This window comes from Manacus vitellinus, unplaced genomic scaffold (genome assembly GCF_001715985.3).
Source record: "Manacus vitellinus isolate BGI_N305 unplaced genomic scaffold, ASM171598v3 scaffold_26_pilon, whole genome shotgun sequence".
NCBI classification, from domain to species: domain Eukaryota; kingdom Metazoa; phylum Chordata; class Aves; order Passeriformes; family Pipridae; genus Manacus; species Manacus vitellinus.
The window spans coordinates 9,896,131-9,964,792 of NW_021939960.1; the positions used below are offsets into that span (position 1 = coordinate 9,896,131).

A 68,662-nucleotide genomic window follows, 5' to 3' on the forward strand; every position below is an offset into this window, starting at 1 on the left:
GGGATCATATTTTGGAGAACAGCACCAGCAGAAGGAAACATGAGTTTTAGACTTGGGAGAAATGTCAAAAAGAGGAGGGGAAGCAGGAAAAGTTGAGTATCTCTAGAAATCAACCTCTGGATATGTCCAACCAGCCACTGATAGTCTAGTCAGCCAGGGCTTGTGAGGGTTGTTGAAACTGTAGGTTTTATCCTTAAATGATCTGTGTTTCCCCATCTGTAAAATAATATTTTCATACTCAGGGCAATACTGGGAAGGTTCAGCAACGTTTGTGCCGTGCTATTGACATTGTAATTATTGCTGTTGTGTGGAACATGGAGTGGCTCTTCAAAGACGATTGTCTGTGCCTGTGCTGTAAATGAAAGAAATTGGTTTATTTGTTCCATTCAGTACATTATCAAGCAGCCTGCAAAATGTCTCTGAAAGAATCAAAGTCCCACTTTGAGATCTAGGAGTGGGCAAGTCCATTAAGCTGAGCTCTACCAATTTGATTAGCAGCCCCATAACTAAAAATCAGCACAAGCCGCCTCTTCCCAATGGCTGATATGCCCCTGCTTGTGCTCAGAGAGATTTTAAACATCTATTCCAGTGTTTCACTGTGGTTGTTTTTAGAAAACCAGCCTCCTTTCTCACCCAACCTGCTTCAGCAGGAGCTGGATACTTGTCCTAGCTTGGATCCACCCTTTTGGCACATCAGCATTTTAAACTCATTTCTTTCCATTTCAGGTTTGCAGAACAGGCAATTTTCTTCTTCTTCTGCATGTTTGCAATCATGCTGTTCTCCAGGGATCCTAAATTCATTCCAGGTTGGGCAAGCTTGTTTGCACCAGGGTAAGACTTTATTTTCATTTCACTGTCCCATTTTTCAATAGCATTTCCAAGTCACTGAGATTCCTGGGTTTCTGATTGTACTGCTTGACACTGTTACTCGGGATTCCTGGAATGAATTAAACTGAGAATGAAGTAGCAGAGCTGACTTTGTTTCTGTCTCCCAGAGGAGGTACATGAAGCCAGTGAGAAGTTGGGATGTGTCTATCTGAGGCCATCCCTAGGACTTAACGTTGAGAGTGTTGTTTATAGGTACATTTACAATGAAATACTGAATTCTTTATGCAATATATCGATTTCACTGGAGGTCTGGAGGCTGAAAAGAGATGGCAGGAGCTGACCCCTGGGTGCTCTCCTGTCTGTTTGGCAAGCTCATGGATACAGCAGCTGGGGAATGCTAAAGCTCTGAGAAGGTGTTGCTATTTCTTAACAGGAGAGACCTTCATAAGTTTTGTTATTTTGTCAAATAAAGCCCTAGTTTAGTAAATGATTCCCTAATATAACAAAGTAGCTACAGAATTTTTCTTCATCAGTTAACAGCTCCTTACAATCTAACACATGCTTAAGCTCTTTACTGGATGGAGTCTGAGAGTTTGAGCATTTTGCAAAGAGCTCATATAAATAAGCTGGTTTGGGCTCTGCCTCTCTTCCTCCCTGCAGTGAACTGAGGAAACTCCACAATCAGAACACCCAGAGCATCAGTGTGGTGGGAATTAGATCTTGGTTTTTACTTTTGTAGGGCAGCTTTTCTGGGGGTTTCACAGCCCACCATAGAAATGCAGCTCAACACGGAATTAAAAAAGAAAAGAACAGTGAACAAGGAGCATTGTTCAAACCAGGTGGAAACTTGTAATCTTCTTTGGTAAATCCCTGTTCTCATAAACTTTGTAATTCTACAGGCTTGTGCTTCTTACATGTGTCTCTGCTGCTTTTGGACAGGTTTATCTCGGATGCAGTTACAGGAATCACCATTGTGATTATACTGTTCTTCTTCCCTTCACAAAAGCCTTCCTTCAGGTGGTGGTTTGACTTGAAAGGTGAGCAGGAGACCCCTCTGGGCAGGGACTCTGTGCTTGCCTGTGTCCTGGCAGGGCAGGCGTGGAGCAAGAGCCAAGATAATCCCCCCTTGGACCTGCCCCAGTCTGCAGCAGCAGCACTGGCTGTCTGGAGCAGCGTGACTTGAAGGTGCCATTTGATCCAACAGAGGCTTTTTTTCTGAAGTACCAGGGGAGCTTTAGCAGCCACTGCCCTGCTGCTGATGGCAGGAATGACTCAGTTGCTCATGTAACTGTCAGGGGTGATGCCATGGTGGGGTAAAGCAAACTGAAATCAGTGTTGATTGTCTGTAGCAGACCTGATTGTGGAACAGAGGTTTGGTGGCTGACTCTCCAAAAACTCCTGTCCTTTGAGGGGAGCATGAACCTCTGAGAGGGCAGAGCTGGGCTGGTTGTCCATACTCAGAAATAGGTTCACTTCCTCAGTTCCTAGAACAATTTAGAATTTAAACTCCTAAAGCTCAAACTCTCCATCAGGTTTTGGTACCAGGAGCCTTTTGATGTCTTGAGTTGCAATGAGATAAAAATTTTAATTCATTAGCCTCCTGGAATAAGAGATGGTCTTAATGTGGAGAAGCAGCTGATGAAGGCCCTTTGTAGATGATGGAGCATTGCCTGGGGTCTGTGGGAACAAAATACCGTCTGCTCTGAGTCATGCACATTTGTTGTGTTGTCCATACACAGGAAGATGTTTAATCAGGCCTCCTGTGGATAAAATATGTGCCCTTGTTCAACAGAAAATTACAGTCCCATTAGTGCATCCTTCCATATGACAGAGCTCACTTCATCACATATTAAGAGATGGCCTTCAGGGGAGAGGAACTCTCTGCTATAAAAACTCGCTGGCTGTTGAACGACAAGTGGAAAATTAATAACATCTTTGTAATTCAAATGGCAGAAAATGTCCTCCTTCCACGGACTCCCATCTGCTGAAGACAATGTTTATGTTGCAGAGAGAAAATTAACCTGATATTAAATGTTCCCTCAAGAAAGCCCCAAAGAAAACTCTAATGCTAGAATTTCTTTTCCTTTTTCTTTTTAAGATACGATACAATGTTAAATGGTCTTTTAATTGTCTTAATTAACTTGAGAGGCTCCATATGTATATTTTATCAGCATCTTGCAGTTAGTGAGCTTCAGTGCTGCTGTCAAGCCCATGATGTCATTCTGTTGGGTGATGACTGATGCTCATCTTTGGGTGGGTGTGACATGGGGCTTTCCTCTTTGTCCAGCACCAAACACAGAGACACAGCCCCTGCTGACTTGGAGAAAGGCCCAAGAGACCGTGCCCTGGAACATCATCCTGCTTCTTGGAGGAGGCTTTGCCATGGCCAAGGGCTGTGAGGTGAGACCCACCACAGATGCCACATGGCAGTCATCCTGCCCAGCAGGGTTGGATTTTATCCTGGTGCCACTTGGGGTTCTCTTGGCTCTGGGAAACTTGTGCCAGTGGAGTCACCTCACTCAAAGGATATGTTTCTCAACCCCAAGTGACAACAGCACACAGCAGATAGCCAAGGAGGTTACAACTCCTTGCAAACTATTTACTGTCAGACACCCCGAGGACAGAGGGGCTGGTGAGGGTCTCGTGTGTCATTTGCTGTTCTAGGAGAGGACCACTTCCCCTGCAGGGGTGCAGGAGGACGACTCTCCTTTTTGCTGTCCCCTTCTGCAGGAGTCTGGTTTGTCTGTGTGGATTGGAGGCCGCCTGCACCCCTTGGAGGGGGTGCCCCCTCCCGTGGCCGTCATCCTGGTCACGGTTGTCATCGCCCTGTTCACGGAGTTTGCCAGCAACACCGCCACCATCATCATCTTTCTGCCTGTCTTGGCAGAGCTGGTAAGGTCGTCCCACAGCAAACCCAGCTGCTCCTCTGGTCCCCCCCTTGCCCTGCCCCTTGGGTGGGCAGGTTTGTGTGGGGTCTGTGCTGGGACAGGCACTGTGTAGTTCTCCTGCTCCTGGGCTTCAGGCACTTTGAAATCCTTGGGAGCAACAAAGCAAGTGCCTGCAGCACAACATGGACACTGGAGGATAACAATCCTTCAGACTGTTGGTGAGATACATGATTATTTATGACAGAGTGTGGGACAGGACTTCCTATGGTGCACTGGCTGTTTGCATTCGTTGATTCATCTGTCTGTGACTCCAAATCTCCAAGGTGCAATTTTTGTTCCTTTCTGTTTTTCCAGGCAATTCGTCTGAAAGTAAATCCCCTCTATTTAATGATACCAGGAACTATAGGATGCTCCTATGCATTCATGCTGCCAGTCTCAACACCTCCTAACTCGATTGCATTTTCTTCTGGACACTTGATGGTCAAGGATATGGTAAGTTCTTTTAGATCCAGAAAATGCTGAAAACAATCAGCCCCAGTGTTTAAAAAGGGGATTTTCTGGATTGTTAAAAGTTCAATATGTAGTGAAGTGAGAAGACAGAAGTCTGATATTGTTCTTATCAGTGTTTGAAGGCACAGGAATGTGGAAGGTGCTTGTATGAAAGTTTGTCTTTGTGAAATTTGGAGCCATCATGGCTCCAAATGGTGACAAAAGTGGTCTTGAACCTGCTCAGCTTCTCCCAGACCCTGCTCCTGTTCATCTAGTTTCAGCAGCTCAACTTTCATAGGTTTCTGGATGCAGGAAAAGTTCCCCAGCTCAGTGAAATAAAGGTTATGAGTAAAATTAGGCTTAGTCCCAGTTCTTGCTCACATTCCTGAGGCTGCACAGATGTTAATGTTTTTGATGGATCAAAGCTTGGTAAGCATCTGCAGAATGGCCTTTGTGGCTTAAAGCCTGCTTAAGATGCTGCTAATATTAACGGTAATGAAGCCTCCTATTTTTATAATGTTTACATTCAAATAGCTTCATGCTTCACATGCTGTAGATGTCCAGTCTAAACTCAACAGTTGTCTTTGTATTTCTTTTGTAGGCAAGAACTGGGTTGCTCATGAATCTTATGGGAGTTCTGCTTCTTAGCTTGGCTATGAACACATGGGCCAAGAGCATCTTCCAGCTGGGGACCTTCCCTGCTTGGGCCAACATCCATGCAGAAAATGCCACCTCACTTGTGACAGCTGTAGAAAATGTCACCTTAAGTGCACTAAATAAAATATGAACAAAGCCACCCCCGGGGAAGGACTCACTCACTTAGGACTGGGGCACTGGAATCGTCAGAGTATGCACAGGAGGAAAAGCCACGTGGCTGCTCACACTGTGTGGGACCTTCTGGTTCAAATTTATTTTTAGAAACACTGGTCAGTGTCACAACATCCATTTGTTATTTTCTCTGGAGATCTTTCCCCACCTTCTGCAGGTACAAATCTGACTCTCCCAGAGTCCTTCTGTCATAGGTGGTTGTTAACTGGACCACCCGTAAGCATCGAGCATCTCTGGGTAGATGCCTGTCCCCCCATGAGAGCCGGAGAGCTTTGCTACTCTGGCTTCTGATACCCTACCTCGTTTTGGAGAGCAGCCCTGGGAACAGGGTGGAGGCAACTGGATTATTTATGCACAACCCAATGTGAGTGAGTGTATCAGAGCCTGGCTGGGGGAAGGCGGCGTGGCCGGGCGCTTCTGGCAGGATGTGAAGGATGGGGCCTCACTGCCATCTCATGAGTGATTCTCTCATGGAGGATGAAGACTATCTCTTCAGGTTTGTGTGTGAAGGGAGGATTCAGGAGATGTGCTGGTAGGACTCGGTGCGTTGCTCCATGCTTTGGAAACAGGAAGGCAACAGTTTGTTTCCAAACGTGTTCGATGTTTTGAAAGCCCGGGACAGCGATTGCTGGCCGGTTCTTTGCACTGAGTACACAGATGGGGGTTTGGGACCAAATTAATTTCTGACGTAACTTTGGACATTGGTGGTGTTTCACCATTGGTAAATGTGGCCAGTCTTAGGTTTGTGAGATTGACTCACTCACAAATGACCCGCTGAGTCACAGGTCAGTGGACAAGTTGCATTGGAATATTATTGACATTTCTGAAAAATAGGCTTTGATTCTTAACGTCTTTTTAAATCAGATTGCTTGGGTACTTTCAATGAAAGCATTGCAAATTGACTGTGATTTTAATCACCATTTTATCCAATTCTTTTTATTTTTTTCTGTAAGAATCTAAAATATTACATTTAAACGATCAGTCATTGAAATAGATGATTGAATGATAAACAGTCTGGTTCTTGGTTTAGGGTAAGTGAGTGACTGGATCCCTGTGCTGGGACAGGTTTCTCTGATGATGTAAACTGGTGAAGCTGACAAGATGAACTGTCCCTGAGTAGGGATCCAGTGCATCCCCCCTGCTCCTGTGCTGCTGATAACCCCCAGGGCCAGGTGGGAGAGCTGGCAGGGTGATGCTCACCAGCCACAACTGCTGCTGCAGGGGGTTCCTCTATAGGGGTTACCCTATGGGGGTTACCCTGGGGTCAAGTGGCAGGTGAGGACTTGAGGGGGTTGTACTAAAATGGCCCAAACCAATTCAATATGGAATTTTGATCAATCGAATTAAACAAAAAATCCTTAATGTTCAACAAAACCTTTAATGATTGTGGAAAACGTAAAATAAAGCACATTTGTTAGCACATCTCATCGTCCTGTTTGCTCTGTAGGTTGAGGGGAGAAAAGCAAAGCCCGAGTCTCCCCCTGCCTCAGCTTCACCCCTGATTTGGGCAGGAGGGAGGAGCAGGAGAGGAGTGAGGTCTCCCTCCTTGTCTGAGCAAGACAGAGCCCTGTTAAGCAGCTGAGGAATGGGAAAGCCCCTTGCTCAGCATCTCAGGGCTGCTCTGCCAAAGAGCCTTTGCTGGGCAGACCCCAAATTGCTGTCCCGCCTGGCTGGGCTGGGCTGGGGCACTGTCGTTCTGCAAGGATGATCCTCACCATGCCTTAGTGAAGAAGGGCTGAATGGGGAAGGGAAAATTGCTCCCTGCAGTTTGCTTTCTCAGCCAGCTGTCTGTGAGCAACACAGGATTGCTGTCCTGGGCCAGGGAACAGGCTGTGCCCTGCGTGGCTGGTGCTGCAGGAAGGAGCCCCGCTGTCCTGCTGCCCTGCACCGCTGGAGCTGCTGCTGCTGCAGCAGGGGATCCACCTCAGTCACTGGGACAGAGCTGCCCCTGTCCCTGCAGCCTGGGGGACAGACAGCACAAGTTTGCTTATGGTCTCAGCTCTGATTTGGTGCATCCTCATCAAATCCAGGAGGATGGTTTTTCACTTGGGCTGGAAAGAAGAACTGAGACCACAGAGTTTGTGTAGAAGCCTCCAAAAATCACTCCCAGTGCCCTGGCACGTCTGTGGCACTGCCTAGGCAGAGGTCAGAAGGTGTTTCACAAATGCAGCCAGGGCAGGTTTATGATCTCTGTGCCAGCATGAGAAAGTGAGGCAGAGAGGGGACCAGTGACTAACCCAAGGTCCACAACAGGGCCTAAACAGACCTGGGATAGGCACGAAAAGCACCTGGATCCTAAACCTCTTTAGACAAAGACCTGTCAGCTCTGTCAGCAGCCTCTGTCTCCCAGGGGTCCCCAGAGGATCTGGTTAAAAGCGTGTGAACGACAGTGTTACCTAATTCTGCTCTTTCATATCCAGGCATCTGTGAGAGCAGAACTAGTCTGGTATGCCTGAGTTTGAATTTATTTTCTTTTTAAACAGAGATTTTAATATTTAGTGTTTCTGGCTTTCAAAGGTGAACAGGGCTGCATGAATAATTTCTGATTCCATTTGCTGCTGCTAGTACTAAGATTTGCCAAAAGCAGCAGTCTTGAAGGGTCTGTGATACTAGCAGAGATATGAAAATTCCCAGGAAAGGGTATTTCAAGTGCTGTACTAACCTTCTATAACTTTGACTGTGTTATTTTAAAGGAACTCTGCCTGCCTATGCACCATTTCTCTAGGAATGTAAAAATGCAACAACCATCACAAAAGCCATTCACATCAGCAGCCTCCTTGTGAATTTTAATTAACAGGAAATGCCACTCACACATTGAAATTCAACATCCAGAATATCTCTGCTTCACTCCTTTGATGTTCCCTGTCCAATCCTGGACCAACATCCACATGTTCTCCTGAGACACTTGGAGGAAAATCATTTTGGTTTATTTACAGTAGGGAAGCATTTTGTAGTGTCTTTTATCCCAGAAGCATTCAAGTCACTTTACAAACCGTTCACACAGAAGAGCTGCTCTGTGGGTCCTTGGAGCAGGGAATGATTCTGGGGCTGTGCTCAGCTGATCTGCACCCAGCAGCGATGCTGGAAGTTCAGAAGAGAAAGGGAAAGATTCACAAAACAAACAAAAGCCCATCATGACAGGGGGAATTCAGCTGTTGCAGGTTAGACAGCCTTAGTTCCCTTATCACAGTTATGCCTCATGAGTAACTGAAGGGATATTGGTGGGATTTTTCTGTATTTCTATAGTAGAAACCTAAGAAGACGTGATGTGGCTCTGTATTACCATAAGTTGTTAATTTGAATGTGATCTTAACAAGCAAAGAGCCACCACTAATTGGCTAATCTTTCCCACACTCTCATTTTCTTGAATGGGCAAAATAACGTGATCAGCAGGTGCTGATGATATTGCCATGGAGAAACACCTTCGGCCTTAGTGATTCTGTTTTAGCCCTCCATTCATCTTCTTTACCCAGTCCTTTTCTCAAGCTGTACAGTTCCTGCACCCCCCACACTACCTGGGATTCAGCTGCTCCTTTATGACACACTCTCTCCCATCACTGTCACCACCTCAGGGTTACTCTGTCACTGCAGGTTGAACTTGCAGGTGTCTTGGCACAAACCCACCCTGAGCACTGCAATCTGCAAAGCAGGACTGGATTCAAAACCTCTGTCCTGGGGGGTACAAGCTCAGTCCCCATGCCTAGTTCAGGTAAAGCCAGGCTCTGCTTCCTGGCTACAATGCCAATTAAATCCTCTGCTGTGTCATAGTTCCAGCAAGCTGCCTGTGGGCATGTGGGGCTCTGTCTTCTCCTGTAGTGCTAAAAAGTCGAAATTGGTGATATTAGAAAACTTAGAGCTTGAGCTCTACAGACTGGGACTTGTCAAGAAAGCAAAGTGCCTTTATACCACCTGGGAGCCACACAGGGCAAGAAAAGGCACCTCAGAGCATTTCTCCTAATCTTCCTCGGTTTTCCTCAACTCTCCCACCCACAGACAGACTTCTTTAGTTTTTGAGTCGGAACGAGCCAGACCTCCAGGCCCTTGAGCCGCGTGTGACCACAAGATGTCACAGTTGCTTCGTTGCGGGGCTCGGTCCTGCCCTGCCCGTGTCCCGCTCCCAGCCTTCGCCCGCCGTTTCCCGGGTATCCCTATGAACACACGAGCTACTGCAGAGGATCAGTTCTGGGTATAAAATAGACGATATCCTACATCTAGCCTGTCCTGTCGTGCAGCCTGCAGGGATCAATTCTGAGTTGAGCCAGAGGAAAAAATCCAACTCTGACTTTGCAAACAAACACTTGTTGATGCTGCCAGAGTTATGGCTCAGTTTCCAACAGACTTCAGGTGCCTTTGCCAGATGATGTAGCAGAGTCAGAAAAACACTCACCACAATGCTGTGGGCTTGAGGGTTTTTTGTTCTTTATAGCCTATTGCTAATTTTTTTGTTTTTTTGGTTTTTTTTTTTTTTGCTGCCCCAGAAAGCTGCCTGTGCAGCCTGGATGGGGTCCCAGGGGCTGATGTGAATATCAGTTTGCTCTGAAGTAGAGCGAGAAAGAAGTTTAGTCTTAGGAGAAGCTGATGAGCCTTGCAGGATCCAGCTATGGGCCTTTTGGGTTAGTCCCTTATGGTTGAATTCAAGACCTAATTCATGGCCTGTGCAAGCAATTGCTATGGATGCTCCAAACAAACAGCACTTTCTTTCCCGCCCGCCTGGCTGGTGCCTCTTCCCGGCTGGAGCCAGGCAGAGTTTCTCATCCGGCCCCTGTGCTCCAGGGCACCAGGAAGAAAGCTTTGCTCCACCAGCCACACGGGAAAAACAAAACTTTTCACTACAAAGCGGAGCTGTTGAGTGGAGCAGCAAGGGCAGAAGGGGCCTTGCCTGGTGCCTGCAGGAAGGGCAGGGGAGGCAGGCAGAGGTTGTGCTCGTTACTCCGTGTCCTCCGTGGGGTCTGGCCACGTCCCCTGGGGAAGGTGCTGCTCTCCCAGCTCTCTCTGGAGGGCAGAGCCCCACGTGCTTTGTCCCAGGGGTGGCCGGGACAGGGCTGACCTCCAGCCCTTCGCCCTTTCCCGCCCAGGGGAGCATGAGAACATCCCGGGGGCCCGGCAGTTCCCAGCCGGCGGGAGGGCTCCGCTCGGGACAGCAGGTCCCGACCAGGAATGGGCTCAGCTGGCTGAGCTGCGTCACCTCTGCCCACAAGTGGTGGCTTAACATGAGAGTGTCTGGCAAAGGGGCAGCTTTGGTGGGAGCCAGGGAAGGTTCCTGTAAATCCACAGGCTCATAAATGAGGAGCAAACACCGTGGTTGGTTCCTGTCTCCTGGTGAGCAAGTTTGGCGGCTGGAGCTCTGTGCCCTGCACATCCTGGGGGGCCAGGAAGGTCAGTCCCGTGGGGACTGCACCTCCTGGCCTGTACATCCGAGAGTTTCTCCAGTTTGGGAATCCTGACTGTGGCTGCAGGGGATTTGCTGGCTATAGGGAATTGGGAAAGGTTCAAGTTAGAAGCTTCATTTTCCTTTGCCAGGACTGTGACATGAGCCTTGAAGCAGCCTGTGAGCCCTGCACACAGTTTCAGCAGGGAGCAGCAGGCTGTCAGAACAGAACAGTTACCAGCACATGGTTTGCTGGATCCTGCCATGCTCCTTGTGCCATGATTGATGTCTGGAAGGGGAAAAGCTCCCCTTCACTCTGAGAGAGATTCCAACCCTGCTGGTCGCTGGTGGGCAGTGTGAGGAGTAATCATCTGATTTCCCAACAAGGGATGGTGACACCCCACATTCCATGTGATGCTTGTTCCATCTTTGTCAGCCCATATGTTATTGACTCATTTTTTCAGCTATGTGTCATGTAAATAAGCCTTGTCTGCAATAACAGTAAGACCAGAAGAGGTGTAAAGCCCAAGCAGTGCTGTGCATCCTGGCTCTGTTCCACAGTGGTGTTATTCCCCGGGCTTCACACACCAGGTTTGCCCCACTCACTTCAGGAATTGCCAGTGTTGCTGATCTGAATTGCCTTAAAACATCTTATTTTTTGAGTCCTGGCTCTCTGGTGCTGCCTTGGTTTTTTTATCCTGCCTCTCCTGACTGCCACACCCGGGATCCTCTCTCAGAGCAATAAGGCACCGGAGCATGGAGAGGTTTCAAGCAAGTCTGGGGTACCTCACTGCTACTGGGTATGTAGTGTCTTCTCTAAATCTCTCTTTCTCTCTATCTTGATAGTTCTTGTATGTTTTTTTCCACTGAAAACCTCCTTTGCTAGTCAAAAATCTCCCTCAAAGGATAGCTGAGGCTGCTGTCGAGCAGTAGGAGATGGGAATTGCCTGGCTGGGGGCAGGCTCTTCTTCCCCACCAGGTTTTCTGGTCTCCAGAGAGTCACTCCAGATGTAAGGCCTGAGAAATTATATTCTTTCCCAAATGTTTGTTTCCCCTAGACATTTAAATAGCTCAATGGGACCTTTCATCCTGTCTGTAGTGGCCAAATTCTTGTCCTTGGAGATTTCCTCTGGCCCTGCAGCTTCAGTGTGAAACTGTTTTCTCAGGTCAGTTCTCTGTTTGTCACACTTAAACCTGCAGATTTGTGTTTGGCTTCCTCTTAAGGGGCAGAGAGACCAGAAACCCCCCTCAACTGCCTGTCATCCACGTACCACCTTGTAAATACAACTTGACTTGTAAATACAGCAGCCAGGAGCCTCCTCTTTCTCGCTCCAACATCCTCTAAATAACCACTAAAGACACACTCAGCCACTGCCAATGATTTGACCCCTCTGAATGGCTCTATTATGGTTTTCATAGAAAAACACAATGCTTTCCTGTGCTTACATTAAAGGAGGAGCAGCTGCATTGTACTTGGTATTTGATCTTTCAAGAAATGCCTTGAACTTCCCTGTCCTGATGCTTCCAGGGGAGATCTTGGTCCCAGCTACTCATCTTAGCAGGGAAGTAGAGAAGGGTGAGACCAGAAGTACCCAGAGAAGGACATTATAAGACCCATGAGTGATTATCTTGCGAAAGCCCCCTAACCAGTGTGTTTATGTACACCCAGGTACTTGTTCTTTTTACAGGATGAGTGCCCATGTCTACTGTGAAGACTTTCTCTTCCCAAAGGTGCACAGAACCGTGGCAGACCTATGGTGGGTTTACTCCAAACCTGTCCCAGCAGATGGCAGAGAGCTGTGGACCTTGTTTCTGCAGTGTTCCTGCATTACAGCACTGATAGGGGGCCTCTTTTACAACTGGATGTTTGCTTCCCTGGAGTACTCCTGGCATCTCTCCACTGCAATGTCCATCTCCTTCAGCCTGCTCCTTCTCCTGACCCTTTTCCTGGTGCATCCTGCCCGCTGTGTCTTCAGTATGATCATGCCAACGCTGGGCACCAAGCAAGGCCGGAAACTTCTCCTGTCGACCTGCGTGGTGATCGCGGTGGTGAACACAACACCCAACATCGTCAGCAACATCCAAACCATCCTGCAGGTCATCAAGTGCATCTGCAAGAATTCCTCTGACAGCCTCCTGAACTCCACTGCCCTGCTGCAGGCGGCCTCCCAGGAGTTTGGGGGTGCAATCCAAGAAGCCGTTTATCTGTTAACCTTTTATAAGCCCATGAATGGACGTTTTAAGTTTTCATCGCTTCAGAACACCTCCTCCATATACCAAAAAATGGACCTTGCAGGTGAGAAAATCAGTAGGGACTTTTTGTCTGCTGAGGTACTGGTCAAAGACACTGTACGAGTAGGCAGCAGGCTGGTTGCTGGTTTCTCCATGCTCTACCTCTGTTTTGAGTCCACCTGGTACTTGAAAAATTATCTCACCAACCTCCGCTTCGACAATTTTTACATCACCGAGAAGCTGGAGCGTTTGGCTGCGGACAGAAAAGCAGCTCACCTGCTGGTGGGCTCATCCAAAAACCTCATCCGACCGACAGGCTTGAAGCTGTCCCGGGAAGAAGGGCTGCAGTGCCTCGTGCAGGCCGTGCTGCTCACCGTGGCCCTGCTGCTGATGCTGCTGCTGGTGGCGATGGAGCACCTTGCCTTCAGCGTGGCAGACACTGCGGTGAGAAAGGCAGCTCAGTTCTCCGTGGTGCCCGTCACCCTCCACATCAAATACAAGGTGGGTGCTGGGGTGCCCTGTGCTGCCCTGCATGGGGACCCCGCTGTGTGCCACATCACAGGAGGTGGTGGTGGGGATTACAATCTTTGTACCCTTATTTATCCACTCCTGACTTCCCTCCCCAGCAGCCAGATGGACAAGCAACAGGCCTGGAGGGGAGAAGGCAGAGGCACAACCTCAGTTGCTCCTTGGAGTGCATCAAACAGCAGCAGACACCTGCTCCCCTCGGGAGCGAGGAGGGGAGCAAATAGTTCCTCACGCTGCAAAGACACTGCCAGCAGCAGGCAGTCAGACCTCCCTTCCCTGGGCAAGGTGGAGGAATGGGAGTCCCTGTGGCACTGTCCCTCCACTGCAGAGCAGGTGCAAGCCCAAAAGGAAGGGGGAAGCTGATGAACGCTGAGGATGTCTCCTCATCTTATTGCACTGGCTGTCTTTTAAGTAGAAAGCCCTGCTCCCTGGCTTCATTTTTACCCCGTGCAATCCTTTTCACAAACCTCTCCAGTTTGTATTTCAATATCATTTATCTGGACTAGTTCTGGTTTGGTGTTTTAGCTTCCCTTTTCTGTCACACAGCTTGCTTCCCTCCCCAGCCTCAGGATCCTTAGTGCAGACACCTGCTTACGATGGATTTGCATGAAAATAATCAGGGCTTAGGAAAAGCCTCTAATATTCAGATATGCAGACACTAATACTGCTGTCTGGATGATGCCTTTCACCATAAATCTCACACTGTGAATACCTGTTATGATCTCTGTAGCAGCAGATAAAGATGACAGATAGGACTGGTTCTCACCATGCCCAGCACTCAGCACCTGCACTGTTACTCTCACTCAGACTGAAGTGTACAGACACTTCAGAGTCCTTCCCCTAGTGCTGTAAGGTGATTCCACATCCCCAGGCTGATGTTTCTGTAGAAACCAGTTGATTTTGTTCAGACTCCACTTACCTTTTAACTCTCTTTATTTCAGGCTAAAATAGGGATCCTGCCCTCTTTTATCGAAGGTTTCGGGTTTCCTGCTGAGGAATTACCACTTCGGGATTTCGAGCAGAACTACCACCATTATCTGATCTCCAGCTCTGCCCACTGCAGGATCAGCCCCCCAGTGCCTCCCAACCCCTCTGTGCTGCTCGTTGTGGGGCTGCTCTTCTGCATCCTCTACTCCACCGTGTTCCTGGAAACCTACGCACGCCGCCTGTGCCGAAAAATCGCCGCCTCCTTCTTCCCGAGCTGGGAGGAGAAGCGAGTGCTTTACCTCTACAGGAAGCTGTCCAGGAGGCAAAACAAGGAGCAAAGCTGTGTGAAGAACTGAGGGTGCTTTTGGAAATCGAGGGGATGTCTGACACCCGTGGCAGTGGCTTGGCACAGGCTTCTGCAAGAGCATCACACGCTTAATTTTCCAGAGTTAGAGAAGTGTTGGAGTCTGGGGAAAAAAAAATTTGACAAAAAAAAAAAAAGAAAAAAAAGAAAAAAAATTTAAATGTCACATTTTGCATCAATTTGAGAAAAATGGGCTAATATTTTTTTTTTTTAATATCTAGAAGTTCTGGAGTCAACTATTCCAGAAGGTGGGAGATGATGGCTCATATGACTTGGAGCATATCTGCAGCATTAGCCAAGGCTAACTGCTGCCTGGGAAATACATGGGAGCTGGGGTAGGGGAAGATCTCATTCACCTCCTTCACCACATCCATGCTGGAAGAAGTACACGCTTCCTTTCTCAAGTTATACCTTCAGGCAGCAAGAAAGGAAACTCATTTGACTCAATTAATTTAATTTTCAAGGTCACCATCCCTGGAGGGATTTAAAAGACTTGTACATGTGGCACCTGTGGACATGGTTTAGTGGTGGCCTTGGCAGTGCTGGGATAAGGGTTGGACTTGATGATTTTAAATGTTGGGTTGTTTCAAACTCAGAAACTATGCCATTGTATCCAAAATGCATAAATCCATCACTAGGGCAGCATCTGAAGTGTGTTATTTTTGAAAGAGAGGCAGATGGGACACCTCTGTAAGGGCAGGAGCCGCAGGGGGGGAGATCCATCTGTGCCAGGTTATAAACAAAGCAACTTCACAGCTTCATTTCTTCGAAGCATCCCTATTATTTTCCTCCCTTCTTCCATTAAAGTCTTCATTAAGGTAATTATTTGACATAATGCACCTCAATGAGATTAAATGACAGAAGTGAAGTGGCAGCTGCTGCCAGATGCACCGGATTTTCTCAGCTTCTGAGGTACTTGAAGAAAGTAGGTCTGGATTATATTTTTTTAAGCATTTATCTAAGAAAACCCTGGTGCATTCATCACCCCAGGTTTCTTAATTTCCTGCTGTTCTGATGATTAATCCAAGCACCTTTTTGCCTCTGCAGCAATGGGGGGCTTTGTCATGGGGTTTCTCTAGGAAATACTACTGAGTAGCCAAAATTATCTGGAGTTAGGGGTTAAAATAGAGCTGGGAGAAGAGAGGAGCACCTCTAGCCAGCTAACCATCCCAGCAGCATCTCCCCTTCCAACAAGAACATCTTTTTAAAAAGTTTTTCCTCGGGAAGACTCATCTTTTTGGCAGGAGATGAGCGTTGGTGATGAGCCTGTGCAGCACAGCAGTCACGTCGCCCCTGGTGCCGGCTCGGGCTGTCGTGCTTTCCCCGGGCAGGGGAGCTGGCAGGAGGTAGAGCTGCTGGAAATTGCTTTGTTCTCCTGAGAGGTGTTGTTCCTCAGATAAAGGTGTGACAAAACAGGAAACATTACCATTATAGAGCTATATTGTGCCCTGGAGAGGTCAGCTGCCTCGTCAGGGTTTGCTTAATGGTGCGACAGAGAAATGCTGAACAGATGAACCAGCAGGCAACATTCATTTATTCACATATTCTTTTATTAAGTATGACTAATATACAAGCCTTGTTATTTGCTAAGGGATTTTCATTCCTCGGAGCCCCTCCATACTCCCACTCTCACTCCTGCTCATTGTGGCTCTCGTTGCCTTCGTTTTCCCTCAGCACATCCCTCCTGTCCCACAGGCAAGAGGACACAGGGACCAAGGCTTTGCCCTCTGTCACTGTCACCCACCAGCCCCTCGTGCTGGGTCTGGAGCCCTCGAGGTGGGTCCTGAGTGTCCACCTCAGGGAAATTCCTGCTGGTCAGTGCTGCTCCTACTTATTTACTGTCTCTGACTGTGTTCTGCAGGGAAGGGTTTCACTACATCTGGTTTCCAGGCTTGGTTATTCATGAAGTTTAAAGTTCAGGGTCAGACATTCACATGCATTGAGGCAGAGGCAGGGCTGGGGTGCTGTGGTGGGGCTGGGGAGCTTTCTTGCACTTGCTGAGGTTTGAGGCTTCTTAATTACATAGAGAAAAGTGTTAATCACGAGAGAGAAAGGCCCCTGGGTTGCTCTCTTCTCCAGGAGTGCAATAAGCCCCGGGGGCACAAAGTCATTCTCACATGGGACAGCCCTGAAAGCCCTGATTGCCTTGGAGTTCTGCGATGTGTTTTAGTGGATTTTTCACAGGCAAAACATATGCTAAGTTCCTGCCCACGGCTGGCTGGCAGGCAAGAATGAATGGCCTTAATATACTGAGGAGCAAGTGCACATTATTTCACTCAGACAGTCTCTAGGAAAGATCTCAAAAACAGCCACAAATCTGCATCTGCCAGAGCAGACAGCCAAGCAGACAAAAACCTCTCTCCTCAAGTGTTTCCTGATTTTTAAGCAAACTCCATTTTTACTGCATTTATCCTACCTACGGTATTTGCACTGTTACTGCTATGGAGAAGCAACACTTCCATGCACCAAACCTTAGAGAAGGAAGTATTAATGACCACAAATAAAAGCAAATAAAAGCTATTTCATAGCATTGTGCCTGCAATTCATAGCAAGGGTTTCCCTGGTCCTGGCTCTTTCTAATGCAGATCGTGTCAGGGTTTCATTCTGAACTCAATGCCTCACATTAGAAAATTTCCAAATTAGTTGTAACTAATTTCCAAATTAGTTGTAACAGTCCTTCATCCTGGGACAAAAACAGTTGAAATGGGGTAGAAGCAACATTGGTTATCCCAGAAGGCTGCTGAAAGCTGGGATGTGGATACAGAAGCCAATCCTCCAGGCACTTTTCTCAGTCCCCTGATTTCCAGGTTTCACTCTGAAATCAGTGATTTCTCACTCTCCAGGCACTCAGAGAAGCCCCTGCTCATCTGCAATATCTGTTTTCATCCCTTTACTAATTTCTGAGAAGTGAGAGGCTTTTCCCTTGAGGTCTCAGGCTGCGAACGCAGCAGGGAAGCAAGGGAGAGGAGAAGGGGTCATTTTCCTCTAATGTGTGAAAGTGGCCTCATTTTAATGTCTTTAAAATTTTGGTTCCTTCAAAATATATTAGCTGAAGTATTAGCTGCAGGAAGATCACCAGTTCCTCTGTGTCCTCAAGGCATTTTCAAGACACGGTGCATCACAGATTCAATAACAACATATCTCTAAAAGAGAGATTATACAAACCAGAGAGAAATGTAACCAAAAGCCATGAGGGAACTGTGCTGGCCAGATGGGGAAGAGAGGAGCCTGAGATGACCTGCAGAGCTGCCTGTGCTCCCTGAACCTGGAAGTAACTGACCATCCCTGTCCTTACTTGGGGCTGGGAAAGCATCATTTCTGTCATTCCATTTCTCCACTGGCACTGTGTGGATGCAGCCTCTGTGTCCCAGCTCCAACAGCAGAAGTTTTATGGGTTTAATATTTGTAGGTTATGAAGCTCTAGGGAATGGAGAGGTGTTTTATCACAGATTTGAATAAGAGGACCACTTTCTCCCAGCTTTGTTTACTAAATATATGAAGTCATAGAGGTCTTTTCAGTCTTTCCACCCAGGTTTGTACAGACCAGCCTTAGAAATTTGCCTGTGAAATGCTAGACTTGAATCACCCAGCATCAGGATGATCCTACATATTTTGGATATGCACCTCAGTGTCTGGGATTAGCAGGACACTTCTGACTGTAACTGAAATCTAATCTAATAAAAAAAAGCAAGCTCTCTCCTTGTCCTTTCCTCCATCCACAGGTTAGGGGACCTTTAGCATTTAGCCCTGCAAACACAATTGCTCTTTAAATATGAAAATGCATTTTCTGAGTGCAGAGACATCAGGAGCAAGCACAGAGCTGGCAGCAAATTCTGGCTCCTACTGTCCATCAGGGAGACTCTGGATCTCCCAGCCTGACCATCAGGGAGATACCAGACACCCCAGCCTCATCGTTGGAAAAATACAGGATCTCCTAGTCCAGAACTGGGTAAGCCTTTTCCCAAAGAAGTAACAGTGATGTGCTTGTCTGGGACAGGGATGGCTATGGGAAAGACAGCACAAGGAGGTCACTACCTCATGTCCAGGGAAGGCATCCCTCTGCCCCAGCCCAAGGGATACAGGAAAGGCCATGGATCTCAGTGGCATCGCTCTGGTCCCATCCTCCTGAGGAGAAGGAAGGAAGGAAGGAAGGAAGGACTCCTCATCCTCAGCTCTCTTTGCCCGGGTGGGGGGAACAGTGGAGCCCGAGGATCGGCTGGGGACACAAGGCACCCACAGCCCGGAGCCCTGGAGCGAACACACTGCTGGGGGACTCAGCCCCTGTGTCTCTGCACCCTGGCTTCTCCAAGCTGCAACCCCATCCCCTGCCTGGGCTCCTTCCTCCTCCTCCTCCTCCTCTTCGGCTCAGCGGCGCGCTAGGACCCGGCGGGAGAAGGCGGGGGATGCCGGGGGGAGGCGATGGGGGGTCCCAGGAGTGGAGGTATCCCCAGGGGAACTGCGGGCGGTCCTGAGGGAGTCTTGGTGATTCCTGCGGGTCCCGGCGGCTGAGGGAGGTCCTGGAGGCTCCCGGGAGTTGGGGGTCCTGGGCAGTCCCGAGTGGTTCCCAGGGCTGGGGACTCCTGGAGGGTCTGGGGGACTGGGGGAATCCCGACCGCTCCCCGCCCCTCTCGACGGGGAGTTTGCAGGGGAGGGGGGTGCAAAGAGCCGGGCCGGCTGCAAGATTTGGGTGAATCGTTGGAAAGAAGTTGAGCGGAGGAGCCCGGGTGGGCCGGAGGCGGGGAGGGCGCGGGGCAGCCTCGGCTCTCGCCGCAGCGGTGCGCCGGGCTCCGCCGCGAACGGCTTACGGGGACGATGGAGAATGCTCGGGAGCCGCGCTGGGCGGCAGCGGCAACCAGAGCCTGGGCAGGATGCCCCGGCAGCCCCTGGAGCTGCAGGTGGTCACCATCCTGCTGGTGCTGCTCATCTGCGGGGTGGGCATCGCGGGCAACGCGATGGTGGTGCTGGTGGTGCTGCGCACCAAGCACATGGTGACCCCCACCAACTGCTACCTGGTGAGCCTGGCCGTGGCCGACCTCATCGTGCTGCTGGCGGCCGGGCTGCCCAACATCTCTGAAGTGGTGGCTTCTTGGGTGTACGGCTACGCCGGCTGCCTCTGCATCACCTACTTGCAGTACCTGGGCATCAACACCTCCGCCTGGTCCATCGCCGCCTTCACGGTGAGGAGCGGTACCTCGCCATCTGCCACGCCATCAAGGCGCAGCTCCTGTGCACCGTGTCCCGCGCCAAGCGCATCATCGCCTCGCTGTGGCTCTTCACCTCCCTGTACTGCCTCGTGTGGTTCTTCCTGGTGGACACGACCCAGGTCACCTTCTCGGATGGGGCACAGGTCACCTGTGGCTACCGGGTCTCCAGAAGCCTTTACCTGCCCATTTACTTCTTGGATTTTGCTGTCTTCTACGTCATCCCACTGGGGCTGGCCACTGTCCTCTACGGCCTCATTGCCCGCATCCTCTTCATGAGCCCCCTGCCTGCCACCCCGCAGCATTCCCGCCTGGCCTCCGTGCACCAGGGCAGCTCCCTCGGGCTCTCCTGCCGGGCCAACAAGGGGGCCCTGAGCTCCCGCAAGCAGGTAGGGGCTCCCCGCGGTGCTGGGACACGCTGGGCTGCAGGCAGCACTGTCAGGGGCTCGGGGCTTTGAGGGGCACCCTGGCACGGGACGGGGTGCCACAGTATTTTGCTTCCCCATGTGGGGGGAGTGGAGAGGGTTGGTTTGCTGCAAAGAAGCCTCCCCCAGGCCCAGCTGGGGTCTGGAAGCACAGATGGGCTCCCCCTGCTTTGGCTGGGCTTGGTGGAGCAGGACAGGGCTTCAGCACCACTTGGGGGTGGCAGGAGTGCAGGCATGTTTGCTGGCTAATTAATTCCTGATTGCCTCCCCGAGGAGGGGAGGGCTGGGTCACCTTATGCCAGAGAGACTCACCTCTCAGGCAGGGTCCTGGGCAGGTGACCTCAGATTTAAAGGAGTAAAGGGAAAGGAGAGCTTCCTTCCCTCTGAGCCCAACCCGGGCTGCAGCCCCCCCAGTCGCTGCAGCTGGGGAAGGTACTTGGATGTCACAGTGGTGTGTTTGCCTCTCGGTGATTCCTCTGTCATTCAGCTGCCTGCTCACTGCCCATATCCTTCTCCTTCCACCTCCTTCTGTCCTCATTCCTCCTCTTTCCCTGTACACATGGACAATCTCTGCCTCATGTTCCATGTCTTTGGATAGATCATTATCTAGACATGGGACACTCCTGCCTGCCTGTCCACTCTCCTGCTGTTTGCAGGAGCCCATCCCTTTCTGGATAGGCAGAAACACAGTCTGTTTTAAAGGGAAGGGCTGATTTTGGGAGTTTGATTTGAGTCCTTGAGATCTTTAGTTCTGTTGTGATGTCCAGACAGCCTAAAACAGGCAAACAGGCCTGCCCTAAAGTCCTTGTGTTTCCCACTCAGTGTCTTGTTGCCTTGCACAGAAACCTCCATTCCCCAGAAGAGACGAGTCAGAGTCACGGAGGGGAAGCGAACAGCCCACAGAACGTGTATTTCTTCATGCACTTCTAAGTCTTTCCAGTTCAGCTTTTCCTCCCTTTTTCTCCAGCACTGAAAGGTTTAAAGCGAGTGCCGAGTTCTGCAGAAGTATTTGCCTGCTCTCCCAGGGCCACTGGCTGCTGTGGGAGCCTCAGGCAGGGTGTTCAGCAGCGAGGGCTCTTGATACAAAGCAGGTCAGTGGATCTCTCCTTCCAGAGCAGCTGCTGGAGGGGCTGTGCCTCTCCCCCCCCAGTGCTGTGCCGTGGAGTGGCTGGGCTGCACAAAGCATGCTCCAGCATCATTAGGACAAGTGGCTGTTGGGGCTGGATGAGGGGCACTCCAGCTCCTGGAAACATTTTGTGCTCTTTTTTCCTTTACACTGGGAGTTTACTCGAGATCATCATTACCTCCTGAAATATCTCAGCACGCAGGCTTCTCCTGGATGGCCTGGCATCACAGAGCTGGCATCGTTAGGAATAAAGATGGCACTGAGTTTTTAAAACTATAAAGCAGTTTTCCAGGGCTTCCTGTAGCTGAGTATGTCTAGCTCAGGCAGTCCCTCTGACTGGAGTACAGCCTTCTCCCTCCGGCCTCTCTTTATAGAGGAACTGGTTCTTCCAGGTCCCGTGCCCAGAGTCCTCTGGGAGAGGTCCTACAGGGGCTACCTCAGAGGTGCCCATTTTTCTCCCTTGACTCTAAAGAGCCTGGATGGCTGGGGGTGTTTTGCTATGGCTGTGCTCCTACACAGCCCCAGCACTGCACTGCTTTCAGGGTGTGGAGACGCTGCTCTTCCCTCACTGAAAACATTTAAGTCCAGAGCAGGACAACACAAGGTGTAAGTTTTACTGTGTTCATCACTGATACAAACGCCAGCCACCTCCAAGCACTTATTTCACCTGCTGGGGAGGGACCACTAGAGGGAGTGGGATTCCTAAAAAAAGGATATGCAGCTCAGGATGATGGTGCGGGAACCAGGAGGGGGACATTGTCTGAGGAGGTGAGCTGCCCCTCAGCTTTGGCATAGGGACGCAGGATGTAGTCAGAAGTGGGTACAGCAGATATCCTTGGCCATCTAGTAATGCTGGTTCACGTGCTTAAAAGTAGTTTTCATCTAATATCAGCTGATCTGGTAAAACATCCCCTTCTGTCAGCAAACCCATGTCTTGCTTCTATTCACAGCTCATTTACAGCTGTTCCGTGTGCACTGTGTGCAATAGAGTTGTGGTAGAACACTTGGAAAATTGTTGTCCCTGAGCTGGTGCTACCCTGAAAGATCCTTGAAGGCCACAAAACCTAAAACCAAAAGCTTGTGAGATGTGTCTTGCTCTTCTGGATCCAGCCAGCCCTTGTAAAGGCATTGCAAAGCTCTGAAGCTTTTACTGACACCACTTGCACATTCTCTCATATCTTTCCCAAAAGGCAGCAAACTGTGGCAGCAAACAAGCTGGAGTCTTAGCAACAGCCTCCACACTCATTGTATCACTGTGAGATCTTATTCTGGGAAGTGTCCTCACTTTTCCATTAAACCACACACAGCAAATCCCTTCTATTTTGGCCTCAGCTTGATAACAGTCCCTTTCTTGCAGGGAAAGTTTTGTTGCCACTACCAACCACCCCCCAGTTTCTACTCACAGCATTACAGGAAGGCATAGTTCCTTGTGAGGAAGTAAAAAAAGCACTCCAAGAAAAGTTGAGAGACTGTAAATGTGATCTATGATTATTTCCATACCGAGAACTGGAGTTATTGCACAACTCCCCTCCTGACGTTTGCAACGCCACTGCCTTGATATGTATGTGGCATCAGTGTTTAGTCATATTTTCCTCCATGGGGACGTGTGTATTTTGTAAGTGTTTGTTGCATGAGGATTGTCACCTCCCAGAAATAGCTGTTGAAATTATTAGAATCACTGAGGTTTCGGTACAAACACCCATTTTCCCAAACAAGCTTGTGTCAAGCTGAGGGCAATTACTGCTCACTTCTGAATTCTCAGTTTCTTTTTGTTCCCACTATGTTAATGTTGTATTTCCCCAGTGTGCTGCAAATTAAAATAACCCATGCCAATTAGCTAAGTAACTCCCATATCAGCACAAGGAGGAATTTCTTTAAGACTCCTGACAGTCTCCTCTGCCCCCACGTGTTGCTCTGTATCAGGAGCCTATTTCCTGGAACAATATATCTGATGTAGGAAACCAGGAAACCCTAGGCAGGGAGATGAGATATATCCTATGGTACTCCCAAAACTTAGGTCTCCACCTTTGGAAAAGTATTTTCCCCACTGATTTATTGTTAGGCACAACTGTCAACTTTTTTTTTTTTCCTGGTACAGAAATTTCTATGATTATTCTAGCCCACTTCCAGGATGGTGGATGGTTCTGAAGCATTTTAGAGGATCTTCAAGGGTAGATGAAAACCTATAATTTAAGGGTTTATTTATGCAAGATTGTTTCCTGAGAAAAATAGTTTCAGAGACGAAGAGCTCCATGGTTTGGGTGCCTATTTTAAAAATGCTTAAAGAGAGAGAAAAGCACTGTGTAGACTGAATGAGCTGTCTGCAGCACTCCTCTAGGCGGGAATGTTCTGCCGGAGGTTCAGCATCACCTGACTATGTCTCTTTTTTGCATATCCCCACCGGCAAGGTGACCAAAATGCTGGCTGTGGTGGTGGTGCTCTTTGCCCTGCTGTGGCTGCCTTACCGCACGCTGGTGGTGGTGAACTCCTTCATGGACCCTCCCTACCTGAACACCTGGTTCCTCCTCTTCTGCCGCATGTGCATCTACCTGAACAGCGCCATCAACCCCATCGTCTACAACCTCATGTCGCAGAAGTTCAGGGCTGCCTTCAGGAAGCTGTACAAGTGCGAGGAGAAGCGCCCTGAGCCCCCTGCCCCGTGTGCTGCCCCGGCGCCCTACAGCGTCGGGAGGGACTGTTCCCACAACAGCTCTGAGCACAATGTCACCCAGCAAGAAGACCTGCACAGGCTCCCTGCCCCTGCAAAGAAGAACAAGCAAATCCTGGGACCCTGAAGCAAATCTTGGGAGCTGTGTGGCTGTACGGCTGTGTTGGGAAAACGCCAAGGGGAATCGCTTTGGCGCTGCAGCGAGCTGCATTTAACACTTCTCCGGGGCATTTAACAAAGCACATTGTTAAAGTCAAATCGGTTTGCTTTTCCTTCACGCTAATTTATTCTTGTTTGGTGAAGTGTTAGGCGCAGATCAGTGTTTAGCATCTTTAAAGCATCTATTGTAAATACAGCAGGGCAATGTCATTCTCTATTATGTGCAGGAGCAGTTGCTTGTTGAGCTGGGCCAAAGCACTGAAAGGAAACCCAGGAAGAGAAGAACATTCAAGGAAATAAAAAACAACCTCTTCTTGCTGGACCCATTTTCTTAGAGAGTGAGACTCCCCTACCTAAATTTATATGCCTCTGACACAGACACCCTATGGGAGCTGCTTCTCTACAGACCTTATAGAGTTAATGGGGACAATTAGGCACTTCTAAGTAGTGTCTCCTCTCATCTCAGCACAGTCCTCTGGGGAATACACAGCCCTGCTGAGGAGATCAATGCCTCCCGAGATGTGACTACTTCTGATTGTAAAGGGATTCTCTCTGGTGGGGACACCTGCGTTAGGAACAACCAAACTTGGGTGTCAGTCGTGTCTCTGGAAGCATCACAGTGTTGGTAGCACAGAAACCCAAGGTCCAAACCAGTTGAATTTGTCACAGAAAAATGAACAAACTAATACTGAGTTTTCCCTAAGGTAACAGTAATACTTTCAACATTGTGGTCTAAGTTTCTTCTGGATAATTTTACCTTTCCTGTCCTAATCCCTCTAGTTCTTTCAGTTGGAAACTGCACCCTTGTCCTGAAAGCCTCAGTGTGGTGCAGTTGTGTAGTGGAGAGCTCTCCATCCCAGCTACAGTTGCATTTCAATGGCAGGTGAAGAAATTCTCTTATTTCCTGAGAATAATTTGTGAAAGTCCCTCAAGTGTTTTGTGGTAAGTGACACAATTTATTGCTGCTGTCATCTTATGAGCAAAGTGGATATTCATAACCTTCAGCATCCAAGAAACCAGCCCAAGAACACTTGACCCAGACTTGCAAGAGTCTATCTGGACTAAGAGCAAAATGAAACAGATTACACACGAGCCAAATCCTAAGGATCTTGCCAAGTAAAACAAGTCTCAGTCACCAGTAACCCTCAAGCGACTGCAAAAAATTATTTGAACAGCCAGTGCAGTGTCACTAGTTAACATTGGTTTTCAGCAAACTGTAGTGTTAAAAGATCTTAGAATTTTGCATCCACTCAGGAAAAATATCTGTGTGATATGTTTAAGAGCATAAGATGTGGGTAACCATTCTGCATCACTTCACTGGGGGAGTCAGGACAAGACCTGAAATTCCCCTGGTGTGTCAGAACTGTCCAGGACCTATTTCATTGTGTGTAGGGTGGTTTTGCTTGTATGATTATTATATTGTGAGTTATTAATTATCTACTTTGCCCCTAAAATTACTGTAGGACGAGGGAAGAGAACATTGTTTTTTGCAATTATTTGAAAACACAATGGATTTGGAATTTAAGGATTCGTGCCACTTTTGCACTCTTTTGTGTATATTGTGTATATTGGGAATTGAGGCACAGAGTTCTTATTTATTGTTGTTAGGGAAGTTCTGCAGAGACATTTGGGATGGCAGTGTTTTTGCTAACATGGGAGAATTTGCTTGTAACAATATTTTCTCTGGTACAGATTTTGTTTTTTTTCCCCTTAGAACAGATTTTTCCTTAGCAGCTCAGAATGAGCCATTGATAAAAGCATCAAACCAGAGCAGCAAGGATCAGGGAGGAGGAAGAGGAGGAGAAGGAGGAGGAAGAGGAGCCCTGGGCCATTGCTGGGGCCTCCCTGGGGCCTCAAGCACGGGCAGCATCTCCTCAGGGATGGGCTGTCCTGTGTCCCCCAGCCTGTCACCCTGAAGCCTTGGGTGCAGAGAGCAGCAGGGAGGCCAGCTTTGCCCTGAGGCCATGTGGGAAGAGGATTTACTGTTCGAGCTTGGAAACCCACTTGCATCCTGACCTAAGGTGTTTTTCAGGCATGGGATGTGTGTTTGACAGACAGCCTTGATTTCTGCCAACACAAGGAGCAGCTTAACTCTGAAGTATCTCCAGCAGGATATTTTCCACCTCCTCATCACATTTCCAGTCTTCACTGTTCCCATTTATGTTTTTTCCCCCCGGAGAGAGACATTCTAAAAGCGCTATTCTCTTAATTAAATTTCAGCCTCAGGCCAACAGGTAATTGATAGTTCTGAAATTTCTGTTCTACATACTTAGGATTCAATTAAAACCCAGTTCTGTTCTCCCCCTTCTGCCCTTAGCTGCCAAGTACAGCATGACCCTGTGTTATTTTTTGAGAAGTAATTGGCAGATAAACTCCCCTGGCACCACGAGTTCTCCGGCAAACGCACCAGAGCGTTAAACTCTGTAGATGAGGAATGAGTTCCTGCTCTTTCCCCCTGCATGTATTCTGACACTTTAGGAGGAGCTGAGAGAGTTTTAGCTGGAAGTGGAGGCAGAAGGTCAGCACTCAGCTTGCTAAAGAGATGCTGGCTAAGAGGACAGGCAGCTACGTGCTGCCGGGAAATAAATCACTAGCAGAAAGGAATTAAAAGAATTAACTCACCACTGTAACTTCCTCTGGATATCCAGGGTCTGAATTCCTTGTAAGAAGTCAAAGAGCTCCCCTCAGGCTTCAGCCTTCAGCCTGCATTACCTTGTACCTTGCAACATCCCACCCTGCTCGTAAAGTCTGAAGCTGTATTTTACCCTCAGCATTTATTTGTCTCAGTGGCATGAGTGTAGGCTGTGAGTTTATAAATATGCCATCAAATAAAGAATCTATTGCTCCCAAATAATCTACCACATTGAAGCTGCTCCTCAGGTTAATCTAACCTGCTACATTCCTAATTAAAGCTCATTATTTCTAACCCCTGCCCTTCCAGTGCCTGTTAACCTGCTTAAACACAATCTGGTTTCTTCAATTACAAACAAATAAGTCCCCTGGCAGGAGAGAAGGGACCCGGTGCTGCTGCAGAGCCTTGGGGAGAGGGGAAGAATTTGTGAGCAGTGCAAAGAGGGGGATGGAGGAGGCAGAGCCTTGGGGAAGGGCTGCTGGGAGAGGGGTGAGTAAGGTTTCTGGGCCTGAAAGACCACAGGTTGGCTGAAGCTCCTCGCATTCATCAGGGACTTTCAGTCTAGGAGACACCACATCCAGCACGTTTACCTGAATCTGGCTGGTCCCAGGGACAGAGCCTACACAGTAAGTGCCTCTACACAGTACATGGGACCTCAGCAAGGGTTATGTACTCCTGCAAAGCACAAAAGGTTAAATAACTTATCAAAATCTTTAGTTTAAGCCCCAGTCAGATTGTCTTCTCATCTTGTCTTTTTGAGTGGTGGAATATTGGGAAAACTGGGCATCTATGCCAGCCTGTGCCAGAGGAGAGCATGGCCATGCTGATGGCTCTCTGGGAGAGCCTCTCCCCTACAACACTGGCCAGCACTCCAGAAGCCAGCCTGCCCCAGGGCCACGTTAGGAAGTGACCCACAAAACACCAGCAGTTCCCTTAACAAGGAGCAAAAAGGTCATGAGGGTTCCCAGCACCTCCCTGCAACCAGAGCAGGCTTCGAGCACAGTACAGAGATCAAATAGTGGTACCTTTAAATGAATAATACTCAGGTCACTGAAGAGGATGCTGAGCAATTACTTAATTTTTTCAGAGCCACAAGAAAGCGTGGACCACACATTAGGGAAGGGATTGGATACAGCACCTCTTCAATCTGGTCTGGCCCCTGGCTGCTTCTTTGAGCTAATTAGTTCAAGCAGGCCACAATTAAAGAGATGCTGTTAAAGCCGGGGGATAGTCTTACAGCAGTATTAATGTAATCATTCAGCAGTTATTTATTTTGCACTTCATGTGCACTTCAAGGCTTCTGGAGGGCTCTTTGGCCAGCACTGCCCCCGAACCTGCCTGCTCACTGCACTGGCTCAGGGGTTGCTTCTCAGGACTCCTCAAACCAAGGTATCTGTTCCAGGAGCAGGCTGGGACACTCAGCAGATCAAAGCTTGTCAGTCCTGCAGGACTGACTTTTACTGAAATACCCTCAGTTCAGCAGTTAACTAGCCCTGCACATTTCTGCCCTGCCTGGCTCTAAATGCAGGCTCCAGTGGGAGGGCATTGCCTGTGCCCCAAATCCCGGGTGCTTTCCCAGCTATTGCCTGAGGGAGGGAACGTGACTGTAACACCACAGGGTCCCTCTGACATGGGTGTCATGTCACAGAAGTATTAAGGATAATCTGCTTTATAATTGCTGAATTTTCTTTAACAACCACCTTATGAATTGGGCTCTGAGTGTGCCGTTTCTATAGAGACAGGGGATGCTGTGACTGCACTGGTGGCCCCTCACTGCTCCTCCAATAGGGAATGAATACCTGAAGCCACAAGCTGGGAAGCTTTCAAAAGCTTTTTCCTCTCGGGGGGGAAGGTCCTGGGGTCATCCTGGTGATAACATGATTTTGAATTCCTCAGTGAGGGCCCATGGTGCTCCCAGGCTGGCTGATCCTCTCTGCCCTTGTGGGCACGGTGTGAGTGGCTGCTCAGAGGAAATAAAATAAAAGCAACTTTTTCCAGCTGTGCAGTGCCAGCATTTCTGGCAGAAGAGAAGAGGAGAGAGTGGCCACTGTGGGGCCCCTTGATGCCATCCCCGAGCTGGGCATGGCATGCCCTTGGCTTTCAGAGCAGGCTGGGGCCAGGCATGGGAAAACACTTCACTGGAGTTGCTGATGGTATCTGTTACTGCTCCTGGGACTCACACTGGCTTCCTCCAGGACGGGTCCTGAAGCAAAGGCAGTGGTGTGGAGCCAGCCCCATTCCTGGCTCCTAGGCCAGAAAGGAGCACAGGAACCCCTCTGCACGTTCTCCCTGCACCTACTCCCTGCCAGGGCCACCCTTACCCCAGCTCTGGCCCTTCCTCTTGCCAGGAAGGCCAATAGAAAAGGTTGCTCCTGAGAGCCCCGATGCCCTGCAAGGACAGTGGAGCTGTCTCCAGGGCGCCTGGGCAGGTCACTCTCAAAGGACACTGGGGCTCAGATTGCACCTTCCCTCCCGCCAGTGGAGGGCAAGGCTGCTGCCCTTCGACACAGGATCAGGCCAGTGCCTTTAGCCAAGTTCTCACATATCAGACACCTCCCTGCCCGCCCCTGGGGACACTCGGATGGACACAGTGGGGGGGACACTACCCCTGAAATCAGCAGCTATTGAGCCACAGACCCCAGCACTGTTCCCCCTACCCTGAGGAAAGTGCAGGCTTCTTGTTCTGCCTTTATTAATACTTTTAAAGCAACATGTCATTGCTTTAGCAACCGACCCACCTCCCTGCTGTCTCTGCCACACATGGGCCAAAGACCTGCTCCATTCATCAGCCTGAGATTTATGAGGTGCACAGGGCTCCAGTTACCCTGCTGTCCCCAACTGATGAATGAGATGCGGCTGGTTCCTCGCATACCAGAAGCAAAACAAGCCCAGAGGAGAGTAAAGCCATCGTTTCATCAAACTCAGCTCCTTAAGTCTCTACCAAGGCATGAAATCTTCTGCCACAAGACTCCTTGCACTGAACAAAGCCAAGGGTGGCACTCCTGCCTGTGAAGACTGAACCTGCATCCCGCCAGCCTCTCTGCACAGCACAGCTTTGCTCATGTGAGACACTCCAGAAATAGAAAAGGGTTTGAAGGTTTCAGCTACTCTGGATTCCTCAGGCCCCGGGGCTCTGCTGCCCTAGGCTGGTGCTGGGCTCTGCTCTTCCATCCTCCCCCATAAATCACCCATCTGCCATGTCCCTGCCCCTCGTGTCTGGCTTTCCTCTCATTTGGGTTGTTTCAAGAGGCTGAGTGAGAGGACGGGTCACAGGCAAAGGAGAATCACTCCTGCCCAAACCCAGGAGGAATGTGGCACTGGAGGAGCAGCCAGTGACGCACAGCTTGGAGGAAACTTGGCAGCAGCCCTGGGGTCGGGAGGCAGCAAAGGGACCTGTCAGCGGCCGCCTGCGTTGCCTGGGCAGGCTTTGGGCCAGTGTCCTGCCTTTCCTCCTGGCCCAGGGCAACCTCTGCCAGAGGCCAGCAGGATGGTGGCACCCAGAGTGTGCTCAGAGAGCAGGGGGTGTCCTCAGACTGCTGCCACCAAACTCCTAAAGAGCAGTAAGTGAAAACAGCTCTCCTTGCAAAGTACCCCCAGTCAATAAAAGAATGCAAGATTTTGTAAAGGGACAACTGGGGAAAAGCTGAAAAACATCCAGGTGCCACAAGTGAAATTCTGCAACACTCTCTCCTTTAAGACCGGAGTGAATGTGTCAACACGGGAAGAAACCTGTGGATTCCCCTGCAAAGATCCACGTGGATAAAGTGAGCAGATAACTGTTTATTATTGCACGTAATCCAGCAGAACAACCGACAGAAAACTCTGGACAGTAGTACACAGATTGTAGTAAACAGCTTGCAAAATCTGTGATGAAGGTATTTTTGTGTGAAGAGTGAAAGGTATCTGCATCTTTGTAAGACCTGAAAAGTATAACACAATATCCTAGTCAGTTTTGAAAGCATGCAGTTTGAGGTAAATCTGGTATTTTGCATCTAAGAAAATGAAACCCCTAAGGGGCTCTCTCTCTATGTATATATATCCATATCTTGGTGCAATATGGATATAGTTATATGTCACATAAAAGCAAATCTACCACCTTTTCTCAGAAGGTTACTAGGAGGAAAGCACATTAATGAGTGCATATCACATGCATAAAAAATTGGGGGGAAGGGGAATTACCTTAGCACTCTTGGAAAAGATCCATTTTTGTGCTTAGTGATAAGTAAAAGCCCCTCAGGTCTCTGGATGGAAATTCTCTTGGTGGTGAATAAAAGCAGCTGGCATATTGAAACTGCAGAGCTGGCAAGTGAATGCCAGCAAACTGAGATAAAATGTCAAAGGCAGCAGAGCCTGGGGTTTGCAATACATTTATACTTAAGAAAAGGAAAAAAATAAAAGAGAAAAGAAGCAAATTGCTACTAAACTACGCTCTGTGGAAGTGTAGATGATGCTGCACAGCTTTCTCAGGACTGGTACAGCCACATGGCTTTTAGGGATCACATTCACTTCTCCCACAGTTAACACCACGTATTTGCTACTGTGGCAAAGTTCCTGAGCTGAATAAGGTTAAAAAATAAAATTGGTTCACAAAGAAAAGTACTGAATTATTCTCACTCTCTTATGCCATAGTTAGAGTAGATAAATTAGGCAGGTTTTGCCCTGTGTCTCCAGTCAGTGTAAACCCCTGCGTGTCTGCCACCCCATCTCTGAAATCCTTCCAGATTGACCTTTGGAGTAGACTGGGCATCTGTTCTTTTCCTTAGCTATCATTTCCCCATTTCTTCCAGTCCAACAAGGTTTTCCCACCCAGTCCTGTGCTGTGGGACTTCAGGATACACAGAGGTGCACAACCAACTATAAATAACATCTCCGATTATCTTAAAAAGGGATAGAAAATACACATTGCTCTTAAAAGAAAGAAGAAACATGTCCAAGCACTCAGCCTCACACTAAACTGTAACTTCATCTGTGCTGACTTTCCAAGCTCGCACTGCTAAAGATCAGAGCAGATCATGGTGGAAAAATCTCCTTTCAAAGGTCACTCCCTGTCGCAGCTTTGGGAAAATCGGTGCAAACCGCCCAGGCCTCAGCCTCGCACACAACAGCTGGAACTGCCCCACTGTACTCTGCCCCTGCTGAAAGCCTGGCTGCTGCGCATTTCTGAGCCCAACACCCAAATACACTGGAGTCACTCGTGTCTCTGCACCTTTTTTCTTTCAGGAATAAGGTAACCTCTCCCACAACAGCCACCCTGCATCCTCTGGCTGGAAAGTCTGTTCGCTCCATGCAGTGAGAGCCCAGGAGCCCCCCCTGCAGCCGAAGGGGAGGAACCTGCAGGCATACAGAGGTATTTTCAGCAAGTACCTCCTTTTTACTGTAACTTGCAACATTTTCATAGAAAAAAGGGGGTAAAGGGACAAATTCAGCACACCTGCTTCCTTTTCCCGTTACAGCAGGAAGCCACCCACTGCAAGACGCTTCTGTGCAGAGCATTGTTGGTGGCAGGAGGACACTTGGACGGTGCCTGGTCCCAAAACAGGCACCATCTCCACCCACAGCACCCCCACATGCACCAACAGCATTGGATCCACCAGTCCCTCACACCCCACCCCGTGGCCCTGCCCGCGATGCGTCGGCCAGCATGGGCAGGACTCGGGTTACACTTCAACAAGCCCAATTTCAACTTGCTCCCCCTCTCAGTCCTCCATACGTGGAAAATGACTCCAGGTGACGGGGGGGGGAAAGGAAAGACTTTTTGTTCATCCCTTTGGATGACTTCCAAGCACGGAGGGTGACGTCGTCCACCCCTGGCCATGGCGCGGCTCTCAGGAGTCATTCTGGTTGCTGTGTATTGCTTCAGCTCCACACCATGGGTGATAACCTTTGGAAAATCTCTGACACCAAGTCAACCAAGGGAGTTACAAAACACGTCAGTGTGCACGCATGAGACCTTCTCACTCGTTTTCCTACAGCTACAGATAAATCCCTCATCCCCGGCGTGGCAGGACAGTTGATGGCTTTGGTGAGAATAATTTAAGGCAACTGCTATTTTATACAAAGAAGGGAAGGAGACCACAGTGCAGAAATCCTGGCTTTTCCTTGGTAGATTGCAGAGGCCAGCCCCAGCCTGGGAGCAGGAGACTGAACTGATCTTCAGGTGCTCTCGTTTAAGGTTGATGTTTGCAGTGCAACCTTGGGATCTCAAGTCCTCCTCTTAGGTGTTTCCGGGTGGCTGAGCTTTAATCCCTGCCAAGGTCTGAGGTCTCCATCAGCAGCAACGCCTGTCCCAGACACAGATCAACATGAGAGTCAAGGGGCAGCAAGACACACGACCAACATGTAACTGCAGTTGTCTGCAAGGCTTTCACCTGCATGGTCTGAATGAGGACTAATAACACGACACAAAGCAGTGTCCAGCAGAGCAGTTTCATCCCCCAGTAGGCCCCAGGAAGGCAGCCCAACACCCTCACAGGGGCTTGGGAGGTGCCTCTTTGTGTTATGTTTACATGAGGCTCAAGGGTCAGGTTCAGCCTTGATGGCAGATTTTTTTGAACTATTTGAGCTCAAGGTGAGAGAAATCTTGTTCAAGCCCAGGACACATTCCTGCTTGTAGGAGCCCCACAGGCAGGAGAAACCTCACAAAATTTTACTGCCACCAAATCCATATTCAAACCCTCATCCCAATTCAAGCTCCAGTTTAACCTTAGTCTGACAGACATCTTGGCTCATATTTACCTTTAGTAAAACAAGCATGTAACAGCGGCTGCAGAACTTGCACTGGTGCAATTAAACTGCAAATTTCAGTTTCATATTTTCTATGAAAAATGAGAACCAACCACTGAAGTTACTCCACAAACCACTGTTGGAACAAACAAGGGGTAACTGAGAATCTCAATGCTTAATGCAAGGTAATTGCTTTATTGAATAAGTGCCCCTGCATTTTCATCACATGGGCATCTATCAGTGAATGATTTGCATGGGTGGTAGAGCGAGTCAACCCTAAAACATCCAGTGAGGTCTACAAGTGAGAGTAAAATCTCATTCCTCTTCTTACCTTGTCCAAGAGGCTCATCATGTCAAAAAATGTACAAATAGGATGGCCAGACCAATGTTCAGTAAGATGACCATGCAGATCACGATTGTGTTAGGTCCCTGAAGGAAAAACCCAAAACAGAGTATTACACACCTCAGCTTCAGCAGAGACAGATGCAGCGTGATTCTGCTCTTCAAAAATACCACAATCACCCCCTCCTGACACGCTGAAATCTGGCACTTAACAACCAGCCTGAATTTCAACCTAAGGGAACGTTTATCAATCCCTATTCCTACTTTTTCCCTGCAAACTCCTTAGAAGGAGGCTGAATCAGGCTTTTTCTGAGGCTAAATCAATTTAAAGGAGACCCCAACCACAGGCACATGAACTGCTGAGCCCATGTCAAGCTGCTCCTCCCAACTCCTTTCTGCACCCCCTAGGCCCATGTTTGTAAAGTTGCCATTTTTAGGATGAATGAAAGCACCCATATGAGATTATCGTAATGCTTTAATTTCAGACTGAAATATTCCCAAGATGGGCTTTTCTAAAGTCGCATGGAACCATTCATGTCCAAAGGGCTGCAAGATGAGACTCAGTGGTCTAATAAAATGTCTGGATTTCCAGCTGTATTTGCTAACAGCAAAATTGAATTTCAGTGAGTGTATTTTAAACCTGGGAAATCAGCTGGTGATTTGACACCACCGTTCAGCTCACCAGGTGCCCCTACAGCAAAAAAGTAAATGTAACAGATAAAAGAGAAACACACTGGGTTTTTTCCCTGCTTTTTTTCCCCCAATATTCAGATCAATGTTGGCTGGTAAAGTGGTGGGAAAAGGGGAGAAAAGTCTAAAACATGATTTGGAAGATGCCTGTTTTCCCCAGATTTTGAAATAGGGATGTGTCTGAAAGCATATCTGCCCTGGTGCAGAGAGGAGGTCAAAACAGGAGGGTTATGAATGCCAGCCCCAGCATCTGGAGCAGGGCAGGCTGGGATGGCGGCAGGATGGGGAGCACCAAGGCTCTGCTCCAGCGAGCTCTGGCATTCCAAAAGGAGCCTCTGGGCACTGCTGGGGGCCCGCTGCAGGCTCAAACCTGTGGGCTCTGCATCTCTATGGGTCCTGTCGGACCTCCTGGGAACAATAAATGAAAGGCCAAGGTAGTTCCCTGGGGGACTCCCAGGGCTGCCCCACTTCACCTCTTCGCACTCCTCCACCTTCTGTGCTGCCACCACCGCGCTGCCACACGGGCCGGCTGGCTCCGCCTTGGCCCCGCCTTGGGTCCGTCCGCCCCGTGCCCTGGCCTCAGTTTCCTGTCGCCGCGGCTCAGCCCGGCCCGTGGGCCTGCGCTCGGGGCCTGTTGGGCCGCTGCTGCGGCTCCTTGGGCCGGGGTGACCTCTGGCTTGGCCTCTGCCAGGCGCCGGCTTCTCTCCCGCTCCTGCAGCGGGGCAGGGTGCACCCCCCGGCGCTGAGGGTCCCCCGGGGCTCCGGGGAGGGCGGCTAGTTGCTCGGGGAACTGCTCCTCCTCATATGTTCCGTGGCGGGGGTTTACCGGGGAGGTGCGGATGGTAGCTTGTGGTAGCCCTTGAAGAGCTCGACGTCGGGCTCGAGCGCCATGCGCATGCAAGCGCCAATCTTCCATCCTGCTCGCAGAGCCGGGCCCGGCCCCGCGAGGCCCGGACGGCTCACCCTCGGGGGCGCGGGGGCTCCCACCCGCCGGCGCCCTCCTCGGCCCAGCTGCCGGACGGAGGCACCGTCCTGTGGGGAGCCGCCTTGCGCGCTTTAGCCTCGGAGGGGTGGCGGCGGGGCTGGGGGGCTGGGCTGGCTGCGGCCGGGCGGCTCTCGGGCTCGTGAGCTGGGGGACTCTCGGGCGGCGTGGGGGGCGGCGGGGCACCCTCGGGCCGCGGCGCCTCCTCCTCCATGTTGACCGCGTGCTCTGCGTTCTCGATGATCTCCTGCAGCAGCTTCCGCTTCTGGTACTCGGGGCCTGCGGAGAGAGGGGTTGGTGTGAGGAGTCTCCCCAGGGCTGGGGGACGGCACCATCGCGGCTTCAGCAGCTGCGCCCCCTGCCCTGATGGATTTGGGGATCGCTGTGCGAGTGTCCGGGTTGGAGGGTGTGAGAAGGACACAAATAAGAGCCTGCTACCAGGAGGGATTTCCTCCAGGAGCAGCCAGAGGCCCCAAGGCCCATCGTGTGCTGCCTGGTTGGGAAGAGCCAGGCAGGAAGGAGCAGGTGGAGAGCTGCAGATGAGGGTAAAGAAACAGCGAAAATCTGCAGCCCAGCTTCTTGTGGTCACACAGATGGGTCATGCTGGGGCTAAAGAGGATACCTGGTACTGTCACATGAGCTGACTCAGGGTTTCGTTCTGGCCTCATCTCTCATGCTGACTTATGAGTTCCTAGCAATGTTGCCTCAATTCAATTATTCACCTATCATTAAATCTTTACTTCTTATTAACCCCAGGCCTTGTCTGCACAGCAAATTGCAGCCCAGCCTGGGTCTGGGGAAGTCAGCCAGAGCCTGACACTGAAGATATCTATCATAGTGCATGTCTGGCTGACCAAAATCCACCACTAAGCAACTGGGAATATCTTGTGGAATAACAACCCTGCACAGTGCTCTGTGTGCTGGGACATGTGCTGGGATAGGGGTCCTTGCACATCACCATGATGATCATAGCAAGTGAGAACAAGAAGAGCATCATGCCCTTTATGGGCAGTGCAAGGTCACGAAGCATCTGGTTAGAAAGTCAAGCGCCTGCTTTGCCCTTATTCTGCTGAACCCCAGCGATGCTGAGGGGTGCAGACCTACAGGGCTTGTCTGTGCTCCTGAACAACACAGATCCTGGAGCTGCACCATCCCTGGCTGCCTCAAGGCCCCTCTCCTTGTCTCCTCCACCCAAGAACTGATGCAGACTTAAGTCTGGTTGGGAAATTTGGCTTGGTGCTCCTTTCTCTCTAATAAATCAGTGGTATGATTTGCACACTGCTACCTTCCCCTCTGCTTGGAGGGGCAGTGGGGAGAAGGAGGGCACTGATTTTAGCTGCTCTGCCCTGCCTGCCCACTCCTGTCAATCAGCAGGTGACCCATTCAGGGCCATTTATTTCTGGCTGCCAGTAAGTTATTTGGAAGCCGTTTCAACAGTTGTTCAGACTCTTCAAAATAGGCTGCCTGCAGCTCCAGGCTCCTTGCTCTCTCCTGCTGCTTTCTTGTCTTCCTGAATAATTCACACCAAAAAAAACCCAAACCAACTGCCTGGAGAGCACCACACTCATCTCCTCACTTTCATCTCCCAGCACAACATTTCAGGAAGGGCTTTGGCTTACATCTCTCTCCTCGAAGCTATTAGGGATGATACCCTAACTGAAATCCAGGGCTCAGTACTTATTAGAGATATGAAGCTTGCTGAGCAGGATTGTCTGTGCCAGACAGAGCAGGGTCTATCTGCCAGGATAGTAGGGAGAAACACAGCTACAAAACACTACAGGGCTCTCTTAGCTCTGTGACCAGCAGCTCCCAGTCCTAGTAAAATCCAAGGGTGGACTATTGTCTGTTTGTTCCTGGGTGGTGCAGCCGTGCAAGAAGAGACATCTGCCCTTGTTGTGCACTTTGGGAATTTAGAGATGTAAAAAAATCATGGAAGAACAACATGCATCAGCAGCTTACAAGGCCTGGAGAGAGGGAGTCCAGGACCCAAGTGAGGCCCTACATAACAGCAACATCCAGCATCTGAGGAGCCAGAAGTGGAGGTCAGGCTGCCTCAAGCATTTTACAGAGACCATTTCAATTGTCTCATTCAATCGACATGGGTGGAAAAAATAATCCAGCTGGATGTCCAAAACCTCCCATTGGGAATTCCAGTTTCCTTTGCCTCTGTGCTATAAATACCCCAGTGTGCAAAGAGTGAATGTGGAGCTGTGAGTGGCAGCTGGGGGGGCTTATGTGAGGATCAAGCAATGGTTAGCCATTGTTAAATGAAGTGCCACACGCTGGCTCATGCCCATGACCGGGTGCTGTGGTGTTTCCCCACTCAAAGCAGCTCTGACAGGCCTTGCTGGGCAGTGGGGAGGAACAGGCAGCCCTCCAGCACAGTGTCTCCCCAGCTGGTAGGTGCAGAACAAGGTGGGAGTACACGGGATTTAGGCAAATCTGTCAGCATGACTCTCCCCAGCCAAGTGCTGGCTGTGAGCTGTTCCCTGTTCCCCCTGTGCTGGGTTGTAGTACAGGAGATGCAGAGACACCAAAATCAGAGCAGGAGCAGGTGTCAGGTTTTGCTGAGCAGGAGTCAACCTTTGGCTTCTAACCCCAGTTCTGCTGCTATGATAATCCCTTGTGATCCTGCCTCAGCAGCCATGGGGCACTCATTGCAGGCAACAAAGCCAGATAATAAGAAAGATGGGATGCAAATGTAGGCACTTGGAATCTTATTTTCTGCTCTGTTACTACCTTCCCTCTCTAGAAAGGAAGGTTTTCCAGGAAGGGCTAACTCAGTCTAGGGAAAGGTAATGGCATTCACAATGCTGCTTCTAATATTACACTTCCTATCTACTAATCCTCAGTGCTTGGTCTCACAGAAGGAACCTCCCAAGTGCTTTCCCAGCCAAATAATCAGCAGTGATGCTAACAAATAAATAGTGAATCAGGGAAATAGTATTTTGCATTAGCTGCTTTCTTATAGGATATTACAGCCCCTAATTAGCAGAGTCTGATTGTGCCCTTGTGGGGGCCCCACAGGATATGGGCTTGGGAGGTAATGTGCAAAGCTGTTCCAAGAAAAAGCCACAAGGGATATATCTACAGGAGTACTGCAAATAGCCCCAAGCTTGCTGCCTGTCCTGCCTGGAGTTCTGAGGGCTTTGGTGTGTGGAAAAACATGGGGAGAGGTTGAGGGACTGTGGGATTTTCCTCCAGTCTGTGGCAACACAGTGGGTAGAACAGTGGTGTAAGGAGAGCAGCAAATCAGCCAGGGCAGGGGGCTGGCTGAAACTGAGCAAAAGAGGATTTAGGACAGACAGGAGGGTAACTTGTAGAGTTATAAAGTGGGTAAAATATTTGAACAAATTCCCCAGGGAAATTGCAAAACCCCTCTTAGAAGATGCCTCTGATCCTACCTGGCTGGTAGAAGTCTGGGGAGAGCTCCCTGGCCATCATTCTGGCTATGCCCGACTCGTTGTTGGCTGCCTGAGCTGCCTGCTCAGACCCCTCAGCCTTGGCTTTGGCGTGAGCCGTCCTGTGGAGAGAAGAGGGGACAACAGTGAGCACCCTCTGAGCCAAGGGTGTCCCAGCTTGAGCAGCAAACCCTGTCCAGCACCAAAATCAAACCAGCCCATCTGGTATAATAGCACTCAGCATTTGCCCAGGTGACCCCAAACCTGACAGCCAAGGAGATAAGACCAGATTTTCAAGAAGGAAGGGGCCCAGCTGCTCAGGGAGAAGGTGGGAAGGTTGCATGTAGCTGCACAAGGGCACAGGGCAGGTGTGTTTGCAAATGTGAGCGTGTTCTCGTGTTGCAGTGAAGCAGCAGGTGCTGCTTGTTGCTGTGCTGCTCAGAGGAATGCCCAAAGCATCACACAGGCATCTTTGGAGCATAAAGGGGACAATATGTGGTGGCTGAACTCTGCTGCGCTCTCACCAGCCCTGAGCTGCTGCACCTCACCAGAGGCAGCGTGTCCCTGCCCCACACACCCCTAAGACAGGTTTTACCCCAAATGTCTCTCCTGTAGCTCTCCAGCAAACACCACACATTGTCCAGGGGCTCCTTTACTCACCACAGCCCATGGGGCTGCTCTCACCAGTGTAGGAAAGACAGAACTATTGCCTCTGTCTCATCTTGGCTCCCTGAGTCCTCTCCACTTCTTCCCAGCACATCTTCTCCTTGCTCCATAGGGCTACAGGGCTATGGGAGTTATTTTACTGGCCAGCTGTCATATTCCTCACATGCCTCACGCTCGGAGCCCTGTGATCTTTTTGCTAAAAGCAGGGTGGCTTTACAGCCCAGCTGCTCAGTCTGGGAAGGAGCTGACTTCAAACAGCAAAGTTGCACCTTAAAAATAAGGGTGGGTGAAACACCAAATATTCATCTGCTTTGTTCCAGCTGGGGCTTACCAAGAGCTGCCTTCCCCATGCTCTGACTGTCAGGTTTGCCAAGGCTGCCCATAGCTCCCATTTTACATACAGACCCACATATTTTTGTGTGGACAGTTAAGATAAGGAGTTAGCATTCCTCAAACACCAATTCACCCCGAATCACAACCTTTAACGTGAACTTAGGGTGTCTGATGAGCCCTTTTCAGACTCAGGTTGGCATCTGGTCATGTTTTAGGATAAAAAAAAAGGAGGAAAGATGCAGTTCTCATCCCGGCAGTGAAAATGCTCCAGAGGAATTTTTGGACGGTTAGTCATGAAATCAGGATTAATTCTTTCCCATTAAACTGAGATGCAATAGGCAGACAAGACTAGCTGTAGTCAGAATACTCAACAGGTGCAATGAAAAAGTGATAGAAATGCTGTTCTGAGAGTCTTGGAAGGGAGAAGATACACACATATGCCATTCTGAGTAGCTGCAAGGAAAGAACTAAATGTGGGACATCAACCCCAACTGACACAGGCAAGAGTGTGACTTGACAGGGAGCTGAAAACACTGTTCAGGGCCCTGCAATAGAGGAGAGGGTGTGGAGCTGCTGTGGCTCAGCCTATCCCTCCCTGGGATGACATCCCACTCCTCTGGAGCCATGATTCACCTCACTGCCCACACTCATATGTTATCTCCCCGCTTCCTCTGCAGGCTGAGCTGCCTGGGATTGCAGTCATTCTTGGTCTTTTTATCCAAAATTATTACAGCTCCTGACAAACTCAGAGACCAGACATGATGAGGCAGAAAACAGCATTTTTAAGCTGCTGCTCACAAGCAGGGGGTCTGAGCCAGCTCCAGACAGAGAGAGCACCTCCTTTTTTGGTAGCATATAATCAGCGTGATTAATTCCACTATAATCTGGCAGGGGCCAAGGGGGATATCTCTGTGCTCTCCATGCCTGGGGGATCAGAGTGGGCTGGGCACACTGTGCCTGGGGCACACAGCCTGCCTGGTGCTGGCCCCTGGGAACAACCTTGCAAAGGGGGATCCAGCTCTTCATCCCGGCAGGATGGGCTCCAGCCCCTGGCTTTGTCCTGCTGCTTTTGGAGGATAAGACTCACCACAGGAGATAAAATTCTCCCTTTCAGTTGCTTGCTGAGCTGGGCGGATGCTGCCCTGACCAATTCCCAGCCAGACAATCAGCCAGCTGGCCCCAGCTGGGGGAGCAGCAGGCAGCTCCTGACAAGTGCTTTCCTCAAAGTGGCTCCCAAAAAAGTCGTCTGGAAGTGGACTAGACATGGGGTCTGTTCTCACTAGTAAGGACAGAGCTGGACTCCACGTGTCACCCAGCGGGTGCAGGTGGCTCCCACATGCTCAGCTCTCTCCCAGCATCTCAGAAAAACACAAGAGAACAGCCTTGGGGTGTTGGAGTTAGAAGGTAGCTCCCAGTTATGCTTTTCTCTTGGTGGATTCCTTTCCTCCAGAGGAGCTGCTGGATGCTATTTGGCTGCTGTGTGGGGCTTGAGTACTGCAATTCCTGCAGATGGCAAGACCAAGGAGATGCCAGCCTGGGTTGCAGAGCCTGCAGTGAGACCCTGGGGGGGGTGGGGAGCTGAGCCACCACTGCGAGCCACCACGGCCCCAAGGCTAGAAGGGCTCTGTCATGAGCCCTCCTGGGCACAGAGGGCTGTCCAGCTTGGGCACCTCCCAGGCTCCACACAGGAGCGGTGGCAAGAAGCTGAGCACCACAACTTTGGGATCCTGCATTGCCCAGGGACTCCAAGCTGCATGGTAGCTTTGCCCAGCTCTCTGGCTCTGCAGGACACATTTGACCTCTGCTCCTGTCTCCTTGCTCACAAAGTCATCCAGAAGCGTTTGATTTGGAGGGACTATGGTCAGCACAGCTGCAATTTCAAATCTGGCACCTCCAGCAGCCCATATGTTGTCCCTGTTGGCATCCCAGGAGAGCGCTACTCTCCCAGACAGCAGGGATGCTGATGCCCCACGCTGGGTCCCTCCACTGCTGAGATAATTTATTATGGCAGCAGCTAGGTGCTGAACATTTGGCTTTCATGGTTTCTTAAGTACATCTCCCCCAGCTGTGCCACACATCCCTGGGGCACCAAGTGAAGGCAGAGCTGCTGCAACTCTCCAAAAACCCACGCCAAGGGTTTAGTAGCACTGTGACAAAGCCCAGCCTGGAGGAAAGGGCTCAGGCATAACAATAACATCTAACTGGCCTCGAGTATTCCTGAATTTATTATTTATCCTCATGGCTGGCAGTCCCTGGGAGCTCAATGCAGAGAAGGAAAACCTGGCTCTGGCAGCAAAGAAGGAGACAAATACCAGCTGCCCTGGGAGAGCCCAGTGCATGCAGCCCATGGCACAACAGCCTGTCCCAGCCCAAGCCTGGGGTCTGCCAGGAGCAGGAGTTAAGGAAAGAAAAAGCCCAGGGAGGTTTGAGGGTGTCAGGAAGGTGATTTTTGAACCTCGGACATGAAACATGTAAAGAGAAAAATTTCTTCCGAGGTTAAAATCTTCTGAAAAAGCTGAATCAGCTTTTGCAAAATGGAAATGCCAGCCTTTTATTATCTGAATGATAAATTTGATGTTTTTCAGGCAGCAATTTAATCAGGGCCAAACTTTTTTATTTACTGCTTGTTGTGCTGTCAGCTCCCAGCATCTCTGCAGAAATCAGCCCCTGCAGAAACCAGCAGAGGAGAAAGTTTTGAGATGGAGGAGGTCAGGGGGAAACACAGTCCTATGAGTTCTAGAGGAGCCAGCAGCAGAATTCAAAAGGCAGTTCAAGGCAGTGCTGGAAAATGAGCCACAAACACTAAACACATCCAAGTGGGGGTATAAACACAAAGAGGGGCCTTTATAAACCCACATCCCAGCCGAAGCAGTGCCTCTGGGATGAACACTTCCCAGTTGCACCCTGAGCCACCTCCCTGGGCAGTGCTGTTAAAAATAGCTCCAGTGAATTCTTTGCAAGGAGGAGCAGCAGCCCCGTGCTGAGCTGAGGGGAGGCATGTGGGCAATGTTGCAGCCCCTGTCCCAGCCCTGCTGCCGCTGCCTCCCGGCTGCTCCCAGCGGGATGGAAGGGTTAAATGCATCTGCTGTTTTATTTGCTCCTCTGGCACGGCTCTAGTGCTCTAATCGTTTTTGTACTAGTGCAGGACAGAGAACCACTCCTGTCCTTCCTGGCCATCTCCCAGAAACACTGCCTGAATCATTCCTCGGCCTGCTGCTGAAATCCCTGTGGACACACGAGCCGCAGCCGAGCACCGTGCGAACAGGTGAGCCCAGAGCCCAGCCAGCATGCCCGGCTCTTTGGACAGTTTATGCTCTTTTGCACATCCACGTTGAATTAGACTGCAAATGAGATTGGAATTAGCAGAGAATACTGCAAATAACAGGCGGGGTTGGGGTGCCTGCAGGTGCAGCAATGACCTTGCTGCTAGAAATAGAGCAAGAGCTCAGCTCTCTGCCCAAGCTATTCCCATTTGCTTATTAAGGGAATGACAGACCTGTCTAGAACTGTCCTTCCTTCTCCAGGGTCTCCCTCCTCCCATTGATACAGCAAACCCTGATCAAGGATCAACTGAACACCTTCTCCAACCCAACCCATTCTATGATTCTTGCCATTCCTGGTATTATGAGCTGTCAAAAAGACAACAAAACAAATGTAATTCATCAGTCAGCTCTGGGAAGGGAGACTTCTGCTGAACTCCCTTCTCCTGGAAACTGACTTCTCCACTCCCAGCCAAATCCCCGCTCCAGCATCCAGCAGGAATCATCTTGTCCTTCTGAAGAAACTTGAGATAACAGTTTGTCTTGGCAGGAATGTTTGCAGTACTCAGAAGGGATAGAGGGAAAGCTGCAGAAGTGTTTTTGCTGATGGAAACGTGGTCCTTTCTGTCTTCACGATCCTAAAGGGTGAGAGAGCACAGACCTGACCAGCACACACCTGTGCTGAGGCTGGGACTGGATGATCTTTAAAGCTCCCTTCCAACTCAGACAATTCTGTGATTCCACATCCTGACCAGGACAGAACTTTATGGCTTCTCCGTTTTCCACACTGTCTTTGGACTTGTGTCACCTCTAGGGCTGGGGCATTCCTTTCTTCCTGCTTAGTCCCAATCCATCTCCTTTGTGTCTCTCCCTCTGCATGCATGTAGACACCTGCAAAATTCTGCTACCCTCATTCACCTGTAACCAGCCCATGGGACTGAATTTCCCTTTTCAGTCCACCTCTCGTGCCACTTTCCCTACCTTCAGTCAAACCCATCTGTGTGTCCCACCCCATGGGTGTCCTGCCCTGACAGACAGCTGGACTGTTCATCCTCCTTTTGCTCTTTTTGCTCCATTCCTCATATGCAGTACCCACTCAGCTTGGACTCTGACATCCCTGGCATGCATGAGCCTTTGCTTCTTTATAATATGGACTCTTCAAGGGGCTATCTAATAATGTGTGAAATAAGCATAAATCAACACAATTTGCTTCCTAAAGAAAACACCTCCATACTACTGCAACAGAAGTACAAAAAGGAAGTCATTCTGACCTTGCAGAGCAGCTCAGAGGTGCCCCAGGCTTTTCACTCTTGGTACCAGTACTTTCATAGAAGTGGTGGCACTTTGTACATGCCCAGGCTACTTAGCTGGATAAATCAGACCTTTTCTCCTTCCTTCCACAGAAAGGGCACGGCCAGGCCATTCAGCCAGGAGAAAAGCATCCTTTTTCTGTGCAATGCTTCTGGATCACAGGCCTGGCAGAGCTCCCTGCCACCTAACGAGCTCAGCACGCATTAGCCTTTATGATTACTTGGTGAATTTTTAAAATGCCGAAACGTTATCCTTAGCTCTAAATAGCTCCGGGCCACTTGCATCTTTCACCGAGGGATACTTCCCCTTGGAACAGTTAAAGTGATATTAATCTTAGAGCAGACAGATCTGCAGCTGTCTTCAATAAGACGGCAACCTACACACCCCAGCCCCGCGTGTGGGAGGTTTGCCCAGTTAATCTCTGCCACCCCGAGTGCCCCGTGAGCGAGCGGCACTGGGTGGTCAGCGGCCCTTGGGGCTGGGCTGTGCCAGCCTGCATGGGAGCCCACGGGCTGTGAGGAGCTGGGGGCACTGGCACAGGGCACAGCTGCTCTCTGTTCACCCCACAGCCCCGGGATGCCAGGCGGCAGCTGCCTGGAGCCGACTCTAAATGGAGCAGAACAAGCCAGAGCCTGCCAGCTCCAGGGGACCAGGGACACTGCCCTGGCCTCAGACAGGCAGGACAGGCAGCTCCTCACTCTGTTGGAGCCTGTCCTGCCAGCCCAGCCAGGCTCAGAGCAGCTCGTAACAGCATCCACAGAGATATCTTTGGGAAAAAGAGGGATTTGCAGCTGCCAGCTGGACCTCTTCCTCCTACCTCTGGATTTCAGGTCTGCTGTCCTCCCTCCTGCCCTGGGTGCAGATGGAATGGATCTCCCAGAGCAGCACAGCCTTGGGGCCGTGCCCAAACACTACTGATTTATCCCAGCTTCCAACCACTCCATTACCAAAGGGGCTCAGCTCTGGGGAGCCTGATTTAATTGGGCACCACTGCAAGATGAAAGCAGCCGGGTTATCCTGCTGACAGCACACCAAAACATCTTCACAGCACATGTGCAATCAGGGTCTTCCAGCCTTTCCATCCCCTGTGTGCTCCTGCCTCCCTGCCTGTACCTGCACTGCTCCCTGCCCTGCCCTCAGAATTCCCACTTCCAAGAAAACATCAGGGATGCAGCAGCCATTTGTTTCGAGGGAACCCAACCTCACCCAGGAGCTCCTGCCAAGGCCCAGGCTCTGCCAAACAGATGGATCCATAAGCTGAGCGTGTTTTTCCCCAGTCAATAAATAAATAAATAAATAAATAAATAAATAAATAAATAAATAAATAAATTTAAATTTTTTTAAAATTTCCTTAAATATTGCATTTGGCCAAAACCCAAATTATTTATCAAAATTTAGGGTAAAAGCCTTTTTCTTCCAGCCCTCTGGGTCTCTTGAGTAGACATTCACAAATCTGAGGTCTCGGAGAAAGAAGAGAGGGAGCTGGCAGGTGTGAGGGCAGCCAGCCCATGGCCTGGGCTGCAGCACCAACAGCTCCCAGGCACCTGCACCCAAGGCTGCTGAGGGAACCCAGGTAGATGGGACACCAGGTCCCTCCTGGTGGCCACTGAAGGCTCATCAGGCTTTGCAGGAGCAAAATGAAAAAACTTGGGACTCAGAAAGCCAAAGGGTTCTGGCTCAGCACCAGGATAAGCTGAAAAAATTGTTCCTCCTCCAGGAGGAGGGAGGGTTTCTTTATCACTGGCTTTCTATTTTAATTGGACATTTTACTGAAATATTGTTTCTTTTTCAAGATAAGCCTGTTTCACATTCCACTGAGATGATGATAACCTCTGACCAAAGCCTGATTGAATCTGATGATTTTAAAGCCCGGCTCCCTGCCAGCTGATTCCAAGCATTTGGATGGGGGTCAGAGCCTTCCCACTCCACGCAGCACCAGATCAATTGAACGAGAAGCCATCATTTTCCACAGTCATTTTTGCAGATTAAAGTCCCACTTCATTTTTCCCTTTCTGTGTGTGTGTAAGGTGTTGAGACAAGGATTTCCCACAAGGTTGGATTGAACAGCCCATTAATTCCACTTTCCCTGCCTGGCTTGGTATCAGAGTCATACTCATCCCTGGGGCTGGCATCCTGCCAGCCCAACTCTGCTCCTCTTGAGGGGATCCCTGCAAGCCACAGCCTCGCCTGCTCCAACCCCGATAACCCGGGAAGCCCTGGAGAAAGCAGTTTGCTGCCCAGTAGATGCTTTCTCCTTGGAGCTACTGAAAGTGCACGTTCCCTCTTACCCTAATAGGGCATGAAAGTGCCTGAGGAAATTCTTGTGAGGCGGGTGGAAAACAGATAAAGCTCCTCTGGAGTCGCATCTCAGCGTAAGGAGCACAGTGGGCCAAAAATGTGTCAGTGCTGGAACTGCAGCCAGCCTGGGCTGGGGATGGGGCTGTTCCAGGAGAGGGCTCAAAGAAAGGGGTGAGGGTATCTCAACATCATTCACCCAATGGCACTGGACCCCTCCAGCCCACAGCCCCACACGTGGGTGGACACACTGTGGGGGTCTCACAGCTGGGGTGGTTGTCTGATCCTGGCTCGACCCCAACGCTGGGGCTCGCTGTCCCCAAGGCCACATGGGACCAGGGATGGAGAGGAGTTCACCCAAACCCAGAAGCCCTCTCCCTGCATGGCTCCAGTGTCCAGGTGGGATGAGGGTCAGGCAGAGGTGTGAAAAGGGCAGTACTTCTGCAGAGCTGGAGGCTGCTGTGCCACACAGAAGGTGGGAGAATCCCGGTCCTGGCTTTGGCTGGTGCAGAAATAGATGCCACCAACTGGGTTTCTGTTAGCCAAGAGTGATGAAACAAGATTATTCTCTTTATAAACACACTGAGCTCTGTGAGAAACGTCTTTGCTGGGACAGCAGCACCAAGCCGCCAGCCCCAGGAGGGCCGAGGCCACCGCGGCCACCAGTCCAGCCCAGCTCTGTGCTGGACACACACTGTGCCTCACCAAAAGGTGACATCCCTTTGGCTGCCCACCTTCCCCACCTGCAGCTTGAACCCCCAAGAGCAGCGGGGCCAAGGGCAGGAGCTCGCCGGGGCAGAGCTGTGCCAAATAAAGCAGCTTTTGGTGGGAGTGTGTGGCCGAACCCCGGAGCGTGGGCTGCCCCGGCCCCGGCTCTCAGCTGTCGCGCTCGGGCCGATAAAGCCCCGCTCTGCCTGCCCTTATTTAGTCAGGAGCCTCTGCTGACTGCAGCGATTTCAGGACGTCATTCACACACCCGCGTTCCCCAAGGAGCCGCTCGCTGCTGCCCGGCCACGCAGCTTGGAAATGCTGAGCACAGGGAGACGGCGGCGGCGCTGCCGGGAATGCGGCCGGGCAGGGGAGGGTTGGAAAGCGATACGAGAGCACTCTTGTAATTTGAAGGGAGAGCTAAGATGTGCCCCAAAGCCATGGGTACAGACAGAAAACCAGCTTAGGCTTCGAAACCGGGCAGCAGCTCACTGTGAGCGATGCCCATGTGTCGCTGCCGGGGAAGCCGATGTGATTCCTGACACCAGGAGCCCTGCGGTGCTTCCACACAGCCCAGGCTCACCACGATGAGCAAACCCTACTTGATCAGGGCTTGGTGCCCCACCCTTCAGAATGCAGTCTAGAAATTCTTACAGATATCTACAGATGTTACATTAAAACAAAAATAAATCCAAAATGTATTCATCTCTAGTTGAACTCTCCAGGCAAAAACCCCTCAGGGGCTTCAGAGCCAGCACCTGGCGACAAAAGGGTGAAGCACAGCAGCCATTATTGCCTCTACTATCTTGCTTTCCTATTGATCCTGTGACATCTGGCAGATGTATCTGAGGTGTTATTGCCAGGACATGCATCCGTCAGAGGATCTCAGAGCTTGGCCAGGCCCGTGCCTTGCAGGACACATGGCCAAGTCCCTCCATTGACTTCAGTCCAAGCCACTGGGAAGCACAACCACGTGCAGAGGCAGACCACGTCAGATGCTGTTGCAGTGGGACAGAGGTGGGATTTGCAGCATTTACACTCATTTTGTCCCCCAAAAGCACCAGTCAGAAGGAAAACCCCAGTATGAGCTGCCCAGCTACTGAGCACACAGTTTTGAAAAAATCAGAGATTCCCCCTGCAGCCAAGTCCTGCCCTTACCCTAGTTTTATTTTATTTTATTTTGTTCTGAAGAGGTGAAAGCTGACCATTTTCACGCTCCTTCTCCCTGTATCCAGTGGGACCATCCTCCCCATGGGATAAGCAAGCACACACTACTCGCCAGGCACCCTGTTTGGCACTAACCCATGTGCCCATAGAACTCCCATTACACACCTCGGGATGAATTTGAACTGCCTCACTCGCAGCTTGGTGGTGGCTGCCCCCTCCTCACTGTCCTCCAGCCAGTTTATCACCTTGGCTATGATCCCAGGCCCTCACTGCTTTTCCCATCCACCCCAACATTTTTTCAGTGATCCCCCAGTCAGGGTGGAGAGTGGAGAGACACAGAAGGTACCTTTACCCGGCACCTCAGGAACAGCTGTGTTCCAGTTCTGATGGGAATCCCTTGGGATCACAGCAGGACAAGCCCTGGAGCACCAGCAGAGCTAATGAACACCAAACATGTGCTAACCCCAAGGTCCATTTGTGTCACCCCTGGGCAGGGGGAAATCTGTGTCTGCTGCCTGCCACAGAGGCTGCACTCCAAGTTGACTCTTCCCTAGAGTGACAGCAGCCTGGGCGAGGATTCCTACCTCAGCTTCCATCAGCTCCATCCCAGTACCTGATCCCCAGCACTGCTGACAGACATGCCCAGGGTTTGTATCTGAGCAGCACCAAGGGGCCTTGCCCAGGGTGGAGCTGGCTGGTCTGAGGGGCCTGCTCAGGACAGCAGGACACTGAGCCAGATGATTTTCACATTTTGAAATAATGAAAAACAGAATGGAAAAAAAAAAAATCGCCGTTCCCTCAGCTGACAGTGAGATGATGTCCTCAGCTCCTTGCACAATGGGGAAAGCAGCGGGATCTCGGAGCCAGGAGGATTCAGGAGGGAGCTGAGGAGGCCAGGGCAGCGCTGCTGGGGCAGGGCAGGCAGTAGCTGGCACCAGCTGGCAGGTGGGACAGGAGCTGTGAAGCAGCCTGGCACCTCAGACACCCTTGGAGTGGAAATGGGACAGGGAGGGTTTGGTGACCACACTGACCATCATCCGCAGCTGGCGCTGCTCTCCCACCCGGCAGCCCCAGGCAGGGCAGCAGCCCAGGCAGGGCAGCCCAAGGCAGGCAGCCCAAGGCAGGGCAGCCCAGGCAGGGCAGCCCCAGGCAGGGCAGCCCAGGCAGGGCTCTCGTCTCTGCTGCCCACAGAGTACCCCCAGAGTTCAGCACGTGCCTGGCATTTCTGCGGTGCAACTGCCCTAGGCAGCTTCCAGCGCCTGGGCTTGTTTTCCTCAGGATTTCTATCCCAAAAGAGCCTTTTATGGTGCAAAAGGGAGAAATCTGGTCTTCTCCTGACATTTCACCCTCAGACAACAGAAGGCTGGATGTTACAGCACTTTAGCTCTCTATTGCAAGGGGCTCCCCTGAGTGTCAGAAACAAATGAAACTCAAACATTCATATACAATGGCACAGGTATGCAGGGGTACCCGGGAATCTGCACAGCCTGCTGCGTCCTTCCAACTAATTCCTAGTTACAATCTTACATACAGATATGCCACATCTTCCCCCAGAAAGGGATTAGTGCAGCCTCAAAGGCATTTTTGTGGGTAAAGTACACACTGCAAACCGAGGAGAAACATGAATGCTCCATCTAGGAAACCCCACCTCACAGTTACGAGCTCGGGCGATGCTAATGATAGTGCAGCCCTTCTATAAACTGGAATAATGCATTTTCACAATCTGTCTGCAATTACTCTGTCCTGGATGTGGAAACACAGGAAGGGCTCGAGGCCAAAGCAAAAGTCAGTGGCAGAGCTGGAGATAACCTAAGGACCCTCTTGGGGCAAAATTGTCTGTATTTACTCTCAACCCCAAAACTGAGCTGAAGGGAGGAGGGAGGAGAGCACAAGTCGGATTTACAAAAGACATCAAGTAGAGAGAGTGGCTCTGCCCAGAGCAACATACACCAGGAATAAACACTGATGGAAACACTGAGTTATAGTTTAGAGGATGGAGGAGCCTGAATGCTCCCTCAGTGGGTCCAGCTCAGCTGCAAGCAGTGCCCCAGGAACGGGACTGGGGTTCCACAGCACCAGGGAGCACAGCAACCCCTTCCCTGCCCCAGCAGCCACACCACTGCAGGGTCTGATAGCCCAGGGCTCCCTGGAGGAAACCGGCTCTCACGTCTTATTTCCTCCAGCTCCAAGGTTTCCTTAATAGGAAATTATTCCCCGGCACTGGGGAGGGATGCAGTCCCCCGCCAGGGCAGCGGGCGCATTCCAGCTCCTGATGGAAAACACTGCAGAGCTGCTTTTGATCCAAAGTGTAAATAGTGTATAATAAAAAGAGGTTTGTGTAAACCAGCCAAGCTCTCGGGGAGCAGCACTTGTAGCTCCAGCCTCCTTATTCACACCACAGCCACACGCTCTTCCTGGGCACGGCGAAGCTGGTTGGGCTGAGCCTGCCCTGCCAGGAGGATCCAGCAGGCCCCACGCTGCCCCAGACTGTTATTTTTATCCCAGCTGGCCCTGCACGGAGCTTCACTTGCAATCCTGATGGGTTTTCTCCGCCACTCTCTGAGGCAACTGTGTTTTGCTAAAAAATCTCAGTCACGCTCCCCACAAAACTTCAGAGCAGAAACAGCAGCTGGGAGAGTAAAGTTGGGATTTTTTGGGGGGAGAGACAGGGTTTGGGAATAGGTGTCCTCCTTACTTATTTCCCCTCTCTGCTTGATAATGAAGTCACTGATAATTAAACAGGAATTTAAAGGAGTGAGACAGGACAGATGTGGAGTCACAGCCACCACCCAGCAGCTGAGCAAAGCCTATGTGTGGGGAGGTTTTGAGGGAGAGGCCAGGTGAAACCTCAAAATGTGTTACAACCACATTTTCCCAAGGAAAAGGAGAGGAATGGAGGCTCCAACCCTGCCTCCCAGATCTCTGGTCTTTGCCAGGTCGGCTCTGAGACTTGCAGGAATCCTGCAGGAGGAGGAGCACGCTGCCAACACAGCTCGGACATAGGCAGGGATGCAAGCTGGGGAGGGACAACTTCCCCTGCCCTCCCCAGGCAGACCCTGGAGCCTCTCTTATTTCCCCCCTCCTCTGTCCCAGGAGGGATGTTGGAGTAATGACACTGTACTGCTAAAATAAAGTGACAGCCCTAATGCATCCCACAAGCTCCCCACAGAGCCACACCAGGGGCTGAGCCGTGCTCTGCTGCAGCCCCAGTTTGTCTGGGACACGTCTCACTGGCTGCTCGTGAGCCTGTTGGATTTACCACCATCAAGCCCCACTATTTGTCATGCTGCCCCATCAGTGCCCAGCAGCTCCAGCCGCCTGGCACAGCACCAGGGTGCTCCCCATCCCACCAGCTCACACTCCCCGTCCTGCCAGGGCTGGTGCCAGTCCCTGCTGTCCAGCAGCATCCCCACAGACCAGAGCTGCAGGGGGACAAGAGAGGGGGCGAGAAAGAGGACGGGTCCTGACCACGTGAGATGGGGACCACCACCACCACCACAGGGAGCTGCACGTTGGAGCTCCGAGCACCCACCTGGACGCTGCAATCTCCGACTTCTGCCGGGCGATGGCCGCGGCCCTCTGAGCCCCCTCCACGCTCCTGTCCACCTTCTGCCGGATCTTGGCGCTCTTGAGGGGTATCACACGCTTCTTCATGCCCTTGACGAGGACATTGTGGTGGTACTTGCCCTCCTCCTTCTTGCCGTCGGGCAGGGTGGTGCAGCCGTAGCCGTGCCGCAGGTTGTCCAGCCACTCGCCCTCGTACTTCAGCCCGCTGGAGCGCTCGCTGACGCCGAAGCCGGCACGCTTGTCGTTCTTCCACTCGCCCATGTAGGTCTCCGTGGTGGTGGCGTCGATGTCAGACTCGAAGGGGGTGTACTCCTCGCCCTCGGCGCCCTCGCCCAGGCTGACGGTGGAGGTGGCGTCGCTGGCGGCCGAGCTGATCCCGCTCTCGCTCTTGAGGAAGCTGACGCGGCTCTTCTGGCTGGCCAGGGACGACTTGGACTCGGACTTCTTCAGCTTGCCCAGCAGGGAGCCCCTGCGGAAGAGCCCCCCTTTCTTGGGCTTGCCGGCCTCGGCGTCCGCGTAGAGGCTGAGGGCGAAGCCGCCGCGGGTGATGGTGGGCGAGAGGGGCAGGCTCTCGGGGTGGGCGGCGGGGGAGTCCTGCTGGGGCAGGGTGCCGTTGCTGTGCTCGCTGCGCAGCGAGGACAGCGAGGTGCGCAGGGGGGAGCGCACCACCGAGGCCATGCCGTAGGGCACGCTCTGCCGCACGCCGTAGCCGTGCCGCATGCCGTTGGTGAACTGGCCCTGGTAGGTGCCTGTGGGAGAGAAGAGGGATGGGGTGAACGAGCAGCTGGGCCCTGGGAGAGCCAGCGAAGGAAGGAAGGTGGGCTGCGGGGTGGCACAGACCTAGGGGAGATGTACCCGCCATCCCTCAAAGGGGAGCCCCAACTCCACCAGTGCTCACCCACACGCAAAAGCATCAGCCCGCAGGGAGCAAAGAGCAGAGGACACTAACCCAAGAGACTCTGTTGGCAGGTGACAGCTCATTGGAAAGGGGCTGGGGCATCAGGCAACACTGGTGTAAACCCAAAGCCACTTCCTGTATGGGATTTGCACCCAGAGCAGGGAGCAGGAGGCAGCCTGCACGTGATTTTGGGAGAGCAGGCACTCCCAGGGTCCTGGGGAGGCTCAGGCAGGGCCAGGCTGAGATGAGAGGGTGTGACCCCTGTTCAAGGCATTCATCTGCCCCCTCAGACACCGTTACTGAGCCCAGGGATAACCCTGCTCCCCAAGGAGCAAATCCAGTTCCTTCTTTGGCGATTGTGAGAGTGCATATTTTGCACTCTCCCAGGCCACTTCTGCAGCATAATCTCTCCTCCCAAGCTTCAGGTTTCGTTGAAATCCTCTTTGGACCCGCCTGTGGAGTGTTAACTTACAGTGCTGAGGGCCAGGAAAGACAAGAAGTGCCCAAGCAGGCAGCAGCTGCTGCCCCGAGTGAGCCACCCCCCACCAGCCCCTGCTGACCCCACGGCACGCAGGATTTTGGGCTCTCTGCAAACAGTTGGTCTCTCCTACAAAAAAAACTAGGGGTTCAGGTAGTGAAGAGGGCATGGGGAGCCATCTGCCAGAGCAAGGGGCCATTGCCTGGTTTCTTGGCAGAGCCTGAAGCTCTGTTAGGGAAAAATAAGGTGGGCGGCGTGGGTTTGGGCATGATCCAGGAGCCAAGAACCATCACTGGAGATGCCCAGGCACCTCAGCATGCTCCTCACCGTGGTCCTAAATCCCTCTCCATAAAATGGTGATGAGTCTCCCTAGTGAAAAATGAAGTTATAGAGACCCCCCACGTCACTCCCCACTGAGAGCTCATGAGGTCAGGGCTCCACCTTGCCCGCCCAGCCAGCCAGCAGGGCTGACACACGATCAGGGTGACATTGGAGACCTTCTCCTGGGATGGGAACAACTTCACACGTATCAGGCTGCAGCTGATAGTGCTGCCATGTTAATTCCCTGGAAAAGGAACTCTGGAAAAGTCTTGCAGGTTTAGGGGGGCTCAGCTGCTCCTTGGGAGCCATGTTGGAACAGCCACTGCACTCCAGAAAGTCCCTGCCCCACTGTGTTCCCCTGGAATCATTGGAGCCACATGGATGGGAAAAGCCACATGGCACAGTGGGTCTTCATGGAGCAGAGATTGGGTTGGCACTTCTTAGACCAACACAGAATTTGACACCAGCTCTGCAGGCTGGTCTCTGCTGTCTGATTTCAGCCCATTCAGCACAAGCAACGTTGTGTCTGTGACACGTGGTGTGACCAAACCTGCCAACCCTGCCTGGCTGAACGGAGGGCACTGACACACGGCGAGCAGGCACTACCAGGCCCCTGTCATGCTGCAATTCCCTGTCTGGCTGAGGCTTTGTGCCAGGGCAGGGCCATAAACCACCCCTGGAGTGGAGCCAGAGGCTGCTGGGAGCAGCTGGAGGCGCCGGGGGCCGTGTGTCAGGGCACGCAGGGGCTGAGAGGAGCCGAGCCCTGTCTCACCAACACGTCCCAGTGCAGCCAGTTCAAGAGACAATGGGGCTGTGCAAAACCTCTCTGCAGCAGGGCTGCACGTCCCTGAGCCACTGCCACCCCCCAGTACCAAAACAGCCTGGGCAAGGGGGGACAGGCAGGACACAGAGCTGGCAGCCAGGCAACCACTGGCTCACACGTGCCTGAGGTTCTGCAAAAAATCATTAAAAAGCAGTGGATGTGAAACAAATAAATCTCTTATTTAGGATGAAAATGGGACAGAGACCACTTCCCTGACTCCCCAGCCCTAAGCCTTTATTGCTTCCATTTTTACTTGTCATAATGACAAAAACCTCTGCGCCCCCCAGGGATGCAGTTCATCACCTCTGCCCACCCCCGAACAAAGCAGGGGATGCTGCCCAGGTAACTTCACAGCAAGGAGAGGATTCAATTGTGGGATTGATGGAAATGGCAGCCCTGTAGCTTTCACCTCCAGACACACTGATGGGGTGGGAGAACCCTCTGCTTCGCCCTGGCAACAGGATGGGATGGTGCAGAGCTGCAGCAGAGGTGCAAGTTTCAGCTCCTGGTGCCAAATGCTAAATGGCAGTGAGAGCCCACCATCAGCAGTGTCACACCTCCCTTTCCCAGCCTGCCTCAAGGCTCTCATATAATTAGTGATGAATGTAAATAACACAAACAACCAGGTAAATAATGCAAACAGCTCAAATCAAATCCCTGCCCTACAGTCCCCTGCTGTCACCCAGATATTGCAAGGACAGATGCATTAGAACTCAATGTTAAAAGAATGTTAAAAGAATGCACAGCACCACGTGCAAGATGGGCCAGCAAAAACTGATCACTGCTTTTTGGTGCCAACTGTACTAATTGATGGATTCTGCTGGAAAAGAAAGTTAGAAAAAAAACCCTAGAGGGTAAAAAAAAATCACCACATTAATTCATGGGTCCCATTCAGCCAGGCAGGAGCTTCTCTACAGAGGCAGCAGACACAAGCCAGCACCATCTTGGCTCTCCAGAGCCCTTTCCTCCTTTCCCAGCTGCAGTCCCATGGATGCTGTTCCTTCTGTCCCAGCCCAGGCCACTTCCCACTGTATTTTCCCTGCCACAGGCACTCAAGGAGTTGTGCTGCTCTGTATCACACATTTAATCTCCCCAGTGAAGCACACTTCTGCATTTCTCTTCCCCTTTTCTGTGGTCTTGTGATCACTGACTGGTCTAATTGTTTCCTCATGGTTAATTGACACCACTGTTTTCCCTGGCGCCCTAGAGAACAAATTGCAGCATCAAAAATAAGTTGGTTTTAGGCTGCTTTGATTGCAAGTGAGTTTTTTGACCCATACAGATATATATAAGCAGTTACTTGTACACCAAAGACAAGTTTTGGGCTGAATCCTGGGTGTGCAGCATGATTCAGCAACAGCAACGAGATTGCTTTCTGCAGTAACACTTCACTGGGTTTTGACTCAGAGTCAAACACAAAAAAGTATCAAAAAAATGAGGCCTTCCTTACAGCATGGACAAAACTCACAAGTGGAAACCAAATAACTAGGTGTTTACTCACAGTTTATGTTGCAAAATTATTATTTCCTTAATTCTATGCCTTTCACAGCCCCAGTCACCATCCACTTTAGCTCGAGCATCCTGCCCCTGTGAAGGGCTCTGACCTCTTCTCTGGTGACAGCAGCAGACACAAGTATATCCAGCTTGAATATCCAAAGACCACGGTGTCACTGCCTCTGCCCAGCCACACCAGGAGCTCTGAACCTCTTGGCTGATTTCAATCATTGTTACAGAAGGCTCCTTTAAACCATCAGTCTCTCACAGCTTTCACAAAAATGGGCTTTTTGTAGAGAAAGAGTGCATGACCCACACAGTGCCTGGGCTAAACTGTACCATGACTCTGCTTCTTACTAGACACCAAAAATCATATGGAATTTCAAAAAGCTTTACTCCAGATATGGGCTTTATTTAGCCACCAATCTTGGCCAGACACAAGACTCAAGTACAGACAACCCTATAAGTATATTTTAAGTGTATTTTTAAATATAAATTTTTTATACATGTCTCTCCATATATATTATGTATAAAAAGTTAAAGTCTATTTTAAAACATTAGAATCAGCTACATTTCCCTGAAATCCGCAGGCAGCCCAACCATGACCTAAAGTTTCTGCTGGCCTGGCAAGAGCTGCATATTCCCAGAGCCCTCTGCCTCATGTGGCTGGCTTCCAAGGGGCTTGGGAATGGTGTCCCCTAGTCGAGGGACAGCACATTTCCAGAGCCTTTCCAGATGTTTATCTTGGCAACCTCAAATTCAAATATTAACAGGTCCCTTTAGCCTGGCCACATCTGGATCTTGTAGGTGGTTACTGGTGTGCAGGTGAGGAGACAAAACAGAAAAAGGTCCTGCAGGTCAGTAAGACCATCACCCCCCTGCCCTACAGAGGTGCTGCTGCACGGTGATCCCCACCCTGGCTTGGGATGCAGCTTCCTACATGTCCCTGTGCCATCAGAGGAGCTCACGTGTTGAGCGAACAGCTCGGAGCAGCCAGGATGGGATGGCCCAACACAAGGAGCGGTTGCTGGGCACCAGGATACAGCTCTGGTGAGCCCCCGGGGAGAGCCCAGCTCAGCACTGCCCAGGGTGGCTTTGGCAGGGCACATCTTCACGGATCAGGACCTCACTGCCAACCTCGAGTGGCACCAGGGATCATGCAGCTGGCACGTTCTGGGTGTGGGACAACACCCCGGGGAGCTGTGCTGACAGAAGCAGTATATTATATATCCTTGCAGGAGAAAACATTGACTCATCTTTCCTGCTCTCCTCTCCCGAGCTTCCAGTCCAAGATCTAATCAAATTCATATCCTTCATCAAGTTCTGCCTCTCAAAATTCTTCCCCATTAACTGGAACTCCAGTAGCCTTTCACCCTGAGAGGAACCTGCATTTTAGGAAGCAGTGAGGAAGTGGCTGTGCCAATTCACAGGAGACCTTGACATCTCCAGAATGAAAGTCCCAACGGCAGCCGTTGCTGACAGTGACCTGATCACTGCTCCTCATTCATCAGAGCACACCTCACATGTCACCTCCCCTTCTTATGGCCTCGTGGGAAGGTTCTGTGCACTGAACTCTCACTATGGCCCTGCATCCTGCACTTGTTAAACCCTTCCATGGCCACAGGACAGAGAAGGGAGAAAATTTAAGGAGCTGGAGGGATGTTTCAGTTCGTGTCTGTACCTACAACCGCCAAGGGTGCAAATAAAATGGGTCAACTTCAAGACTGCATTCCCAGTTTTAAAATTAGCCACAAACCCACGCAACTCATTGAGAAATATTTATGTAAAAGCATAACCCTGACAGCCAGTTTTGAATTAGTCCATTTTTCTAATGCCTATAATTGTGATGCTTTTCATTCTGAAGATTTATACTATTACAGCTATTTTTCTTTATAAACTAACTCCAACGCCTGTCGTAGATAAATATAGATGCAATTCTGATCTGTATTTTGAAGGGTGTTTCTTTCAAATCACCCTCTCTATTTAGCCATCCTAAATGTGGCAGCCTGGAACATCACGGTGCTGAAGAGCTACAGAATTACTTGCACAGAAATTCTTGCCATGTTTCTAACCCCCAAAATTGCCACTAATGCAAGAACACAATTAGACCGAGCATTTACGGCACACAACAAATATCTGACTACGTGGTGCGTTTCTGTAGTAGCAGGGGTTGAAAGCTTCCAAGTAATCAAAGGGATTTATTTTAGGGAAAGGCTTGTGACCACATATTCTAAACAGCTTAGACGGACTCAATCAAAACGGTTTGGCAAAGGAGATGTCCAGGCAGCCCGTCAGAGGCAGGCAGGCGGCGTTTAAGGCACAGGCAAAGAGCGCTACAGTGCCGTGGGTGGCTTATATCTGACATGAGAACATTCACAGCTCGCTGCCTGGGGAGCGAAGGAACAGCTCACTGTGGTTGTGCACCACCCAGGAGCTTCTGGTTTGCTTCAGGAATACCCAGTCCCTGGGGAACCAGGAGCCACAGACTACACCAGTCAAGTTGGTTGGTGTTAAATATCGATAGGGACACGATAGAGCAGGTCCCGAGGGAGGGATGGTGGTCAGTGCTCCTGCTGCTCCTCCCTCGTGTCCGTGGACAGCGAGCCACGCACGCTGTGCCCAGCTGGGAAAATCAGGGCACACACAGCTGTGCCCCGAGCTCTGCTTCTTCACTGAAGCACCCCCATGGCTCACGGTAGACCACTGTGCCCGTCTCACTAGCGGGGACAGGACTAGGTCACCAGCAGAGACAATACACAACCTCTGCTGGGTGTCCTGCTGTTCAGCCCCCTCCCAGCCCCTCTGGAGCCACCCTCACCTCCATCAGCGTAGGTCTCCGTGCCGTAGCCATCCTGCAGGCCGTTGTTCCAGGTGCCCTCGTACTTGGCTCCGCTGCTCATGCTCTGCCTCGCGCCGTACCGTCCCTTAAAGCCATGGGTCCACTCGCCTCTGTAAACCCACCGTCCTTTGGTCTCGATTCCCAGGCCGTGCCTCTTGCCTTGGGACCAGTAGCCTTCGTAGGTGTTGCCGCTGGGCCACGTGTATATGCCCACCACTTCGAAGCCGTAGTTCCAGGAGCCCGAGTACTCGCCCTGGCCCTTGGGGCCGGTGCAGATGCCATGCCCGTGGGCTTTGCCCCCCTCCCAGCCCCCGCAGTAGGCACCTCCATCATCGAAATCGAACCTGCCGCCACTCATGGTGCCCTCCGGTGCCCCTCAGCCGGGCAGCGTTCCCAGGGGCAGCGCTCCGGGGCTGCCGCATCCCCGGGGGGAGCGGGCTGGGCACTGGGAACGGCCGCTCCTGCCTCGCCTGGCCCGGCCGAGGGGCTGGGGCACGGGAGGAAGGAGAAATTGGGAGAGAAGGAGGGGAGAAGGGCGGGCCGAGCTCCAGCCCCCCCGTCGGGGCAGCCGCTCCGCGCCGGTACCTGCCGGCGGCACGGGCATGGGCCGCCGGAGGAGCCACCCCCGCGGCGGCGAAGGGAAGGGGGTCCCGAACCCCGCGAGGAAGGAAAGGGGGTCCCGAGCCCACGGCGGAGGAAGGGAAGGGGGTCCCGAGCCGGCCGCTCTCCCCGCCCGGCCGCTGCCGCCCGCCCCGTCCCACTCCGCCTCTCCTCCCCGCCGGGAGAAAGGTCAGCGTGCCTAACAGGCCATCGGATCCCAGGAGCTGCTCCCAAAAATAACCCCCCGGAGCCCGGCCCCCGCCTCGGGGCCCTTTTATGAAGGAGGGAGAGAGACACATCCCACCCCCCCCGCCGTCCCCCGCCTCGGGCAGGGATCCAGGCGGAGAAGAGGCTGGGAAAGTAAATGTCTGCTCAAAATAGAGCCTGGGAAGGGGCCGCCTCGCTCCCCCCAGGAGCACCGGGAGCCCCGCGGGATGCGGGGATGGAGCACCGGGGGACAGGTCACTCACACGGCAGAGGTGGAAGGAGGAGGAAGAGCACAGCCCTCACTCAGAGTGCAGCGTACAGCTCATGCTGCCCCTCTGCTTCTTTCAGAGTGACTTTCCAAAGCTGCTTTAGGGTAATGAAAGGAATTCACAAGCAGTCATTCACCCTTCTCTCCCAAAAAACAACACACTTCCCAAAATCTTCTGTTTAACAGTTGGCAGCATAAATTAGCCTCACTATGGGTGGAAAAGAAAGGTGAGACCGTGTCTTTGGAACAGTTGCAGAGAGACAGGGCAGTGACAGCCCACTTTCTAAGAATTCACATTATCAAATGGTAGAGGACAAGGAATGAAAGACCAGGTAACAGGCTAATCCAAGCCCTCTTTCTTCCAGCATCCATCCCATTTCCAAAGACACTCACAGCAAGACCATGGGGAGATGACCTTCCCCTTACTGAGCACCACACTGGGAAGCTGCGGGAGCTGTGGGGTGCTATCAGCAGGCTGTGCCATTCCATGCCGTGCCCTGCCCTTCCAGGGGAGCTCCCAAAACCCACACCAAGCTCTGAGGCAAAGCTGCCACAGGCAGTGGTCAGTTCCAGACTCACACAACACCGTTTTACCACCTGGACAACCTCACTGCCATTTCTAGGAGGAAGATGTATAGAGAAACCACACAATATATATAACTGCAAGAAAAGCTGTGTGTATAGACAGCACATAAACACAGAACACCTGCAGGCACAGGTGAGAAGGACCAAGTGCCCCCTAGAAAGCTAATTACAAAAGGCTTCACTTCTATTCAGCCACAGGCAGGAAGGGGCACTTTGGTAAGGGACTCCAACGCTACTCAGAACCAGCCTTCAAAAGCTTTCTTAATAAAAAAAAAGTCAGACTTTGAAATTGGCTCAAGTTTGATATTTTTTTTCCATAAATCCAAGCTTTTAGACTACTCAGGCATGTTTTCAAAGTTCTTGCTGCATGATCAAGGGGTGGAAACTCCTATTTTCTCAAAGCAAAACCAGAGGTTTTAGTTCTGTGGTTTTTGGGAAGACCAAAACATCTTGAAACACCTTGTAGTAACAGAAGGGAAAGTGTTAAGGCAGCAGTTGCAGCTACCCATGGTGTTCCAGCACTTACGAGCCCAGAGATGTCGTAACTGTCCCAAGAGGATGCCAAGTTCAGGACCACGTAATTATTTACTTAGCAACTTTTTCTAATTACATAGCACAGTTGTGAACGGATTGCACACTTCAGTGTTTAAACACTTCATTTAATGTTTGTTTAAGCATCAATAGCCTATGCAGATGTTGGCATTTAAAGAGCTTTTTTTTGACCACCAACAAATCCAAACCTCAGAAAGCCCTAACAGTGTGTGTGTGCACAAGGGCACCACACAGAGCTGGTCTTGTTTCTTCATTTTGGCAGAAAAATTCACGTTCTACCCTGAAGGCTGAGCACGTGTCAGCAGCCAACCCACACGGCCAGGACTGACCTCTAGTGGCCCAGCACTGCTCCTCTCCCTCCACAGTCACCACCAGTTCAGGTCTTTCTACTCTGTATTTTTGCATTAGCTCCTGGATTTCGAACCCCTTTAACGCAGTACTGGGCAGTGGACAGTGCAACCCTAAACCCTGCAGGCCTGTGACTAACAAAGAAATGGTAAAAAGCAGCTCGGTCTTGAAAGGCATTCTCAGCCCCACAATGGTGCTGTGGTTGGAATTTGCATTTGGGAACAGTAAAGAGAATAATTGTTTGAGAAATAAGGTCACCTTGCACTTTGCAGACAATAGTTACCAAAACAGTTACCAAATAACTGCCTTGAATCCAGAACACGGTGGCAGAAATGTAGCTATGGAAGAGCAGGGACACGGAAAGGAGATGTGGGACCCAGGTACATTCTGCAAGGGGTAGATGACACTTCAGAACTGGCAAAACAGGTAAATTTACAAGGCCACTTGTTCTAGGATACCAGGTACTGCCACAGAAAGAACAAAAAAACCCACAAGAGTAACACCAAAGGATTTCACAGGGAAATGTTTGTGCCCGTTTCTTTTCCAGACCTCAGAGGTCAGAAAAGTTCAGGTACTGCAAACAGTGAAGACAAACCAAACATAACTCTCCTCTCCCTCAAGAAATTATATTATTTGATGGGATGCTCCTTTGCTAAAGGCTTACAAAAGAGACACTGTGCTGATACACAATGGGTAGCGAGCTGCTTGCTTCCAAAGTAGTAAATTCCAGGAAGAATGCAAAGCTGGACAAGGCAGCTAAAGTGACAATGGTTTAGCAAAAAGACTGGAGTGGAGGAGAAAGAAAACACACTGTTCAAGACATCCCTACAACTGGCAACTGTTCACTCAAGTCTACAGGTCTTAAAACTTGTATACTTGGTGTTAGAGTAGGATGAAAAAGAAGCTAAAAAAACCCCTCAACCACCAGAGTATGTGAATTAAGACCACTGAAGTGAGCAAATGCTGCTTTGGCCTTCATTAAAACTACACTGAACAGAGCCCACAGATTCATTTTTCCTTTGGTTAACTGCAGCAGCAATTCCCCTGAAGGACACAGGGTGTTTCTCCTGCTGCAGACAAGTCTCTAAAGCCTGCTGGACATTTAATAAAAGCTTTGTTTCCACTTTCCCAATATTTTCCACTGATCAATGCTACAGAGATCAGAAACCTCTTGAAACAATCTTGCTTTGATCACCCAAGTTTCTTTTCTCAACAGGTAGCCCAGCAAGGAAATGGTGTTAACCCAAGAGCATCTGACTACATTAACCTCATCCCAGACAGGGAAGGAGGATGCTGACCAGCCCATCAGAAATAAAGCCTCTTCAGGCACAAAGAAATACCACTGCCTCTACTCAAGAAGAGGTAACTCCATCTCCTGAATTTGCCCAGAGTGGTAACAGTACCAAGGGGAGATGGTCACAATCCTTTATGAAAAAAAAAAAATCAGAGGCACAAGCATCCAAAACCACAAGCCTAAGTGTTGAAACCTGAGGTCAAAGTGATTTCAAAGAAACTGAATTACACCAGGTGTCTGACAATAAGGGCTCTAATCACCATGCAAAATAGGGACTCTTTTCCTCCAGCAAAACAAAAAGAGGATTTTGAAAACAAAAATAGAATTTCCCAAGTGTTGGGTCTTAAGTACAGGCAGGTGCGATCTAGGTACGTTTTACCTCGTTATCTATTCCAAGTTTAAATTATAATGCTGAAACTAAACTGTTGGTCCAGCTTAAATAATGAACATCAGCTGAGATGCAAAGAAGTGTTTTTATTGCAAGTGAGTAGGGAGTGGGTTGGATCTTCACACGAGTGTGGCAGCAGATTTAAACCAGCCACCCTTCTGGTGCTCATTGCTGTCAGGTGTACATCATTTCTGCCATGTGAGACATTTTCTTTGGAATATACAAGTAATACTCCATGTATCCCGAAAGGTCTTCTATTGTCACATCATCCACAAAGGCCCTGGCTTGCTCAGAGCAAGAGCGTGGAGAACTTGAGGGAGTTCTTGATGGCAAAGGCTGCGAGTGATCCTCAGAAACTGTTCTGTCGGGTGCCAGGGGGAGGCTGTTCTGCAAGCCAGAGAATTTGTACACTTCCATGTCTTGCCACAGTTTGCACTGACAGGCTTTACCTGCACAGGCACACGGCTTACTCGTGTTCAGCTTGCACATGGACTGGAAGTCAGAAAGCTCCGGAGTCTTTAGGCTGGCTTTGGGCACCAGAGAAGCTGCAGCTGGAGAGTTCTCCTGCCTGTTCTCCGATGTCAAGTGTGTAACAGAAACCCCCAAAGCCTCAACCTCAGCTCCCTTGTGGCCAAGGTCAGGAGCAGCGCTGCATCGTCCGTGTGCACCAGCTTCCCTGGACACTGGCATCCCAAACCCACTGCTGTCGTCCTGGGCATCCAGCTGGCTCTTCTGCACCAGCTGGCTGCACGTGGAATGCGATTTTGTGCTGCAGTGGATGAACTTTGGAGGATGAAGAATGGGAGACTTGGAACGCCTGCGACGCTGGGTTCTCACGACTCCTCTCGGAGGCTTCTTCGTAGACCTGCCAGGGAAGGACACAAAAGGGAGTGAAGATTCACTACAAGACTTGCTGCTGGGTCACAAATAGCACTGGGCAAAATCCCTACTGCATTCACACTGCATGCAAGAGCCTTAAACTCAGAGTGTTCTGCTATCTTGACTTTGTGCTAGTCAAGCAGCTTATAAAATACAAAAGGAACACTAGAGAAATGAACTCAAAAGAGAGGGGTTTTAAAGTTAGAAAATGAGTAAAGCATGTGAGACATGACAACCCCTAAGAGAAGGACAGAGAACAAGAAGGCAGCACAAAAGCAATGAATCCAGGGCAAAGGGAGCTTTTGTTTCAGATGAACACGAAGTTCTGCACAGACACTCCAGAAATCAATTCTTTATTTTAATCTTAATCCCAAGGCACAATGACAGCTTCTGCAACGTCAAAAGGCAACTGAAAGAGGTGCATTGATCATTGTCTGATTCAAAATCAGCAACTCACATTTGTATTGAGAAACATCTGTAACATTTAGCAACCTACAGCTGACCAGCATTTCACTTCACATAACTGTAAATAAGAACAGCAGTCATATATGAACAGAAAAAGGTGGGGTGCAGTATTTGAAACAGTTCTTTAATAAAGCACATTCAGGTTCCTTGTTTAGGGGGGACTTACTAGAAACCTTGTCTATTTAAAATTCCCTTCCAATGCAGTATCATTTGAAGTAGTCTGATCATCCCAAGCTTCTCTTACCCATGCCAGGTTTCCTTTGAAGCACACACAGTCTTAGGCTTGGTTTCATCTGCCACTGCTCTAACTAGTGCTCTGGGACTTGTCCCTTCACCCACAGAGAGAGAAGTAGTAGATCTGTGAAAGACAGAATGAACAGTTAACAGCCTAGACTGGTTAGCAATATGATTATGAAAAAAAAACCCTTATGAATCTTCTTTCCCAGAAAACATTGCTCCAAATCATTTAGAATGTATCTTAAAATCCTGCCCATAAAGACCCAAATTAGAAGGGTAAGTGTTTACATATTCCTATCTCAAAGGTTTGTATAACACTCTTTCACCAAAGGATGCCATTCAGCAGCAAACCCCAACCCCACGTGTCAATGACGAACACACACAATGACTAAACTTCAGCTTCCCGAGAGAGGGGAGGGGAAAAACACCATCACTGAAGAAACACGTCTCTTTTTCCAGAGACAAATAAGCCTTTCTTTCCTAAAAATAAATGTTCTTTGGACATAAATAGACTTTGTTTAGCTGAAGAACACTTGAGCCTCTGTCTAGGGCAACATAAGCTAAAACTCCTCATACTACTGAGCAACACAGACGTGTCAGACCTTCAACTTCTACTCAAGCCAGGGATCTCAGAATATTTACTAAATTTTCTGGTGCTGTAAGTTCATCCCAGACTCTCATTTGGAACGACTTGTAATAAGAACAATTTTTCCCAGTTGTGACTTCACAAGAAAATCATTTTCCGAATCCTGTATTAAATTAGTTTGTAAGCAGGGTGGATAACCTGAAAAATGAAAATGAGTCCCCACACACTAATCTAGGAGGGGGTTAAGAGAATCCAAATCCTTCAATTTCCATTTAAAGGATAGTGAACACAGAGAAGAAAACTGAAGGACACCAGTAAAAATTCCAAAGTAAGTATGCCCAGCTAGGGGGTGGGACTAGAGATACTGAAAAAAGGAGAGGCAATTCACTACTAATGAGTTTAATTACTTAAAAGAAAGATAACTTTAGAAGCCCATCTACTCACAATCTCAGCTCTGTGGTAATTCCAGTTAACACCTTGATCTTTACGTGTTGCCTTACCTACACTTTCATTTCAGGGACTGTATAATTGCATCACTGACTGCAGCTTCCTGATCATAAAAACGATCAGAAGATACATGGTGTTTGTGTTCTCTCACCTGGGTCAGTGAGGGTAAGTGCCACGTGTCAGATCTCCCACAAAACAAGACAATACAAAAGGCATTCTTTCCATGTAATGATTTTGGTTATAAATAGAAAATCTGTGACAGCAATGAAAATAGTTTGTGTGGGAATCATGCACTGAATCTAATGCACTCTTTCAGTGACATGGAAAGTTTCTCTCCCGGGAAAAGATGGGAGTTTATTCTCATGCCAGGCCTTCAGAGCCATGACAACAGGCTAACTTCAACAGCAGAGTTCTAGCACTATGGACTCCAGGACTGGTGAACTCTGGCAGGCAGATTAATGCCAAAATTCACTTCAAGCATGCTGTCAGCTGCTGATGGTTGTGAGGCTTGTTTCAAGCTGCAAGCTGACAGCAATCAAACAAATTGCAACTCCTTGAGAAGTGCAGTCCACAGGTAGGGAATTCACTTCAGTTTAACTATAATGAAGGCTTTCCATGCTTAACCTTTTGCAGTTCCCTCATTCCCTCAAATTTCACAGCAAGGGTGTTCCCCTCGAGTCCATTTGTAGTATGTTAACTCTGTGCCTCCCTGTGGTGTTACTTACCCAGCTGTGTCAACTCTCAGCTTTTTGAATGCTGTCTGCAGGCTTTCCTCTTCTCCATCCTTAGCTTCTGATTTCATCATTGGGATGGCCAGAAGGTGATGGAATTACCATGTACTGCTTCGAGCAGAAAAAAGGCATAAGAAAATAAAGGCCAAATCCTTGTTGAAAACATTAGTTGCCCAGCAGCACCGTAATACATGAAAATAAACTCAAAATAGCACACTGTGCACGCTAAGCTGAGGTCATTCTACCAGAACATTTTTGAAAGCTGAATCAGAACCAGCTTTATGACACCCAAGAATGAAACAAACGGTCTCTTGTAGCTGAATTAGCAATTCAAAGTAAAATTTGGTGTCAACAAGCATCTTGCACATCCATTACAGTCCAGTAAGTCTGCTACTTGTCTTACAGTGTTACCACAATAATTGCAGAAGAGGGGAAAGTGAGAAGGAGCACCACCACTAGAAACAGTCAATCTGTTACAAGTGTTATTTCCTCATCTTGGACTCGATGTTATGCATGTATTTTAAAAAAACTCAAACCAACAGATTTTTCTTAGAACAAGATAAAGTTTTAAGCCGAACAACATTTTTTGACTTTATGTCTAGGCCCCAGCAAGAGCTATACAATCCTATCAGAACATGGTATTGCAAATAGCCATTAAAATGTTCCAATATCAGTTGGTGAACAAGTACAAATGCAAATGAATGCAACCAGCAAGCATTGTTTTAAATAATAATAAAAAAAAAAAGAATTGATAAAACTGGGTGATGGTTGTTTTTTTTTTTAATCTACCCTGGCTGTCATTTAATCTACTACACAGGAATCTCTAAATATTTCTAAATCTGATGCTCTCCAGGCTCTCTGGAGGTCAGAACCCCAGGGTCAAGACTGACCAGTCCTTTTCAACATCTTCATTAATGATCTGGCTGATGTGGCAAAGCACCTTCAGCAAGTCTGCTGTTGTCACCAAACTGGGATGAGTGGCTGATACACCAGCAGGACCTCAACAGGAACCTCATGAACTTCAACAAGAGGAAAGGAAAAGCCCTGCCCTGGGGAGGAACAAGCAGAAAAGGCCCTCAGGGTCCTGGTGGACACCAAGATGGACACGGGCCAGAAACAGGCCCTTGTGGCAAAGGGATTAAAGTATCCTGGGCTGCAGGTCCAAGGAGCTGATCCTTCCCTCTGTTCAGCACTGGTGAGGCCACAGCTGGAGTGTCCAGCCCTGGGCTCCACAGTACAGGAGACACACTGACCTGCTGGAGAGGACCCAGCGAAGGGCCACTGGGATGATGAAGGGACTGGTCATCTGAACCTCTGCAGCTCAGTTACTCCTGCAGACAGAGAGGGGCAATCTCTGCTCCCTCACCACCTCAATCCTGTCGGAGGTGGCAGCTCTCCCTGCTGTTGCTCTGGCTGCTCCCTGTGCTGTGATTTCACCTGGACACCCCGGATTGCAGACAGCTCTGATGACACACACAGAAGGATAATGTATCATAACAATTTCAAGGCACATGTTGTCCAGTGAGTCAGAGAGTGAGTAAACACGAGAGGAACTTACACAGACACTGACAACAGGAATCTGAGCAAGTTACTATTTCATATACTCTCTTAGCCAAATACTGCTGCTCTGGTGAAACAGATGGTCCCTACTTCAGTTTTTTCCTTGGCCCCCTTAATCATCTTTAGATGATTCCTTAAAATAAAATAAAATAAAATAAAATCAGGCTACATATTTTTTCTTTTTTTCATACCAAACTCCTGTATTATATAACCTTAGCAGGAGGATGAGGGTTAAACTTTTAAAAATCATTGTACATGACTGAAAATATAGTATCAGTTTTAAATCAAATATTTTATCGTGCTGCCCTTCATCACTGACACAGCAAATGCTCAAAACAATGCAGAACAAGTACTTTTAAAACTTATATTTTAAAATTTTGTCTTTCAGAATTTTACAGTTTTTAAATTTCGTACCTTCAAAATTTTATCTTTCGGAATTTTATAGTTTTTGAATTTCATCACTTCAAAGTTTTATCTTTTAAAATTTTAAAGCTTTCAAATTTTACACTTTTAAAATTTCGCCTTTTTAAAATTTTTGCTTTAAAACTCCCATT

The 68,662-nt window shown here is 50.0% G+C and overlaps 5 protein-coding genes across 5 annotated transcripts in view; 3 read left to right on the forward strand and 2 right to left on the reverse strand.

The window, feature by feature from the left end:
- SLC13A3 (solute carrier family 13 member 3) overlaps positions 1–5,001 on the forward strand; it is a 14,580-nt gene extending 9,579 nt beyond the window's left edge. The window contains exons 7-12 of the mRNA XM_029960320.1: positions 727–831; positions 1,768–1,865; positions 3,116–3,228; positions 3,559–3,720; positions 4,071–4,208; positions 4,807–5,001. Of these exons, the coding sequence (XP_029816180.1) occupies positions 727–831; positions 1,768–1,865; positions 3,116–3,228; positions 3,559–3,720; positions 4,071–4,208; positions 4,807–4,992 (802 nt within the window). The 3' untranslated portion in view covers positions 4,993–5,001. The remainder of the gene's footprint in view (positions 1–726; positions 832–1,767; positions 1,866–3,115; positions 3,229–3,558; positions 3,721–4,070; positions 4,209–4,806) is intronic.
- Positions 5,002–11,157: 6,156 nt separating this feature from the next.
- OCSTAMP (osteoclast stimulatory transmembrane protein) lies at positions 11,158–14,444 on the forward strand. Its single transcript, XM_029960380.1, has 3 exons — positions 11,158–11,201; positions 12,090–13,134; positions 14,103–14,444. Exons 1-3 carry the CDS (start codon positions 11,158–11,160, stop codon positions 14,442–14,444), a joined length of 1,431 nt encoding a protein of 476 aa, XP_029816240.1.
- A 4,427-nt stretch (positions 14,445–18,871) lies between these two features.
- LOC103754308 (thyrotropin-releasing hormone receptor) lies at positions 18,872–23,999 on the forward strand. Its single transcript, XM_018073798.3, is given in 4 exon segments — positions 18,872–18,893; positions 19,226–19,632; positions 19,635–20,042; positions 23,613–23,999. Coding segments are annotated over 4 exon segments (1,224 nt in total).
- A 6,424-nt stretch (positions 24,000–30,423) lies between these two features.
- JPH2 (junctophilin 2) lies at positions 30,424–59,319 on the reverse strand. The gene is given in 10 exon segments (XM_018073989.3): positions 30,424–32,944; positions 33,718–33,815; positions 34,892–35,047; positions 35,049–35,087; positions 35,089–35,264; positions 35,267–35,333; positions 35,336–35,679; positions 38,805–38,923; positions 52,074–52,857; positions 58,941–59,319. Coding segments are annotated over 9 exon segments (2,145 nt in total). The 3' UTR covers positions 30,424–32,944; positions 33,718–33,734.
- A 3,950-nt stretch (positions 59,320–63,269) lies between these two features.
- OSER1 (oxidative stress responsive serine rich 1) lies at positions 63,270–68,249 on the reverse strand. Its single transcript, XM_008920011.3, has 4 exons — positions 67,802–68,249; positions 66,543–66,656; positions 64,792–64,905; positions 63,270–64,068 (listed from the first exon to the last, which is right to left on the reverse strand). Exons 2-4 carry the CDS (start codon positions 66,620–66,622, stop codon positions 63,378–63,380), a joined length of 885 nt encoding a protein of 294 aa, XP_008918259.1. The 5' UTR covers positions 66,623–66,656; positions 67,802–68,249; the 3' UTR covers positions 63,270–63,377.
- Between the last annotated feature and the right edge of the window lie 413 nt (positions 68,250–68,662).

Excerpts from the sequence above, each read along its gene's own strand:
- OCSTAMP (XM_029960380.1), top strand. The coding sequence starts at position 11,158 with ATGGAGAGGTTTCAAGCAAGTCTGGGGTACCTCACTGCTACTGG. Across the intron at positions 11,202-12,089 it reads GGGTACCTCACTGCTACTGG|GATGAGTGCCCATGTCTACT; the intron begins GTATGTAGTGTC and ends TTCTTTTTACAG. Across the intron at positions 13,135-14,102 it reads CCCTCCACATCAAATACAAG|GCTAAAATAGGGATCCTGCC; the intron begins GTGGGTGCTGGG and ends TCTTTATTTCAG.
- OSER1 (XM_008920011.3), bottom strand. The coding sequence starts at position 66,622 with ATGATGAAATCAGAAGCTAAGGATGGAGAAGAGGAAAGCCTGCAGACA. Across the intron at positions 64,906-66,542 it reads CTGAGAGTTGACACAGCTGG|ATCTACTACTTCTCTCTCTG; the intron begins GTAAGTAACACC and ends TGTCTTTCACAG. Across the intron at positions 64,069-64,791 it reads TCAAAGGAAACCTGGCATGG|GTCTACGAAGAAGCCTCCGA; the intron begins GTAAGAGAAGCT and ends CTTCCCTGGCAG.